The 72,089-nt window shown below is 38.3% G+C and overlaps 3 long non-coding RNA genes across 3 annotated transcripts; 2 read left to right on the top strand and 1 right to left on the bottom strand.

The window, feature by feature from the left end:
* The first annotated feature begins 1,676 nt into the window (after positions 1-1,676).
* On the top strand, positions 1,677-12,050 carry LOC134160950 (uncharacterized). The gene is made up of 3 exons (XR_009963752.1): positions 1,677-1,784; positions 5,483-5,565; positions 11,285-12,050. It is a non-coding gene; the product is annotated as an uncharacterized LOC134160950 (long non-coding RNA).
* A 7,042-nt stretch (positions 12,051-19,092) lies between these two features.
* LOC134160966 (uncharacterized) lies at positions 19,093-53,049 on the top strand. The gene is made up of 6 exons (XR_009963760.1): positions 19,093-19,572; positions 24,258-24,446; positions 26,037-26,282; positions 26,536-26,726; positions 29,707-29,873; positions 52,973-53,049. It is a non-coding gene; the product is annotated as an uncharacterized LOC134160966 (long non-coding RNA).
* On the bottom strand, positions 52,539-56,925 carry LOC134160967 (uncharacterized). The gene is made up of 3 exons (XR_009963761.1): positions 56,849-56,925; positions 55,606-55,739; positions 52,539-53,021 (listed from the first exon to the last, which is right to left on the bottom strand). It is a non-coding gene; the product is annotated as an uncharacterized LOC134160967 (long non-coding RNA).
* Between the last annotated feature and the right edge of the window lie 15,164 nt (positions 56,926-72,089).

Below are 72,089 nucleotides of genomic sequence, written 5' to 3' on the forward strand. Positions count from 1 at the left end.
TATTGCCATAGCTGTTCTCTTTTAACTTTAGCATCACCTTTGTGTCTGCATTACTAACTAAATTAAACAGAAAAGTGAGGAGTGTCTATAATATTTGAAAATGTGAATAATGGATTGTAAAGGTATGTTTTCTCCCATTTGTGGCTTTTATACATTTTTATTTTATTAATTTCTGCTTTTTGAGTACCTGAACTGCAGGCAATGTTCAGTGTTACAGATTCATAAGACAGCCAGATGATCATTGGTTAAAACATATACACAAAACTCCTCGTCATTCCCAATAACTTTGTCTCTCAAAAGATTTTCTTCTCCAAAGGTGTTTCGCTTTCATTTGAGATATTCTATCTTTTATTCTGCTGCTTTTGGTCACAGGTAGTGTAAGAAGAAAACAATAGAATTGCAAGTTACATTAGCTATGGAATTTCTTCCTTTTCTATATTTCATACCAACATAAACCTCTGACTGCCAATTTGGATTGTGAAGACAGTGGATGCTGGACTTACACTGGAAGACTGGAATGGCACACCCTAAAAGCCTACGAAAGTGTAAGCATGTGTGCCTGTCAGTTGACCATAGTCAGTTGACCGTGACCCATTCACTAACCTTGAATGAACTGGCAGTAGTACATTTCAAGAGCTATTTAGAGAAAGACAAAGCAAAGAAGGAAAAAATACAGTAGAAACACATGGGATGAGTTGGATCAAGTAAATGCTGATTTTTACATTTTCTGCTTCTCTGACTCTGCACCCAGCACTGCGCTACTTGGCAGGAAAATGTGATTGCTAGTGCTAATGAGTCAAATGTTTGTGAGGAATGCTGATTATTATATAACCACTCAAAGAGCCTGAAAGATCATGTTTCTTTCAACTGGGCAGCAGAGATGGGCTGCCTAAGTAATAATAGTAATTTGTATCATTTGCTTAAAAATAGTATATTTTATATTAGCAAAGGAAAGTTTGCAGTATCTTTCAACCACAGGATGCTAAATAAACAGTAACCAACAGTATTCCAGTTTTTACAAGTTGGAAGGCCAAAGCAGAAAAATGTTGAATTAGCCACACTTTGAAGGCAGTTCCAGGAGAGGGAAGGGAAGAAAACAAAATGAATATCAGTAAGTAATTATTTGTGTTGTGATAATGCTCTGAAGTTCTATTCCTGAGACAGTACCCCCATTAAGAATACATTAGAAATGTGCATCACTTCATGTAATGCACAGAATAAGTAAATAGTTCTGAGCACACTTAAATAAACATCTTGCAAATTTGAGTCTGGGAGGTCAGCTAACAGTAGGAAAGCTATTTTTCCTCTCAATTTTGCTTTATTCTATTCTCTACTAACAGGATACTATAGCTTATGACATATGGTCCACTTAAATTAGGCAGGCACTCGAAACCTTGTTCGTTCATCTCAGTGTGTGAAGCCAAGTTGTCTATTAATAGGAAAAGCTTTGCCCTGGAAGAATGTGTATGCAGCAGTCAGTCTCTGCATGGGGGAAATGAAGGATATGTTACAATGGGGAATAAAATGAATTTCTTATGTATTACAACCAAAACCACTACAATGTAATACTGTTCCAAACAAAGTAGAGAAGTGCTGTTAAATCTGTATGTCTAAGAGGTGGTATGTTTAGTGACTTCATGTCTGTTACCCTGTACTGACTTTCCAGAGCAGTCTCCAAGTTGGAATAACCTTTCTCTGCTACCCAAGTCCAGAAAGGAATAAACCAAGACCACCAGCTAAGATATTATGTAATTGCTATGGACAGAAGCATTGAATGCCTTCAGGTACTGTATTTAAATGAAAAGCTTTAGCCAAAAACAAACAACAAAAGGCATGTAAAAAGGATTTTTTGTTAAGTAATTTTTTATTAAACTAGAACTTTTACAAGAATGTTACAATAAAAACCCTGACAGGAAATAGCATTGTTAGAAAGACCCAACAAAATGCCCACTTTCCTATACAACATACTTCAGTGTAAGCTTAAAAAAAAAATGATTAAAATATTTGTCTTTTTGGAATGGAGTTATAGAACTTGCTCAGTGATGATTATTATGCAAGAATTGATATATATGTAAATTATCACTAAGCACTGTTGATTATCCATTCCTCTGCTTCTGAAAAAATTCAGTTTTGCTGTCATGATTCTATACAGCACTGCAAAAATCGTTTTCCTAGCCCATCACTTTGACTGCCAAATATAACACTCCTTTTCTATCAGATATAAGCAGCTTGTCTTCACTTTCAAAGCCATTCATAGCTTCACCTCATCCAACCTATCATCCTTCACTCGGGATCAAGAAATCACTTCTTTCACTCTTTAGCCTATGATACCAGCCTCCTCCATCTACTTTTCAGTTGCTCAGTTTCAAGCTTTATCCCATGCCATCCTTCACATTTGGAAAGAGCTTCTTTAGACATCTGCAAAACCACCTCATTATCTTCTTTCTAATCCTGTCTGTGAGGTTGCCTTGCCATTATGCCTTCAAAAGAAGTTTCAGAGTTTGGACTGAATATGTCTAGTTATAATGAGTTGCTCCCAAAAAAAGATTTCTGGATCAGATTCAAATAGAGCACTCCCTAAATATATGAAGGTTGGTATTTCCTACTCAGATGCAGTACTGTCAGTTCTGTTCCTCATTTTCAGAGGATGTTGCCTTGCCGTAGTTTGGAACCTATATATTTCTGCTTGAAAACAGAACAGAACAAACTCAAGGGTGATCTGTCTGGCTTGCAGGCGCAGCGGTAGTAGTCACTGACACGTCTGAAACAAAGGGATAGTCTAGAGGGTGTACTGGCTTTTTCCTTCATATGGCAAGGGATTGGTAAGGTATTAATTGTACTGGCTAAGTGAAATGGTCCTGCTGCTGGACACAGGTATTAGGATTTGTCCTATACTTGTGAGGAAAGACTGGCAGGACATTTTTAGTTTTAGTGACCAATTTTAGGGGTGTTGTCTCTGCTTTGTTCAAATTTCTGTTGTGGAACGAATGAGTAGTCATGGGAAACATTGTGTTCCACGGGGTTATCATCTTAGCTGAGTACATTTTTCTTTGAAGCAATTTCGTGTGTAGCTTGTAGCCTTGAACATGTTTGCCTGTTGTGTCATGTTTGTATTCCCACCTCCAGTGGCAATGATTCAGGACCAAGTCATCCCTTTACAGGAATTATTTACAAAGGACACTGGAAATTCCATGGCATCTCTCTGTCATCTTTCCTTCCAGACAGTGCTTCCAAACCTCTTCTGAAGGTGCTTGTGCAAAACAGAGCACATTAGTACTTCTGCTGGGTTTTGTCTCAAAAAAAATATTGCAAAGCATTTCTAATTTTGGTGAAGATCTTATTTTGGGATGCTGGAGAGAAAAGGTGCCTGCTGCCTCCTCTCCCTCATCTGTCCCTCCTGGCACCCAGCCCCAGCCACCAGGGAACTGTTGTGGGTGCTAAAGAGAGAAGAGGCCACAGTTTCTCCAAGTTCCTCACCTTAGGTTTTCTTGGGCCTCCTCTATAGTGGGGTTCCCATCCTCCAAATTCATTAGTATTTCCAGTGGCTGAAGAGCCAGCAGATTCATCGATTACTTTGCATAGAGATGTTAACATTCAGACCCCTCTGTAACTGCAGAGCACTGTGTTGGTCTCATGTTAGTCTGTCTGGCTAAAATCTTCTGAAAAATACTATAATTTTCAAATGATTAAAATGTCTTTCAGAGAAGCAGTGAGCAGATTCAATTTGAGAATCTTTAACATAGGGAGGAACGATTTTTAAAACACCTTTTTACATTGCCTTTCCTTAATTTATCAGAAGTGGATCTGTGCTCTTAGAAAGTCAAGCTGGGATTTCTCCAAAGCACCAATGGGATGTAGATAGCAAGTCAAGGTCTTGTTCAGAATTTTAGTCTAGAAACACCCACAGATTTCTCAAAATAAAGAGTAAAATGACTCCCAGACTGAGGTTTTTTTACTAAGTTTCAGCATAAAATTATATTTTTATAGCCAAGCTATAAATCTCTGAAAATAAATTTATGTGGAAATGTTGATACAGCCTTAGTTATAGCACTGGTAATGGCTATAGCACTCAAATGATTTTATGGTGAAGGCTATTAATCCCAAAGAAAACTTTCTTGGAAGAAGTTGAACTTTGAAGGTCAGTGAGATCTCAGAGGAAGTTGGGTTGAAAACTAAGAAAAGCTTTTGTCCATGTAAATCAATTGTTACTGTTTTCCTGTCTGAGAAATTTTTAATGCAAAGACTAATAATTTACAAACAGGAAAAGGGAGAACCTCTAAAGGTCTTATAAAAAGGGGCGATGCATAACATTATTTTTTAGATAGTGCTACTTTAGAATCTTGTTCTAAAGCCATGATGGTGGTTTAACTAAAGGAAAAACTATGCAGTTCACTTCCGTTCCCTGGTTTAAAGCTTATTGTCAATTTTAGGTCGTGGTACCGTAACTGCAGATACTGTTTTGTGAGAATTGACCCCCACATTTCAGCAGAACTTACTACAATTAACAGAGGATGTGCAAGAATTTTTAATAGCATGGCCTAGAAGATCTGAAGAAGATTTTCTTTTAACAGTATTTTGAGGCAAAAAGTTAAGTCAGGCGGGTCTGTTTTAAAGGGGAGAACTGAGAGTGTATGGCCTCACAGTGAAGTTGCGTTAGGCAGAAGTGCAAGTCTTCTAGTGTAGTGTGAGAAGCCCACTCTTAGCTCCTTCCAGGGATACCCAGGAACCTAATGCCATTAAGCCTCTGTGATTTAATTCCTTAGAAAGCCATCACACCGTCGTTTCACAAATGGTCAAGAATCTGCCATAGGGTTTGACTGGTTTCCTGTTGTTAGAACTGAAGAATGCTTGAAAACATAGCAATAAATCCTCTCCTTTGCTACAGCCAGGTAAATCAAGAACGACTCAGTTGAGAGCCTGAAAGCAAAATATAGGCAATGAAGACTGAATATTTTGTGTATTGGCTACAGGGTTTTGGTTAGGCTTCTGGTTCCTTACCTGTCTAAATAACAGGATCCTACTGTGTCCCTTCAGTTTTTACTGCTTTTGGTTTGGAAGCAATGACAACAGACAAGCTCATCTGTTGATTAAAATAATAGTGATTAAGGTATTTTGAAATTTGTCTGCTTTTATTGAATTTGTGCACTAGCAATTGAAGCTATGTGTGTGGGTGGGCTTATAATTACTAATTAATCACAGCTAGCAATTAGTGTGTCTTGTTTAGTGCTTTTTCTTCATTTTGTATTGGTTTTCTGCTTATTACAGAAAAGTTAAGAATTTAAAAGGAAAAAGAAAGCTGCTATGTGAAAAAAAAACATACTTAAATGGAAGCATGAGGAAACTAATATTTATACAAGACTGTACATGGGCACTATGCAGCTAGTCTAATAGGATGTTCTACACTGCCAGTGTCACAAGCTCAGAAGCTTCCACAGGGCAGGGGAAGCACAACCCCCGTTGATTTGTTCCTTCTCTCTTTCAGGAAATGTGGATATGACAACAGTTAAGGTGAACTGGGAATGTTGAGCATGAGGACAATGATGATATTAACCCTGAAATCGTTTGGTAAGTGCTTTGGAGATGAGTCGGTAACTCATGAAGAGAACATGGGTAATGATATGCCTGTGCTCTCCCTGAGCTGCTGAAGTGCCACTTGTATAAATTGGTCAGTAGCACCACTTGATCTAGGGCCAATAGTACAATGTCAAAGATTGACTTTCTGGTGTTATTGCTTTTTTAAGAAGTGCAGCATAATGTAAAGAAATGTATATGTGAATTCAAAGAGAAATTTAAGTTTTCAAGTCTGTTATAGGTACAATTAATGTCAGGGCACCACAAATGCAGGTCCACTGTTCACATAGAACATCATGAAGGTATGTTCAAATTGCATGTTTGTTGCTATACAGCTTTCCAAAGCTCTCTTTTCTATTGATAACTCTGTTTTACACCCAGAGCTAGTATGACTTTAGTGTTTTGATCCCATAGTGTATTCGGTGTCTGAGACTGGCTCCTGTTCTAATCCATGCCATGGAATCACTTCAAAGACTTCCCCCCTCAGCCCCAGTTTAAGCTGTTCCTATGAAACTGACTTGTACTATGTGATTTGTTATTGTTTTCTACAAAACATTCCTTTAAAATCATCTCAAAAAATCACTGATACTTAGTGAGATGGTTCACAACAGTTTTATGACTTGGATTGCATACAGAAGATGCAGGAAGCACTTAACCCTGTAAACGCTAATACAATTTAGTCATCCAAATTCAGATAGTTACATCATGAAGATTTCTGAGACTATGTTTAATCTTTTATTGTTAGTAAGGTTTGGGTCAGCTGATTTTGCTTTTATTTGAATAGAAGAGAATTTCTGGAAAGATTAAAAGGAATTCTATTAAAATTTAAATAATGAACTGTTGTTCATTATTTACAGCAGTAAAAGATTCTGTCAGAAGCCTTCTGTACAGAAAGGTGGACTTCAGTCTCATGGCTGTTTAATAAGAGAAAAAACTTTTTGTCATTCCTATCATACGTCTCAGTTTTCAACACTGACATAATTCCTAATACTGTTTTCCAGTGATCGTTTCTTAAATCAAAAGATTTAAAAATCAGTTTTGATTGCAGTTTTGACATTTTCTGTTTGCAATCAAATTCTGTGGCTAGCATTTATTGTGACCTCTGTGCTAAAGCAGAGATGCCAAAAATCACTGAAAGTGATATAGCAACATAAGAGAATACAACAGTTTAATATGAACCCATTTGAAAATCTTTATTGTGATTTTTTTTCTCCCTCTCAGTGTACGGCAATAGCATAATACCCAGCTGCATGATAATATTGGCAAGCAAGGCCATGAATTTCAACTGCAAACCCTAAACACTGAATGTGCTGTGCTTTTTAAAGAAATCCCCTTTTGTACAAGATATGTAATACCCTTTTGTGCTGGAGTGGTTTGCATAATAATAGTTTTCTTTAGTTATTCATTGTCATGTGATGGAGCTGCGAAGTGAGCTAGGCAGTAACAGCATAAAAGACAATTTTCCATTTTTCTCTATTTTTTCAGAGATTTTCTCATCTTTTAAATGTAAATACTTGTAACTATCTTCAGAAAACATATCCAGTTATTAACATTTCAGGCCTAATTGTTACTTTTCTTAATATCTACCTTCTTAGTTGAGCTTTCCTTTTTCAAAAGAAACAGCAATAGTATTTCCTTTGCACTCATAAAGAACCTCAAGCATCTTAAAATAATTGGGTATATGATCATCTGGTGTAAGTCACCATAATCTATTCAGAGACATTGATACTTTGCATTGATACTTGCAGAACTGCTTAATTGGAGAAGCCAAGCAAAATTTATGTTATTAAGTGTGTAATTTATATTAGAGCTGTGCATATGTTACACTACACCACTGAGATAAAAGGTACTACCTGACTGAAGAGCCGTCTTAAAAATTAGACTTCTAGGATACAGCTGAGACCAAGCATAAAATGCAATTTTAAGAACTTTCTGATGAGTTTTCCCATGTAAATTTTTTTTTAAGATTCCTCTTGGGCATTTTGATATGTTCTAGTCTGGGTAGTAAGTAAGGAATATTTCCCAAAGGAGATATAACTACATTGAAATGGAACTCAATCTTATTCACAGTGAAAGCTATAGACGAGGGCCAAAGCCATGGGAAGTACCTCAGCTAATGTACAATAAACTAGCTATTATTCCAACTGATACTATCAAAGGATTTTTCCTTTTAAATCAGTGGAGTTATGCCAAGTTACTCTAGTTGTGACTTTGGCCATGAAATTACACATAGTTTTCAACCTCTGGCCTGCAACCACTGCAAATGGACCATTTCCAAACAATCCCTGAAAAGTAACAAAGGAAAGCAAGGCTATAACCATTAGCTTAAATTCAGAGTGCAGAGAGGATTCATAATCTTCCTGGAAAACATTCAGAAGCTTGCAAAGTGAAAAAGGTCAAAACCACGTGGGTTAGATTATTTCAGAACAGCTCACGAGGTGGGTTAACAGGTAACAGTACGTTACCAGACGTTAGCACTGCAAATACCCAGGCAGAAAAGAAATGCTCCGGAGCCAAACAGTCACTCTTTTTACAACTTCATGTGTCAAAATAAGAGACCATTATACATAGCCATCCTTCAAAACTTATATGAATAAATCAAAGCATTACCTTACCAAGCAACAATACATTACTGTTTTCTAAAATATCTGAGATCAGTCTTTGCTAAATAGGGCAACAAGGATATTTCATAGCTCAAATCAGTGATCTGTTCATACCAGAGACAGAAATATGACCACTGAACCCATGGAGGAAACCCTGGAATCTAGGTGAGAAGGTATTACAATGATTGTATGCTCTATAAATCTGTTAATCTGAATCTCACAGTTGAGCCATGGGGTTCTATCCCCTGAGAAATATGATTTGCCTCATATCATTTGGATACCAGATACTATTAATGCACTGCAGGCTAAGCAACATGTTGCAGTCTCTGTTAGTGGTAGTGAGGTACATTAGCTTAGATCATTCTTTTTACCTGGAAAAAAAATTTAAGGAGGATAACATTGAGCAGACTTTTTGGAAGTTTTTTACTGGGAACGTATAGCCCAAGCTTTACTTATTATGTTGTTATAAGGCACCATGAGCAGTGTTGGAATAAGTGCTTGTGCCTCACAGCCGCATACTTATCCCTGGAATACAGCCCTTTCCTTCAGTTTTCCTATTCCCCTCCCCAGATTTCTAGGGTTCTGTGATAATTTTTTTCTCATTCCTATAACAGATGTAGCAAGAACCTTATGTGCTCAGCACTTTCTTTTATAATTTCGTAGAAGTGTTGAAGTTTTTGTGAACAGCAAACTGTGAATGAGAATTAAATGTTTCTGTCAAAAAAAAAGAAATATTCCAGAGTGATGCAGATGGTCAGAAATTGGAGGAATCAGCCATGGGGGTTGGTTTGGTTTTCTTGAAATAACTGTTGTTTAACTTGTAAGTTAATGAACTCTGTACCAAAGGCAATGAATACATCCACCTTTTCTTATTAATAATGATCCTTCAGAAGACTTGGCAAATCTACTGAGGTATTACCTGGTATACACACCTTTTCTGGTATTTTGGCCAATGCAAGTTATTTTGGGGAAGTAAAAGTCGGTTCCAGAATTAAATCTTGACACTGTACATTTAGACTTGGATTAACATGTACCTTGGAAGGAAGTACCATATAACAGAGTCTAACTGTAAGAGGGACAATTTAAACTTGCATGTTGTTCAGTTAAATTTAAGGTGCAGAAACACCTTCCTGTCTTGTATCCTCATTTGCAAGTGATGATGCTGGTCCCTCTCATCTCACACTTGCATTACCCCAGGCAGCTTTGCCAGTTTGAAAGTCTCCAGAAAAAGGGCAGAACTTCTTCTGTAAGATAGTCAGTTATCTCCTAGAATAAGCCCAGCTGTAAGTAGTATTGCAGGCTGAATCTTCCAGTGACTTGACACAACTAGGTTGTATCACATGCAAGTTCACTGATACCAAAAAGGAGAGATCCACAGGCCTTTAGTGAAGTTATAACCTTATGAAGGATGCTTACTGTAAAGTATAGAAAAGTTTTATGCATGAGCATGTAAGTGAGGAGGAAATGTCCTCAGTGCATGACTGGTCTGTTTATGGGGTTAGGGCGCAAAGAGGGTTGTACTGACAATCTGGACTCCAGTGTCCTCTGGGCAAGTTTTGTATATGGCTCTGAACATTTTTGCTAATTTCTATCCCATGTCCTGATTACTTTTTTGAAATGTTTGTGGCTGAGTGCATTGAGAGAGGGAATATCATTTTAGATGTGTTACTGAGATGTTCCTATATGTTAATTCCGGTGACATTTCCACTGTAACAGCTGTCATACGAATTTCGTATGACAGCTTTCTAGTGCAGTGAAATGCTTTAACACGTTTTAGGTGAAGGAGTACTCATTTCTTTGGCAGATAGGTGCACACACGTTAGCCGTTATATTCTCTAAGTCCATAAGAAGTCAGGGTGCAGTATTTCAAAATCCCCTATCCTCCTGGAGTGAGCCCACACAGCTAAAAGAAGCACAAGATGTAGGTGGAAAAACAAGTCTTCCCTTGTGCCTAGCTACAGTGGGTAGGGTTGCAGGGGAAGGACAGACCAGGACAAACTTATTTCTACTCTCTTTCTATGGCAACTTATTAAGAATAGGACCCAGTTTCAACTGAACTGAGCTGCTTCATCATTTTGTGCTCTCTATACATGAAAATGCAGAATTCACCCATCTTCTGGTGCTCCAGTCACTGAGAAAGACTCCCAGACAGCCAAGGACTGAGTCTTAATGAATTTTAAAAGCTTATAAAATGTTCTTTGGTTATATATGCTTTAAGCCAAAAGTTTTATTCTCCCATGTTGGCATGTCTTTATTAACACCATTTATTTACTTTTTATAAGAGTGAGAGCATGACTACTTTTATGCCAGTACATCTGATTGTGTAATGACTTACTTTGCATTTACAGGGATCTATTGTTTCTTATGAGGAAAACTAAAGTTTCTGTGGAGTGTTTAGCTAACTCCCTGTTGAAGTGAAGCAAGACATATCTTTGGAAATCTCTTAAAGCATTATTTCTAATCAGACCCTTGTTTTCACTATAAAAATACATGTGAATTTACAATGGACAAAGATAGAATTATCCCAGAATTGCTTCAGAAAAAAAAAGATTTCTCTCAGAAGAGGTGCGCAGATATGGATTGCTGTGCATGTTACTGTTCTATCAGCAGGCTGGCTTTGATTTTCAGTGCAAGACAATCTCCTGCTGCTTTTGATGGTCAGAAATAATTCCCTTTAAATTGAGCTATTGCATTTCCTAAGTGGAATCGGTCCTTATTTATATGAGTACAAGACAAAGAATAATCTTACCCAGGGATTTTAATATTGCCAGTGATGAAAAACTGAATGCTTGATGTCTCTCTCTGTATTCTCAGATCTTTGCAGTCCCTCAAAGTCTGTCCCAGTTTAATCCAAGAAATTGCAAACTCATTGTAATGAACTATATTCACAGGCCTTTTCTAGATTAGGAGACCGTTCCTCTCCATTCCCACTAAAGATTTTTTGCAAGGTCCTTATAGAGCTAAGCAGACCTTGTTAAAACTTAATTCCATGTTGTATTAGAAACATGTCTAGAAAGGGTTTTTCTCACAGGTTGATGTTTAATTATTAACAGTTATTACTGTTGACTCCCCAGCTAACTTATTCTCTCTCTCTTATTCTTTCTCATGAGATTGGAGGGACTCTGAGATGTATGAAACTTGCATGGAGCTGAAGTTTGCACTGAACAAGACTTGTAGAAGATCCTCAAGTTTTCCCAGCATCTGAGTGTATTTAGAGCTGAGGCCTGGCTGTCTTTTATAACACGTGGTATAGAGCATGAATTACTGTAACAACATTTCCACTGACAGTGAAGTGCTTCCTCAGTAGTTGTGAGCTTATTGTGTCGGTTCTGTTGCTAGGAAAGCCAACTGATTAGAAGGCTGCCGTAGCAGCCAGTTGATGTAATACATGCCTGAGAAAACCCTTATCAGAGCCCTGCACACTTTCAGGAATGCTCACAATTCATCTGTGTTTCTGAATGTGAAAAGAGACCCATTCTTTTTTCATTGCACTGACCTGCTGGAAGCAGCCTCTAAGGAGCTAAGTTTTAAAGCTTGAAATCAGGACTGCTGCCTCCTGCTCTTCATGCCCCTCCCACAGTGACAGTTTCAGCAAAGAAAATGCTGGGTCAGAGAGTGGGTTTTTTCCTCTGTATCTGTTCTGGCTGTGTGATGAAGTCAAAGTGCTCTGAGCTGTTTTGTTTTCCATGTGCAGATGTACTGCTTTGAATGTCTGTCAGGTGCTATCTGCAGTGAACCATGGCATTCAGATTGAGGGCAACAATAGAGGAAAACTGGCCATCAGAAGTGAAGCAGGGAAAAGTCTTGGCCATAATGTTCAACTGCAATTGTCCCTTCCCAAAGGGCGTGACCGATTAAAGACTTGAGTTAGGGGACCACACTGAAGGATGATTATTACTTTATTATTTAGCAGTGAGATACTTTTGATTAGTGCTATTTAAGGTTATGAAATCAAGCACAATCTTTCATTTTTTATTAAAAAACTCCTGTGTTACTTCTTAGTAAGCAAATCATGCAATTTTCTTCCATTCCTTATGCAGTAAAAAACTCCTAAGAAGGAGTATTGCTTTAACTCATGCAAAAATGACATTCTTTGCTCTATGCTGCCAAGAAATATGACCAAAAGAAAACCTTTAGTCTTAGAGGAAATATAAGAGAAGCATGTGTTAGATACACTAATGGTTTGCTGATCTGTGATTTAGCATCACTGGTCCTTTTTGCAGCTGCTTTGTAAAATGCAGGTTAGCTCTCAGATACCTTTCTGAAGGGATTTAATGGATGACCTTGTCTTGCCATAGGAACCTCCACACCCTTAAGCTGAGTGGTTACCAAAGGAAAGTGGTGGCATTCCCCTTAGACAAGAGCTGTATGCACTGCCAATTTTTGGCTTTTGAAATGATTCCACAAGATCTTGGCCATCTGAGTGCAATTCAAAATACCCTGTTATGTTCACCCATCTGAGGAGGAGGGATCACTGAGGGGACATGCTGTACTTAAGATCTGAGCAATCACATGCCTTTAAAATTTGATTAGGATGATACTGAGATAAGTCATTTTGTAAAGACATTAAAGATGTGAAAAGAAGGAGAAGATGGGCTGTTTACCCCTGAATGTGTGCAGCTTTGCTGCATCAAACAAGTTATATAAAGGCATTCTGGTCAATCTTCCAAAATAAAAAATGTTAAGCAGATTTTAGTAACTGCTAGTGCAAACTTTGCAAATTCAAAAGATTTGTGTATATTTGCCCATGCACATGTTTGTATCCTCAGATCTTTGGTTATTGACCAGCCAGTCTGCTGCTAATAGAACATGCAAAATAGGTAACACAAAAGCCCAGTACCATCTCAATGATTCTCCAGTTTTTCTGTGTCCCTTGAAGCAAAGGAAAGTGTGAAAAGATCTGATTTTCATTTTCATAGGAGTTTTTGTTTTATCAAATACATCCATCTCGGTTTTGAAAAGTTGGCTGAAGCAAGAAAGAACAGTTGAATATTTGTGCTTACAAATAGAATTTCATCAAAAAGTGTCACTACAACTCACTTGTACCAGGGACGATCCTCTGCAACCTTAGCAAGGTCCATAGAGTGCAGCAGGGAGCAATGCAGAGGAAATCAAACCAGTAGAAAGTGCAGGTACACAAAGTACAACTGGAGAGGCCAGCAGTGAGGAGTGGTATTGTATACTGGTGATCTACAAAGAAACCAGTTTAAATATAACTTGGATGTCTATCACAGGGCATAGGCTTCCTTCAAATTGACTCTGTCCATTCTTTTCACTTATACTCCATGACCATTGAACTGCTGTGTTTTAATTGTGTCCAATCCAAGATACTGCTTGGATTGTTCTGCAATAAATTCTTCAGATTCAGCAGGAGGGAGCCCGCAGATGTTAAAGTAACCCCATCTCTGCAGCCAGTGGTGCCACCACTTTAAAGAAAGGATTTTTTCTTCTGGATCACTCAGGGTTTTCCCAACAGCCAGCCCTGTTGTACAGGTGATGTTTTGGATGTGTGCCTGTTCTCTACACTTGCCTTTGATCGCTTTCCTCTTTATAGTTCTTTTCTTGCTAACTTCCTAATGTCTTGCAGAAGGCATTAGTTTTATATGTGTCTGCCCTTGCAGTCCTCCCTCACAAAAATGCTTCACCACAGTATGCCCTTTTAGACCTTAGTCATTCTTGCTTACTGCTGTACAGAGGGCATAGCCAACCCTGGGAAATCGCTTTCTGTGGCATGCTGATGTATTGTGCTTAATGTATTATCAGCAAGGACAAGTCTGCCTCAGGCAATTCCAGCAACCCAAAAAGCACAGGGACTTTTTATACAACAGCTCTTTTAAAAACAAGTGCATATCTGATGCAGAGAAACCTTTTTCCTTTGATTTCCTGCAGGTAGAAGCAGCAGTTGATGCTACACAGAAAGACAAGCCAACAAGACATTGCTCAGGTGAAACAAAGTGGAAAATAACTATGGTGAATTTCATTTGTACTGTCCGTTCGCATAACATTGCAGAGAACTTCATGCAGCACCTAGGAGAAAGCACGTTCTAGAAGGGTTTCTATTGTCATCCCAACACCAAAAGGGTAATCCTGACATCACTACGAGAGGGCTGTTCTGTGAGGTCCACTCCTACCACTGTGTTTGCATGAGAAAATAAGAAATCTTATGCCTTGTTGTAAGGCCCTGGAAGGCTGCCCTTGCTAGTCAGAAAAATAGAAGGAGGCATTCCAGAGTGCAGGTCGTTTTGCAGTTGCATTGGAGCTCACAGGATTGCAAAGCATCCCCAGTCTGGGAGACAGAGCTGCTGTCCCCAGCAGATTTTTAAATGAGTTTTCTTTCCTTTAAAATTAAGTCCAGAATGAGTGGTTTTGTTGACAAATGACTGGCAGTTCTGTAACTCCAGACATCAGGAATTCTAGCACAAATCCCATACATGTGTTTCTAAATTAGTACACAAAATGACCATATCATCTGATCATAATTTAAAGAATTATTCAGGATTCAGAAAGAAACTGATCTTTTAGGCAGTTTCACTTAATTTAGGAGCTTGTAATGAACAGGAATTTTTAACTTGTTTGAAATCTCATTTCAAACTGAGCTCTAGCTATAACCTAACCTTCTGACTGTGTACACTTATACTGCCAACGGCTAGAAATTCAAGTGCACACTGTTCTTCTGTCCTCACAATAAACTTGAAATCTCTCTGGTTTGGGCCTCAGCCTGAAATGTTCTGCATGCCTTCTCGTGTCCTGACCTTGGCTGTCACAGTGGCACCCTGCAACATACAGGAAAGCATCATTGTTTTCTATCAGCCTCCATTTTAGTGTATCAAGATGAAAAATAGAGTTTTTAAGCATATGCACTGCTGCATGCATTCTGTCTGTATGTCTGCTCTGCCATGTGTACATATCACCACCTAGGAAACAGGTACAGACATTGTCTGAAGCTAAGGGAAACAGGAGGTTGAGGAATTACATCTTTTTCAGAGAGAGACCATTAGGATGCTGCTCATAGGGCTGCCTGAGAAAGCCAAGGTATTTGGTATCCCAGTGTTACATGGCAGAAGCCTCCCTCCTGCATCCTGGACAAGGCTTATACTTAGAAAACTATACAATTAGAAAAAAAAAATCTGCAGCTGACAATCCATTTAGTAATTTTTACTATGTCTGCCCTTTTTGTACCTGCTCCCTTGATGAAGAGGGTGCACTCACGCACTGAAGCTGGGAGAGAACGCCCTGTTTAATAGGATAAAACAGAACTTCGACTGCCACCAGTCACATATTGTCTCTTTACTTTTGGGGGTCTTTTTTCCCCCCTTTATTTTTTTAGGTATATTCCCTGAGTTCATCAGTCAGGATGAGCAGCATCGTGCCTTCACAGATGTGCTCAGGAGGAACCTTCTGGGACAGCTTATCAAAGGGCTTTATCTTTTTGCTGACAAATGGGTGCCAGGCCAGAACTTAAGGAAGCCTTCAGAGAAAATTTGGAATGAATTAGGGAATCTCAAAGGTATGAACCTGCAGTAAAACCAGTGCAACAAGTGATTTATCTTCTTCTACTCGCTTTTTGACAGGCTGAACACTCAGCTTTGTGGCAAGCTGTAATATCACCTTACCTACACCCACATTTATTTTTCAGGTTTCCTGTCTGACATTCAAAAAAAACTGAGGGCAGGCAGGCAATGGCCTGCAGTAATTTACAGTTCGTGTCCCACTGATATCTTCAGACATGAAAGCTGCTTGAGCACCTCTGCTAATGCTCCTCAAGAAAATTACCCGGACAATTAAGCATGGAAGTCAAGACAGAATGCCAGTGATTGTTTCCCTCTGCACTGTGGAGCTGGATTCATGTCAGCAAGTAGGTGCTGCTCTTTTTCTAGGAGTACAGAACAAAGTTTGTTCCTCTGTCTCTCAGAAACTCAGGAGACACCCAGCTTCCCAAAGTACATCAGTTCCAGTGCTAAGCTGATGTTCTATCACTACAGAGGACTTCTGATGCTTAGGTAAGACCTTTTATGGCATAAGCTTATTTACCACAAACTGTTTTACTTCCCTTATTCAGATACAGGAAGGATAGACCAATGGGCAGAGTTTTATCATGCTATTCATGATCAGGACAATAGTGGTAGATATAGAGCAGCACTAACAATTTGAATGGAAAACATAAATGGTCTTGGTTCTGGAGAAATTAATGTAAGCTTACCAATTTTGCCAAATTTATTTTTTCCACTGAAAAAGATGTGGGCAGAAATGTTTTTATCAGTCTAGGAGCCAAGGTATTTTTCTCCATTTGCAAACATAGAGTTTGCAAGTGTGTTGGTAGCATTAAGCTCTTAGTAGAAAAACACCCATTTCTCAAAAACCATTCTTGGATTTCTGCTGACCATCTCAGCCCATAGACCAAGAACTGAATGTGCATGTAGAATCAGTTACTTTCTCCCTGATAGAGTAATATATACTAGGAAACAGAGACACTATTTGCTGTGCTGAGCTGGCGAGCACTGCCCTTGCAGCACCCCAGAGAGCAGGCTGGCTGCTCTGGGTCTCTCTGGGTCTGAAGCACAGACCTCAGCTGGCCAGAGTCAGTGGGATGCTGTCAAGGGACTTAGGTCATCCCCAAAGTGCAGATTCAGTTGTATAAATATAGGCAGTCATCTTCAGAAACTGTTGCTCTGAACTGCACCATTTTCACCAGCAATAAAACAAGGCAAGAGCTGGCTGGTGAGAAGCCCAGAGTCCTACATGTAAATGTAGCTTTGTTACTGAAAAAGGGAGGAGGGCTTAATTCCCTCTCATACTTCTTGTTTAAACTAACTTACATGGCTGCAGCACAGTGGGTGTTTGTAAATGACCTTTACTAGATGTGTTTTCTGGTTTAAATTTTCACGTTGAAATGAACAGTGAAGAAATCCAGATGTGTTGTTGTGTTATGATGAGAATATTTTGAATGGGCAGATGTTCTGGTATGCTCTCAGGTCAGGACATTTCTGTATATTTTGTATTGCTTCATTGTTTAATGTCAAGAAACTTGATTTTCTCAGCAACTTTCGTTAATTTTTATGAAATGTGTAATCAGATATGGATAGATACAAATACCCAGCATCGATTCCTTTCTTCTGATTCCTGTTCTGCTTTTATACATAGAACTCGTGCAATTAGATTTTTACATTAAACAGATTCCTTATTTGAAAGCTCACTTGGCTTTCAAATTTAGATTTGGAAAAACATTGAATGAATGAAATTAAATGTTTCATTTGGATAGCACACTGACGAAGAAAAGGAAATCCCTTGCTGCGAGATATTGCAGTCACGGGTCATGAATGTTTAAGCAGGAGTTACTGCCATCCAGAGGAGAAAAGCCATAAACTGTCATATTTCATTATTTTTTAAGCAAAGAAAGGCAAACCTAGATGGTTGATTCAGTTTATTTCTTATTAAGGAATCAAAGAACAGAGAAATAGTATAAATGTACCCAGAGGTTTCTGTGGGGTTTTATATGTCGGTATTTGTGAAACAAAGTTCAAAGCAGCACTGGAGAAGCACAGTAAGACACATCTATAGAGGAAGACACACCAGGTCATAAACCAGATTTATTTTCCTCTCTGGCATTTGAGGTATTTAAGGAAGAGGTTTTAGAAATCCCTTTGCTAGGTTCCAAGCTTTGGACATGACCCAGAATGTGGAAAGGGGATGTATGATCTGTATCTGTATCCCAGGCCTCTGGGGAGGTGCAGGCCCCTTGTCAGAGGCGTTCACTGGGGAAGCTGTTGGCTGTGGCAGAGAACACACAGGGCTGTTAAAGCAGGACACTGAATGAGGATGTGGGTGAAGGTAGTTTCCACGACTCCTGATAATCCAGATAACACAAAACCTCTGGGTGTTCAACCCCAAATAAGAAGTCCTTCTTTATAATCCCTCTTTCCCACCCCCAAATACCAAAACCCCAGCAGAAAACAAAGAAGCAGGTGATTCTGGGAAAAATAAAAGGAAAAAGGATGGGAAGTTGTTTATATCTTCTGCCCAGAGTGTCCCTAGAGTTTAGAAAGAATAAAAGTTCTCAGCAGAAGGAAAAACAAATGGGGGGGACGGGGACGACCCAGACACACGGATTAAACTATTGAAATATAACACCCTTTTTGGACAGCCACCTTCAGTCACCAGCATGGACAAAATCCAAGAGTGGTGATAAATTTTTCATAAAAGCCAGTAATGATAGTCCACCCAAGGAAGGTATTTCAAATGGCATCTTACCTGATCAGTATCTGAAGGCCCTTCTAAATGGTGATTTCAGTATTTTTTACCTCGTTAGGGACTAGGTTCTGGGTGCGCGCATTTCTCCTGATGTATATTCTGCGCATGAAAACATAACGTGCGCATTCCGACCTTTCTTGTGTTTGCACGGTGAAAACGGAGCCCCACGGCCACGGCACGGGGGGCGTTAGGACCCCGCGCGGGCGCACCCAAAGTGCCCGCCGGGGCCCGGCCCGCGGCGAAGCAGGGCTGGCAGCGCCCTCTGCTGGGCACAGGGCGCAGCGGCGGGCGGGAGGGCGGGCGGTAGGACCCGGGGTTTGCGGCGCCGCTGCCAGCCCCGCGAGCAGCCGCAGGAGCCGCCTGGGGACGCGGCAGCTCCGCAGCCGGCAGCGGGCGGGTTGCGACGCCTGCAGCTGGGTGCAGCCCAGGTCAGCTCCTGAGTTACTTCAGGGCAGGCGGTGGTGTAACAGATGTCGCTGGCATGCAAAAGGTGAGATGGTGCTGCGGGTGTCTTCGCTACAGATTCGCAGCTGAGCTTACAGTGGTTGGTTCCCAAACTGAAATGATACCGCCTGGTCGAGGCACATTACTACTGCGTCTGTACACAAGTGTTAGAAACGTAGGAACGGTGAAACCCCTGCAGTTACAGCCGAGGTGAGAGAGATTTGAAGCCTCACGCTATGGGTGAAGAGCCCTATAAGCTCTTTCCCTTTTTGCTACTGAGTAGCAGAGTCTCCTGGCCCTCAAAAAGGTCATTAAAAGGAAGGTGGGGCTTTCAGGAGGGGAAATTCTCCCATCAGAGGGTAATTCTCTTGAATTTTAGACCATACTAATGACACCTACTAAACCTTCCCTTCCAGATTTTACCCACAAGTGGACTGGACATGTAACCCAGGAAGCAGAGTGAAACCCAGATTCTCTGTGAATGCCGCCACGTATTAGCAGCTGTGAAAGCCGTGCTTCTGCTTCTTATGCACATGTAGGGCCAAGCCGTGTTAAATGGATTGATTCTTTCCTCAAGGGTCTTTACTTAATGGAGGAATTTCAAGAAGGATCCCAGCCTGAGACCAGCGACGTGGCTGCTCTACCCTCAGATTTATATGTCGAGGTAGAAGAGAGGTCAAACACACTGAGCCTTCCACTTCAGTAAGTTATGTGCCTGATGACCTGCTCTAGGAATAACTATTGATCTCTGCTTATAACTCCCGTTAAGAGTCCTGTACATATCGACAGGCCTGGAACCCCAGATTTAAATACCAGGAGTGACAAAGACAACCAAGCAAATATCTTAGCTTGTTGTCTGCAAACTTTCCCTCTGGTAAAATATTTCTGTTGTGATTTTTGCCATTGACACAAAGAATCTGAAATTGTACTAGTTCATAGGCATGCAAAATAACGTATTCATTCAGAATAATTTTAGGATTTTTAAATAGGTTATTTTTCCTTCTTCTCCTGTATATTGCTGAAACATAAAGGGAAATGGGAAATTATTAATCTTAGATGGGAAAAGGGAAATTATTGTCAATAACATATGTCATAGCCCATTAAAAAGTTCCATAGAATACCCTGTTGGTTCCACTCAGCTACCCAGCACATGGAAACTGAATGAAGTTGGTAGTAAGACAGGACAAGCCTTTGTCACTGTACCAGATACCTTCAGTAGAGCATTGTGTCATCTCTAGCTCCATCACAAGGTGATCTGCTTCAATGGCATGTGAGGGGCAATTGTTCCTGAAGGCAACAGATAACCCTAAACAAGCAGCATTCAACAAAAGCAGAGCAGAAATCACTAGCTACTATTTCCAATTAGGAAAAAGAAAAAGCATCATGAAGAGCTACATTTTCCAGAGCCAAAAATTATGTTCTATTCCATATGGTCTATATTTTTAATATTATAATCTAAACAAAAATGAACTTAATTTAGAAATCTGCATTAAAATCTGGAAGACGCACTGTTGAGATGTAAGGAGGTGCATGGGCCAGTACCCAAATCATTGGATATAATTTTCCACTACATTTGTCTGACTAAATCCATGTAGACTTTGAACAAGTTTGGCAAGAGCCTTAGTGGTTTTGTTTTTACAGCCATATGAAGGGAAAAAATCTCATGTGTATCGAGTGTCCCTGGAAATGGGTAAAATCATTGTGGTAAAATGTGTTTATCTATTTTAAGACAATCATGAATCAAGACAATTCTTTGAAGACAATTTATAGTAATAATTTCATGTCTGTTCCTTGAGTTGCCTAGTCTACATAGCTGCCTAAATGGGTGCCAATGCAAACAGTCCGTATTAGGTGCTGCCAGATGAAATCATCACCCATTTTAGTGCCCCTTACCAAAGCATGCTCCTCATTGGCAGCCTTCAGTGCGTAAACAAACTGCTGAATCATCTTGCTAGCTCAGAGAGTGACGGTGAAAATAAATTCCTTCTCAATGCAGCAGTTTAGTCATTTGAGACAGGAAATCACTTTGTGTTGGGAAGTAGTACTGGGTAAAACTCAACCAGTTTCCAGAACAGTGAAAGGCTCAGGTTGCAGCAGGAATGATGTGATTATGATGGGCAGGAAGCAGAACAGGACAAGTTCCAGCAAAAAACTCCATAGAACACAATAGTGAATATTGTTCTTGATGTAGATCTTTAGTAGGTGGTTCAAAAAAATTATACCAAGGTTAATTCTACAAATCCATTAAGCTCATAGAGCTGTTTTGATAGAATTCTATTCAATATGGTAGGATTTTTCTATAGAAACACTTGTCTGTGCCCTGCATCAACCACCCTGAGCCCAGTTCTACAGAAGTATCTTCACAAATAATGACATAAAGAAGGAGATACAGAGAACTAGATGGGGAACCATGAAAACATGTGTTCCTTTTCTCTCCCATTTTAATCAGCTGCAGTACCTCATTGTCCATGAAAGCTGGCAGAGGCATCAGTGACAAGTTGCCACAACATAAAGGGGCACAGACTGCTCAGCAGTACTTTGAGAGGTATTTCTTGTGCAGAATCTGCACCAAAGCTGATTTTGCTTCCTCTCTGTCACAGCAGAGGCTAAACTTTGGAGTGGTGTCAAGTCTGGTTTTATGATACTAAATTCTCCCTGGGAATTTATGAGGCACTCTCTTTGGATTTAATTTATCCCTTCAGGGAGTGTGGGTTATAGATGAGTCATTTTAAGCCTGCTGACCTCAGTCACCTTCTGTGACAGGTAAACTCAAGCTTAAAGTGAAAAGATCCCCAGAGTCACTGGTTTCTGCTAAAAGGATGCATGTGTGCTATCAGAATACTGAAATAATCAGAGAAATGTGATGCAAATTGGGGCAGCTTCCTTGGAGCAGTGCTGCAGACACAAAACACAAAAGTAATGTAAGAACCACTGAGGTTTAATTCCAGAATCGTTAATTCTTCCCAAATGGTCCAGATTTAAATAGAATAAAATTTGATAGTGAATCCCACTTTATATGATAATACAAGGGACTAATAGCAATTACCTGTTGAATGGCAATGGAGCTGAGCAGCGTTTGAGGCATCTGGGTTACTCAGTGAAGACTTGAAAGATTCCCCAAAGAGGTGCTGCCTTTTGTACAGCTCACTGTAATCTACCTGTAAATCTTCAAATCTTCATAATTTTCATGGCTGTTTTACATGTCAAAAGTTCAATTTCAAGCGGAAATACTTACCAATCTACCTGCAGCTTCTTTGCATGTCTGTTGGGCAAGGAAGTGTGCTGGTATTTTCAGCGTCTTTGTAAAGCTATGGAGTATATTTGGACATATTGTGGAAGGCAGTAAACAATGCAGGGCATTCCTGGGGTGAGTTTTGTCACTAGTTTATGGTTTTAAAACTCAAAGCTCCACGCTGCAATTTAAGGATTTGTAGTTATTTTGAACAAGGGAGAAATTAGAAGATGATGGATTGTATTATAGGAGACTTATTTAATGCCCTATTCAAACACTATCCAGATATTTCATCCGAAGTCTTCATCTAGAGTCAATATTACATGGGATCAGCTATCTGAAAGAAAATGATGGAACATTTTCTTGGCTGTTAGGCACCTGAGAAATATAGAATTTGATGATGCCAAACTATCTGCCATATGTGTACTTTCTCTAGTCTTATTTTCCTGAATGAAATGTGGTTACCACAAAGGATATTTCCAGTTGAAAAGGAGAGAGCAGCTAGATTCAGCTTTCCTAGACGTGGTCTATCTCTTAGCAAGTGTTTTACAGTTTCTATTGCAAATTTGAAGAGAAGTTTTTCTCATTAACAATCATTACTTTACATTTTCAGCACAGAAAAAAATTAGGATGTTGAGGTAAGTTTCAAGCCACCATTTTAGAGTTTAAAGAGTTAGTGCACTCGCTGGGATTAAACCACAGGCACCCGTATACTTACCAGACCATTTATGGGTTTTATTCCTATTTTATCCCTTAAACAAAAGTGAAGAAATAATAGAATTACATTTACATATTTACTTAAAAGAAGATAATTTATAAACTATTATAAATAGTAAATACCTAATTCCAACTTTCAAACAAATAAGACCCAAGGAAAAAAAAAAAAAGAAGGTATTTCTGTAAGATGTAATATAAGAACAGCTGTAAGGAAAAGATTTCTGATTTCTTTAGGTCAGTTTTAGAATCCTAGGTAGTTTAGGCTGGAAGAAACTTCTGGATGTCTTCTAGTCCAAGCCCTTTCTCCAAGCAGGTATCGTTACATCAGGTTCCTCATGGTTGCATCCAATCAAGTTGAAATATCCAGACAGAGATTCCGCAACCTCTATTAAATGCTGATTGCTGCAATGCACTGGTAAGAAAGCAATTCACATGAAAAATTATTCCCCATTTTTTTCTGGATACAATTTGGAATGTTCCACTTTTTATCAGAGGCCTTTCCCATTTTCTGGATTGCATATGTCCAGTTCAGGTATCATATGTCTGATATCTGGTAGCAGCTAATGGGTTCCAAGAGGTACCTGCTCCGTTTAGTCTTGTACAAGCTTACAGTGATAATAATGAGTTAAGTAGCTCAGAGTGCAAAAGTTAGCGCAGTAAGTAAAATGTTTGGTTGCTCTATGATTTACAGCTGGTTTGTTTCCTTGTTTACAAAACTGGCTGGAGTTATTTTTCCCCTCAAGCTATTTTAAAGCTGTACTTCATCGTCTCTGAAGCATTTTTTAGATATTTCACTTCATCTACAGCATTTTGTTTCTTTATCCAAAGTTTTAATGGTCTTTCATTTATGCTTCATATGAAACTACTGACAAAAGCCTTAGCCAGTGTCAGAACCTGTATGCTCAGCCCTGCACAAATGCATCAGGAGGATTTCCTTGTGGGTCAATTAGCTCTTTCTGCTTTACCATGTCCTCATCCTTGGATCTGCCTGGGGGCAGCTGTGGTGATTTCTGGGGGAGCAGGAATAAGGACTCGCTTCTCCTCACCTTGGAGCAAGATCCTTGTTTTACATCTAATGTCATTTTTCTGGACAACAGTCACTGCAATAATCAGCTTTGCAGATTTAATTCTCTCTTAGGCTTTTGGGGGAGGTGATAAAAATCTGTAAATTGTCATTGTCACCAGTATTTAAGAACAGTCCCTTAAAATGGTGCAGTGATTTTAACTCATATCTTTGGACAAACTCTGGAAAATCTAGCATCATTGCTAGAACCACTGGTAGCCCTTCTCAGTGTGTAAATCCCATGTGGGTTCACAGCCCCATGAAGACTTCACTGACCTCTGTAGAACTGGGGAGCAGAGGTTTTGCCTCATTCCCCCCTGATGTGTCCTGTCTCTCTTCATCTTCTGTCTCCTCTGCTGTGCAGATCTCGGAAGATCAGAAGGTCAGAAGAGCCAGGAAAGCTGTTGTGATTACTTCTATGGCAAAGCAGTGCTTCAAGAAACACATGCCAGAGACATAGTTGTCTGCTGCTACTTTGGTCTCAGCTAGTTGCAGAAGACAGGGTTTGGCCTGAACTCCTGGTGGGAGCCTCTTCTTCCACCTTCCTGGGAGACCAGTGCTGTGCCAGGTCAGTTCCCCTGCCAGAAATGAACATGGGGCATCTTGTTTAAACTGGGAAGCTGATAGTGTTGAACTCATCTATTTGTATAAGCTAGCTGGCTATCCTCTTGCCATTTCTAATGTAAATCTACTATGGTATTGTGAAACTTTATTTATTTTAAGCTTGCAATATTTACCAAAGCAAGATGTACAAAAAGGGTCCTTTCTAACTTCCATTTTTCTACTGAGTTATTTGTTGGAAAGATATGTTCATGTATAATTAAATGTGGCTTGCTTAAACCTTTGCAGTTGGTAGCTTAATATATATTTGGTTGTACTTTGAGTACAAAGGCTATATTATGCTTTTGTTGGCATCCTTGCTGGTTAGTATGCCAACTGCATAATTTTGTTCTCTGCTATATGTCAGGATTCGAGTGCCGAGGGCTCAACAGGTGGTGCTGGGATAAAGTTCTGGCAAATCAAATAGGTAATGCGGTTATTTCTTTTGTCAAATTATAATTGAAAACAGAGACAAGTAAAATGAAACTCACATTTTCCTGGTGCAAAACAGGGTTTAGAATTAAATTCAAATCAGTTTCCATGACAAATACACATTACTACCGGAGCTTGGTCTGTAAATAAACATGCAACACCTTAGTTTTGATGTAGAATGATTTGTTCCCTGTAAATTTAAACCTTAAACATCAGTGTTTAAGCAATAACAGACGGCTAGAGTCTTCCATGAATCTTCTTTCTTGTACAAATTTTGTAGAAAATGTGCCAAAAACTTCAGGAAAACTTTGAAGAGATTTAAATCTTAAAAAGTCAAAGAATTTGAGACAATCTGTGATACATAACTCAAATGTTTAACATCGGGAGTTTCCTGCCATATTGTTTTCTAATCATTGCTAAACCATGCTCCCAGCAGAAAAAGATAAATACAGTGGAAATTCCAATGAATGTGCTGAATGAGGTGCTGCTTATTTTATGTTTGACTTGGATAATGTTTATTAATCCTAAAATCATAAAAATGGGATAAAACCGTCTACAACAAAAATGCCACAAATTATACATGCATAGCTTGGTTTTCCAAAATTGCTTGTAAAAAGACCTATACACTTGCAAGCCTATCTGCTTTGCTATTGTAGCCAATTTTTTTATACCGAGATGTTTTTATTTTCCTCTGAGGACCTATCTAAAGCTCATATGTATAATCTTATCTTCTGCTCCTGCAATCATTGTGGTTTTATTTAGTTTTCCATTCCTCCTCATTCAAAGACATTTCTCCTAAACTGTAATTTTCTCGATTCCAAGTTCTGTTTTGTCAGACCTGAGCCCATCATCCACTAAAGCAGCTTCCCACAGTGGCTTCCAGTTCCTTGGGCTGGTCACAAATATCTTTGTCCCTGCCAAGCTCTTATTTACTGAAGGCTTTACATTTGTATGAGACAGGATGGTACATTCTCTTCTCTCACTTAATAACTCTTTTCATAAGTGATCAGGAACTAAGCAACATGAGAAAAAGGTATAATGTTTAATCCATAAACCTCATTATTTTTACTTTTTATATGCCATAGTTTCTATTGTTTAGTCCTAGCAGACTGTTTCTCTCCCACAGCAGCAGGCTGAGGTAGTGATGCTGACTACCAAGGCTGCTGCAGGCAGTGGGACCACTGCCTGTGCCCTGGCCTGGGGTGCACAGAGCAAGATGTGAGAAACTACTGGACATGGCACAAGAAACTGCTGGACCTGAAAGATCACAGAGTGAGAAGCTGGCAGCTTTACAGAGAGTACTGTGAGGAATTCACAGGTGGTTAAGGAGGAGTTATGTGAGAAACAACCAAAATTCACAAGAAAGGTGAAGGTGAGCCCTGGGGATGTTTTGGGGAGTTGGGATAGTGTGAGGCTAACAGTACCAGGTAACAGTATCAGCTTACCCACGTGAGGCTGAGATCACCCTGAAATGGTATCACAAATACCAAAAATCAGATTCAGCAGCTACACGTGTGGAAAATGGAGCAGAGATTGACTGGATTCATGGAGAGCTGCTAAATCCATGAGCCTTTAAGGTATTAGTATTTGGTTACTAATTTGTTTAATTTCTTCGCACTTTTCAGTATGAAGGTACTTAAGGACAGCAAGACATTGGCATAAGGATTCCAGTTCAACGTAACCCTCTTCACAACCCCATGCTTGGACTGACTGCATTCCTGGGAAGCAGGGCACAGCTTTGTTAACCCAGTAGAGTTGCACCCAGTTGCTTCAGGAGTTAATTTGGCAGCTTCACTGCAAGGAACCGATTCAGAAGGTATGAAGCATATTACAGCCAAAGTACTATTAAACTCTTTGCCTCTTTAGAATCCTTTCACTGCACTACTGCATTTCTGGACTGACCTGGGACGTGCCATGAGGACTGATCCCTGCTCTCTATGGTTCTTCATTAATGCTCAATGCATGAGAGAAAGTGTTCTGTTTTTTCTTTTTTTCTTTTAAAAAGCTATGTTGAATATTTATCTTAAACCTCAGGTAGCTGTTTAGAAAAGAAACAGCTGAGAATCAGATAATGTACCCCTTTCATTGACAAAAGATTTATGTCTTGCCTGGCAGGACTTCATACTTAGAGAGCTCACAGCTGACATAGTCAAACACAAGTAGCATGTAGTCCAGTGTTTATCCAGGGGACCCAAGACTGCTGCTCCCACACTTTATTGTGTGAAATTAAATCAGCCTTTGAAATTGGCAAAGATTTAAAAACATCATAAAAATCCTATTTGAAAGGGGGAAGAGAGGCTCAGAGGCAGTTTGAATCAATGAACACCGTGCAAAAATAAGTAGGGTATGCATGAACATTTCTGCTGACCTTCTACAGGAGCCATCTGTCTAGTTGCAAGGCACCCTCTCCGCCATGGGCACGGGTGAGGAGTTCAGCCACGACGCCTACCACCCTTCCCCCACAGCTGTCAAAACTATTGTTTGGTTCTAGCATATGTACAGTAAAATTCCATGCTGTGCCAAAAAGAGAAGGGAAATAGTATGAAATGTGTTCTTTGCGCCGGACTACATGTAACTCGGTGTCACTGACTGTTTAGACAGAGGGTTTATCTGCATTTTAGCACAACTTTTTAGTCAATGTGTAAAAAACAAGTAGAATAGTAAAGTTAAGTTCTGCATTTCCCAGGAGATCCTTTATTTTCTCCAAGGATAATAGGAGTTTCCACCAGCTTTGCCACAGCTCAAACAAAGAAATGAAGAAGGAATAAACGTCTTTTGCAAATAGTGCTGATACTCAGAAGAGCCCTCATGGGAAGCTGGAAATAGGAGAAAGGGATTTGGTACGCCTTCATTTCACCAAGTGAGCAGGTAAACCTGTATTTTTTTCTCTTTCAATGTCCTTCATCACTCTGCCAGTCCAGCCAGCCATACCCGGAGAACGGCTACTGATTGGCATACAGTTTAAATTGCGCACTGGAAAGCACAGGCAGAATTTACCCCAGAGGAAATAAATTAACCATACATATGTTTAAGGTGGGAAATTCATTTGCTGGTATGCATCCCACAGCTGGAAAGCCTAATGTTAACGCACGCAACTAAATGGCCACAGACCTGGATCCCATTTCTTCTTCAGACAATATTCTTTTTCATCAGGCAAGTCACAGTGTTTCTTCTTAAATAGTTTCATCCATAAAAATGAAAATGCACCTTCATGACTTTCACTCCAGTGAGGATGGTGGAGCTAATCTAATTTGGTTGTGAAATTAAAATGCTCACATAGAAACAGACTCTTGAAATCCAAAGTTTTATTTTTCCATGCTGTTCCATTGTAAAAATGTGGCAGCTTCTTCTACGGTACTTACATAGAGAGTAACAGTGGTTTGGGGTTTTTTTTCTGTTTTTTTTTTACATGGCTAAAAAATTGAATAAAATCTGTCCTTTGCCTTTCCATATGCAATATTTGACTAATTGAGAATTAGAAATGCAATATCTACTTTATATTTATCTGTTAGAAACAGCCTATAACTGGTTTGATTTGAAGGGGTGGGGAATATTTTTTCTATATGTAATTGTCATCATTTCCTGTGAGAATGCATAATGAAGCACATATATTTGGAGGCACAAATACGGGGGCAGGTGAAGTAAGTATACATATGCTTGTGTGAAAAGCTGTTCATACATGAATGTACATATATACTTCTCACAGCTGAACCCGGAACCAGATTTCTGATTGTTCTTGAGTTTACACACAAACAAAAAATGAATAATTTAAACTGAAAATATCATTTCTGTGTATTATTTAAAAATGGGGGGAAGAAGGGAAATCCTCCAAGATAGCTATAATTTCTCCTCTCTACCGGTCCTGTTACAGCCCAGAAATACATACTTAGAGTTATATTTTTTTTCTCAGTTCAATGTACCAGGTTTTAGCTATTCAAATCCCTTTTCCCATTAGTGTAAGTTAAGCTGTTCATCATTTGCGTGTGGATGTTGCCCTACTTCTGTGCTCTGCCTCTGTGCACTTTCAATTCATTTTACCTGCTCTGGTGTACCAGGTAAGTGAACCTGCTCTGGCCTGTGCCACGTGCCTGAACTTCATAACAGTGTAGGAGATGGGGTTGCTACCTTACTGAAATCTATTTAAGCCCTTTTTTTTTTTTATGATTTTGTTATGATTAGTGAGTGAGACTAAACCATTTGTAGTGCATTTATTAGCAGAAACAATATTGAAAGTAATTTGACCCCTACAGTACTTTCCTTTTTAATAATACTATACAGTGGCAAAAAGGCTATGAAATCATGTGTAGAGATCTTTATCTTAGTTGAACTGGTTGAAATACAGACAATGGAAATTCCCTGGGTTGACATTGGTATAATAGGAAGCAGCATATGGCCTGCTCCTCTGAGCAATGTGCTGTCACCACAAACTACCTCACCGTACATAGCTAACATAAAAAGTTTGTCAGGCAGCTCCTGTGAGCTCTTTATTTATGGCTACTCTATCATCTAAATAAAGCCATGTTTTTCATGATTAGAAACATAACAGTCTTGCAAAATCTGAAGTTGTATAAGTGAATGTGAATGCTTTTATTATGAAATCATTTTTTTCTGTAAGCACTGCAGAAATCAAATAATGCCATACTGTGTTACTCAACTGGCAGGTCAAGTGTGATATGAAGGCACTCGGCTCAGAAGACCTCTCCTAGCAGGTTGCGTCTCACCCAAGGACTATATTAACATTATTTTCTCTCACAGGACTCGAAAAGTTGGAAACTCAAGCTCATTTTTGTCATCAGCTTCTTCAGCTGGTAACTGTGCCTCCCCTAGCATATGTGCACAGCACCTCACCTGATGATGGTCTAACCCAAGGGGAGGAGGGTGTTGTGTGCCACAGCTGTGAGCAGCTGTACCATTTATCTCTGGAGTGATGGTCCAACAGCTTACCTGAGGAGTAAGAGCTGAGGTAAGACATAGACTAAGATACCTGGATACCAGTATTGTTTAGTGTTCAAATACATCCAGGAAAGCTAAGCTGCTAACTTTCTAGGTATAGGGAAAGAATTATGTACTAACAAACATCCCCATACTCACATTCAACTCCTCACAGAAAGACAAGTAAAAATTATCAAGCTTTGCAGCAATTTACCTTAAAATGGCAAGGTGAAGTAAACAAAGGAGAAGCTAGGACAGTCCTCAGGGATTCTGGTAAACCTGACTGTTGTATCAAACAAACTGGTAGAAGTTGTAAAAAGAATCACATTAGTTAACATGGGGAAAAATACATCCCTCAGAGAGGAGTCCTTTTGCAGCACACTGTCATACACCTCCCAGACCTACTAGAGCTCGGTGGAGGGACCCACGTGTTGTGCCTTATGAGGAAACCCCAACAGCCCAGTAAAATGTGCCCCCCCACCCCCCCGAGGCAGAACTGCATACTGTTGACCTTACTGAGTGAACTAGCTGTGTTAGAGTCATAAAAATCTGTTGCAGTTATAACTAATATTACAGGGCTTTGGTTTTCTTGTTGGATGGAGCAGAACTCTCTGTACTTCTTACTCTTTTTGAAAGCTGCAAGCCAAATGTCTCATGTATCAATTAGACTGAAAATGTGCTGCTGGAGCTGCCTATGGAATATAACTTAATGATGAATTGCATGCATGCTGTAGAGAGACATAGCAGGATGTTATTGCCATTGTTCATCCTTTGGTATTTGGTTTGCAGCGCCTAAGCCTGTTAATAAGCAGTTTGTCCTGCTTTTACTCTGGTGCATTTGACGCCAAGAGTGAATTTCCTCTATATGCTTTTCCACTGTAAGCTTTGCCAAAGCTCTTTTGTTCGGTATGTCAGTCAGCTGTGATCTTGCTTTAATTGTGCCAATAACTCATGTCTGGAGATTATTCATTCTGATCTGGTGTAACTACCATTGTGTCAGGCTGAAGCTGATGGAGACATTGCTCTTGTGCAGACCTAGGACAGGCCTGTGGACAGCAAGTGTGATTCTGAGCCTTTCTTCAGGTGCCCTGGAAGGCACGCTAAGACTGTAAAAATACTGATTTTCTGTATTATGTACAAAGAACAAGGAGTTCAACAGCTCATGCAGTCCGAGTGCTCCTTTTGGAAAAGATTTTACCTCAATGTTTGTCAGATTTGTTCCAGAGATTTTTATTTATTTTTGGATTGTTACCAAGAAAGTATGTAAAATTAATGTCAGGAAAATTACTTGAGTAGTATATATTACACAGCACTAACTACAGCAAAACCAATGTTAGTTCTAACACTATTATTCCCTTCTTTGTGGGTGGATGGGTTAGATTATGGTTGCTCGTAACTTTGCAATAACAGTTGTATATCACAGGCTGATTCTTTTAAAGAAAACTCAGCTGAAAGAGATGAGCCATTTCTGGCCAGGGAGAATATATCACTTACTTGATAAAAGATATAAAAGTGAGTCATACATTGTTCATGTGCATAAACTAAACCACAGAAAATTCCACCTGAACATGAGGAAGATAGATGACTTCATTTTCATTAGCTGTTGAAAGTTTGAACGGAACGTTTCCTTGCAATATATTCTTTTCTTCCAACCCCTTCCCTCCCACACCTTTTTGCTTCTTTTACAAAGTTACTTTTGAAACAAACTTCTATTGGCATATATGCTGTTCCAGCTTTCATCCTTGATAAAAACTACAATAACTAAGGGGCAAACTTTACATAGTAGTTCATGAGTAAATGGAATTTAATGGGGTCAGTTATCCCCACATGCTTATGTGCAGGTTTCATTAATATTAATAGGTTATAGACATGCATATTGAGCTGAAGAATAGGCTTTCACTGGCCTCTACACTATTTTGTGTGTGTGCTGATTTAGAATTATTCAAGAGAACATGTTAATTTTCAAATGTCTAACACGTTAGCTGCAGAGAAAAAAAACAACCAACACATCCATTACACCTGCAAGAAACAGAAAGGTTGAAAAAAAAAATAGATTAAGCATGACTAAAACAGTGCAGATGTTGTTTGTGCTTTTTCCATGATTTAGAATCACATTACATGCCTATGTCTCCATAAATATTTAATGAAATGGAAATGAATATGTAGCAGGCTGGGTTCTTCCCTCTAAGGGTTAAGTTCCATTTCTGCAAATTGGTTTGTGCCCTATTTCTGTTCCTGTGTCTCTGTGCATCCAGACATTTTCTTGGCATCTCTAACTCTTCTGAGGTTTCAGGAGATCTTTGGAGATTTGCTAGTAATTGACCTGCTTGGATTGCACATGACTGGCATTTTCTAAAAGATAATACAGTCTTGCATTTTGTTGTTAAGTGCTGGTTGTGTTATTAACTTGTGGCCAAACCAGAATAAAGGCTCAGGAGACATCATTTTCCCTTAGACAACTTCATTTGTTTCTTACCGTAATCTCCATTATAAATGAAGCACTTTGGTCTCAGCTGAAACCAGTCACATATTCTTTAACTTGTCAGACATGTTTGTCCAGTAATGAATACACCCCACTTTGCTCAAAGTTTCTTTTTAAGATGTTACTGTACACTAAGGGTAAACAGTCAATGTCTCAGCCAAGTCAGATGATTTAACCTTCTGCCACTTCTCTAACCACTAAAGAATTCCTGCCCCTGCTCACCGGCTATTTGAACACGTGTGTTTTCTGAGAAAACAGGGTTATCAAGAGAAGTAAAGCTGATGTTTTCTCCTTAGAAAACAGGAATAATTAATAAGCTTAGGTCCACTCTATCCCAAAGGAGACAAACTGAATGAGCACTGTTTGTTTTAGGTTTATCATGTAACAGAAACAGATATTGCCCCCAGCTACAATAGCATAATTCTGGAGGAGCCTTCAGGTTTAGTTCTGCTGTAATTTAAACAGGTACTATCATCTCAGTAGCACATCTGATTTCAGCAAAGTTCCTAATGTTTAGCACCATCTTTAACAGCTAAGAAAATTATAAATTAAATTAGAACCTAGAAACAATGAATTAACGCTAACCAGATAAACACATGTAATCACTTTCTGCAATACGAGAATTAATACCGCTGATCTTTGCAAGTAGCAGTGACAACTCAAACACAATGCCTTGGGGCCTTCAATAACCTGAAGGCCAATTAACTACAGCGAGGACTTTTTATATTAAGCTTTGTATTAAATAAATTCAACACAAATCTATTGAGGCCAATAAGGATTTTTAGGCAGTCTAGCTAAACTTTACCTCAAAAGTGATCAAGCTACATAGGATTCTGGCTTATGAGATATCTGATTTGTATATTACCTTCCACTAATGCAGGTGCTTAAGATGAAAATAAGAGCAAATAGGAGATGGAGATAGAAAAATTCTTCTGTCAGTACAATTTTGTATCTTTCATTGGGGATATATGTTAAAAAATACAAAATATATATTTATACAAAAATGTATAAATACATATATTAATTATTCTTTACTTATTTATCTTATATACCATTTATATCTACTATAATATATATTATAAACATACATATTCAATGGTATATTAATATCTATTCTATATTGTATTGCATTAGATCATATTATATCTTATGTTGTATTATACTATACTATAATATGATACTATGTATAGAATATAATAGAATTCTGTTAGAGTCCATTATATTCTAGTATATATTAGTAAATTCTATATTATATTTATATAGGATGTAACAGAATTCTAGTAGATTCTATCAGATGCTAGTATATTCTGTCGGATTCTAGTATATTCTAGTAGATTCTATATTATGTAGTGAATGTAATGGAACTGTATTAGATTCTACGATATTGTTAGATTCTATCAGGTTCTATTATATTCTATACTATTAGATCCTATTAGATTCTATCAGATTCTGGTAAATTCTGTCAGAGTATATAAATGTAATATATGTTTATCTAGAATATACTAGAAGTCTATTCGATTCCATCAGATGTATATTCTAGTATATCCTATAATATATTTAGATAGCAATATAATTCTATTCAATCCTATTAGATTCTAATAGATGCTATATTTATATATGATATAACAGAATTCTATTGGATTCTAGTATATCCTATTAGACTCTATCAGATTCTAGTAGATTCTATAGTATATAGCAAATGTAATTGAATTTTATTAGATTCTACTATATTATTAGATTCTATCAGGTTGTAGTATATTACATTATATTCTGTATTATGCTTATATAGAAAGTAATAGAGTTCTAGTATATTCTAGTATATTCTACTATTCTATACCTATATATAATAGATGTCTATTAGAGTACATTAGAATTTAGTGTATTCAAGTGTATTCTATTAGATTATTATACTTATATAGACTATAATAGAAGTCTATTAGATTCTGTTAGATTCTATTCTATTATATTCTGATATATTCTAGAATATACTATATTCCTGTAGTAGATTGTAATAAAATTCTATTAGATTTTAGTAAATTCAATTATATATAATACTTACATAAAATATGATAGATTTCTATTGGATTCTAATATATTTCCTTAGATGCTAATATATTCAGCTAGCATATACGATATAGTATATTTATATAATAGATTTCTGTTGGATTCTATTAGATTCTAGTATATTCTAGTTTGTTCTATCAGATTCTAATATATTTCCCTAGATTCTATTGGCTTCTAAAATATTCTAGTATATTTTCTTAAGTTCTAGTATATTCAATTAGATTATATTACACATTGTATTTGTATAAAATATTATAGATTTCTATTGGATTCTAGTATATTTCCTTACATTCTATTGGATCCTATTGGATTCCAGTAGATTCTAGTATATTTCCTTAGATTCTAGTATATTCAATTAGATTATAGTACATATTGTATTTGTATAAAATATCATAGATTTCTATTGGATTCTAGTATATTTCCTTAGATTCTATTGGTTTCTAGTATATTGTATCACATTCTAGTATAAAATAGGTGTCTATTGGATTTTATTGGATTTTAGTTTATTCTAGTACATTCTATCAGATTCTAGTGTATTTCCTTAGATTCTAGTATATTCACAATTAGATTATATTACCTATTGTACTTGTATAAAATATTATAGATTTCTATTGAATTCTAGTATATTCTATCATATTCTAGTATATTTCCTTAGATTCTATAGTATTCTATTACATTCAAGTATATTCTAGTATACTCTGTCAGATTCTAGTATATTTCCTAGGATTCTAGTATATTCAATTAGATTATACTATGTAGTATACTTATATAACATATAATAGATTTCTATTGGATTCTAGTATATTCTATTAGATTATATTATATATTATGTTTATATAAAATGTTAGAGATTTCTTTGGGTTCGATTTGATTCTATTGGATCCTAGTATGCTATAACATACTATAATTATAGACTAGACTTCTATTATACTATATTCTATTATATACTAACATATTAGAATCTCTTTTATTTCTATTAAATATAATATGTATTTACATATGTATTAATAGTTCCTAATAAAAATAGTTTATATTATATATAAAATAGACTGTTGATATATAGCATATGTATATATCACATATATGTGTACATATAACAAATACACTCTATAATATTATATAATATATAATACTATATATTATATATGACATTGTATATAGTTGTATATATAAAATATAATACATAATATATATTAATATATAATTATGTATTATTTATTACATATAACAAAGTAGCATAATATTTATGTGCAGAGGTTTGGCTTTAATATGCAGCTGCCCTTTTTAACCTTTTTTTTTTTTTAGAAGATAGAAGTTTTTCAGTCTCAGAGTTAAGATAAAGCCACTATTTCTTGAAATTCCTGCGTTGCACACCGCTGTGCTGTTTGTCTTCACAATGTAGTCATCAATGTAGGAAAGCCTCCCCACTGACTGCATCCTACTTGTCACCACTGGCAAGGATTCAGCGCAGGCCACTGGACAAAAAAAACAAATAAAACCATGACTCCAAAGTATTTTCTTAAGTACTTAAACTCATGGATGAATGAATGAATGGTTTTCCAAAAAGGAGAGTTTCTCCTGTAGTCAAGAACCTTTGTTAATGAGATCCAGACAGATTTACATTTTTTTAAAGCACAAGATTTTGGGGGTTTGCCATTTAAATCATCAACTACTGTATAAATTACATTTGTAAGACCCATTGGCTCCAACCAAAGGGTATATAAGAGTCTGTCTGACTGAGTTATGAAAGGACCAGGTAAGAGGAAGTGGAAAAAAGGACAAGCTATAGAATATCCATTAGAAAGATGACTAATATTACCACTAACCTGAGCTCCCATTCCTTTGGTTTCTTTCATAGAGATTTCAAGATAATTGTAGCAAAGAAAGATTCAGGAAGAAAAGTTAAGAGAGAGACAAACCCTGCAAAGGGAGGTCATATTTACAAATGCTCAATATTCCTGCAGATTTATTGTGAATGATTTATGAGGTGCCTTTCAGTATTAGAGTTTTTCATGAGTTCATTGGAAAGATGGTCAAGATTAGTAATGAACTAATTGTCATAGAAAAAAATTATTGCTAGCAGTCTCCAAAAATCTAGCAGTTTGGCTTCTGTTGGTAAAAGTGAGGTAATGTAGCAGTCCTGACTACGAGGAAATATATACAGAATTTAACTCACAGACGAATAAGATTAATGTTATATCCTATGCTGTGCTGAAAGGGATATTTTGCATGGTTGAAAAATATGTATTTAAAACCATCTCATTTCCTTGGGTTTTCCTATGTTTTGCATTTTTTTTTACATATATGTTTCCTGTTCTAATAATATAACTACTTCTTGTCACATAGCCTGCATTTTCCTCAGCTTCAGTAATGAAAATAAATTAGTTAAATTCACTTTTGTTTAAAGCAGATTTCTCATTCAGCTTTCCCTTCAGCAGCAGATTACATAAAACACTGAACTCCGAGCTGGAAGTGAGGACACTGAGGACAAAGTAGTTGGTTTTTTTTTTCTGATTGATGGAAATATTTCTTCTACTGTTTACTTTTTCAAAATCTTGCTAACTCTGTGCTTGAATTGATCTGACAAATTGGTTGTAAATAAACTTGTAATAAAAAAGAAGATCCTTCTGGATAATGTTTCATTTTGATACATTTTCTCACCTTGTGTGTCCACTTTGCTTTGGACAAGTACACATTGATCTTTTAATCATAGAATTATAGGCAGTTAATAACAAACTTATAAAGCTAGGCAGATGGATCTGCATAAAGCAAGAACCATCCCTCATTAATTGCTGTGCAACCTCAGCCTCTAAAGAACTTTTACAAGAAATTTCAGCACAAAATCTAATCCTAAAGCAAATATCAAATGATTTACTTAATCACTTGGGTTTGGTTTCTATGAGTTCCTTTTAAGCTAGTTTATTTCCATCTGGTCACAAATACCAGTGCCTTTTTCAGGTTTTGAACATCAAGAATTTAGCAAAAATTAAAACTTTTTATCCATTTTGAATTTTTCATATTTTTCATCTATTATTTCAGACTCTAAAGACTTAAATAGCCTCGTGAAAGCATAAGGACCCCAACTTTCTTGTGTAATTCACACAGTTTGGACATCAGAGAGCACCAAGTCAGGGTAATCTGCTACAAATAAGACTTCCCAGTATTGAAAGATGCCATACTGTAGACTGGGGCAAGAAGGGGGGGACTTGAACACAAGGCAAAAATTAATCACTAAAAATGCATTCTAGAAGGTGCATACTTCCATAAAAAGAATCTCCAGAACTTTCCACATTAGTTTGAAATTTTCAGTAAATGTCAAGAGACTCCAGGCAATCTGCAGTGACTAATTTTGACCCTATTTATTGCTGTTTAAAAAAAAAAAAGACTGGTGGCCTATAGCAGTGTAGGAAGTATTTTTATATAGATCTAAATACTTATTAATTAAAGACATCTTACATTTTAACAGAGCAAATACTTTCAAAAGAAAATATTATGATGGTAACTTCCTGCTAGTGCTTTAGTGTTTCATCTTTAATGTGAAACAGTCATGTTATGACACAACCCAAGCTGCACACAGGTTAAGACTTGCTCATAACTGCACTTCTCTTCTGCTTTTTTGATGCATGTTTTCAGAACAGTTCTGTTTAATGTCACCACTTTTTGTAATCAGGACTGCCTTTTTTTTGGTTACTTAGGAGAGAATTTTATCCCCAAAGCCCTACACTGATATTCTCTGAAATGCCACCGACTCCTGATGTGACAAGCAGGCAATTACTGTGCTGCTTTAGAATGACCAGGAGAATCAGAAAAGTCCATCTGAATATATTACTTTATGGCAAATTCAGATAATCTGAATCTCTCTCATTTTCATGAGACCTAAGTATTTCCACATAACTGTAGCAACCTCTTTAGCATTTGGAGAAAATTAAACTAAATACATCTTGCCAATGTCAAATACTCAAAGGACAACTTTTATTTTAATTATTGTAGACATAGAAAAAGGAGTTCTTTAAGGAAGTCTGTCAACTAAGAGCTATCTACAACTCTTGAGGAATTCCTTAGTGATAAAGAGATTTCCTTAAAAATGCATTTGTTTTCTGCAGAGGGTAGAATTATTGTAAAATCAAACACTTATTTTTCAAAAGTCTGATCTGACTTGTAATGCTAACACAGCAGATAGTAAATGCACATTTGCTGCACAATTTAGGTTTGCCTTATTGATCTTAATAAAATGACTAGGCATCACAGAGCCAATGTTTGTATCTATTGAGAAAAGGGCCAGAATGAAGTGTTAACTGTTGGAGTTAAAGCTCTTTCCCTCATTGATTTCAGTAAGCAGTTTTCCAGATCCAAAGCCTTTCTATTAAGTTCAGTGCTCTTTCAGTCAGGGCTGTGATATCCATTGAAGCTGAGGAACAGCAAAGCTTGTCTGATCTTTGAGACTCCGGTTTCAGTTAAATAACCCAGCGGACCATTCTCTCAATTAGCATTGCAGAACATGTACTAGCAGAGAGGGTACTACTAAGCTGTGAGCTATCTGAGAGGTACTCCAGAACAAAGAAGCAACAGACCATGCAAGAGACACGCAGTCCTAATTTTGTGCTATTATGAAGGAAAGCATCTTTTTAAGCTTTCATTTCTTTCCAGACTTGGATGAATTTATTTCTTAGATTTACATTCTCCTTATTTACTTCAGAATTTTTATATTAAAATGAAAAAGCTTTAGCTGTTTTAGTGCTTAATTTTGTAAGGAGCTGTCAACCAGTATATATTTATAGTACTTCTCTTTATTCAGCGAGACAATGCTAAACTGCACTGTTGTAAGGACTAGCAAAGGACCTGCAAATACACATTCATAGGGATGAATTCAGAGATGTAGGTAACACAAACTGAGGAAAAGGAGCCACAGAGTCTCTGTTAAGGTAAATCCTAAAAAGAAAACAGAAGAGTAAAAGCAGTTAAGTGATTGGTATGTAATACCTCATCTAAAGCACATTTATCTCTCCTTCAGCACACACAAAACTTTTAGCAGTTTCTTTTTATGGTTACTGAATACCCACATTATCTGAAGTTAGAATTTACTGTGCCAAGCATTAAACCCTAACTAAAACCTTAAAAATAGGTTTCATAATAAAAATACTTATTAATCTGTAATCTATCACCAACTCTTACACTTCTGCTAAATTCAGCCCACTGTCTCCCAAGAAGAATATCATGAATATATGGCAGCCCCAGAAATATATTTTATACACTTTTACTAGAAGAACAGTACCTAACTATCTTCTATTTTTTACTACTTTGGTTCTATTTTAAATACACGGGTGTGTTTGCTTGGCAGCTGAGCTTCTGAAACAAACACACACACACAAAAATTTACTGATTTCTACAGATGTTAGATTTCTGGAATATGGAAAATCTTGATATCCCCTTCATTCAATCACTTTCTTAATGAAAACAGCTCAGGATTAAAGAAACTCTAAGGAAAAGAAAAGATTAACCTAGAAAAGACAAACAGTTGAATAAATCTGAGCTTCATTATTGCTTCCCACCTCAACAGTGGGTCCTACAAGACCCAGGCCAGAGTGCCATAGCTCTCATACCCATGGCAGGGGTGGGCATAGTTCCCCTGCATGCACATCATCTCATGAGACATTAATCAGGGCCACAGTGCAAATGTTCAGAGGAGGAGAAATACACAGTCAGTCCCTGGCACAGAACTGCATTTTCTCTCTAGTTTCATGCAGTTAACACATGGAGCGCAGGAGTCAGAGAGATGCCACAGCACTGTAATAGAAATAAATGACTTTGCAGCCCCAATGGAAGGAGATGGGAGAGAAAAAGCATTCTCACCCCCAGCCCCAGCAGCTGCGTAAATCTGTCCCTGCCAGGCCAGCTTCGAGAGGTGCTCAGCACCCTCTGCCTCCCCAGGAGTCAGTGAGAGTTCAGGTGCTTACTATGTCATCAGGCTTGACCTTCAGATGCAACACTGCCAGGACGTTTGTTTTCCCACAGCAGTGATTGCTTCAGTCAATTATTATTGCCCATCCTAGAGTGCAAACACATAAGGACTTGATTTACAGTGCAAAATATACATCCTGAATTTACTTCCTCTTTTGTATTTGGACTGTCTCAGCATCTCCAGCTTAAAGAGATGACAGCAAATTACTTCATAGGTAAATATATCTATGTACAGGGGGAAGGATAAATATCAGTCATTCCGGTCATCCCGAGATGAACATTCAGTATAGCTTTGGACATGACAATATAAAAATTTTTGCTCTATGTTTTAAAAATGGTATTTTTTTAATGCTCCTCCTTGAAGGAAAAAAAATCATTAGCAAATGTGTTGGTCTGGCAATCTAACCATTAAATCCAGTTTAACACAGATTTAAGATTCAGTTCTTTAAGCAATGTTTAGGTATTACCAATATACAGAAAGATAGATGAGACAGCCTCATGGTAATACAGCTTTTAACCTTTCCTCTCCTCTACCATGACGGGGGAGAATTACAGTAAATGATGGTTACCTTCTCTGCAGTATGGACAATTGATTTGACCTCACTGCATCTGATGCTCTAATGGACTTCGTGGCTGAATCCCTGGAGATATAAAATATGTCCAAGTGAATTGGGGCAGGTTAAAGAACAGACCTGCTTTTCATGGCTGGCTCAAGCTATAATAGATCTCTTGGTTGTTCTGAGGAGAAGATTAAAAATGATCAATATCCAAATCATTAAAAAGAAAATAAAAAATGTGGTGCCTTCTGCAAGTCTACCTTAGCTATTTTTTGTTTCTGAACTCTGTGGGGGGAATTCTGTGTTGATGACATGAGTTCTTACAACATTTTGCTTCTGTTTGTTTACTCTCTTGTAACATGTTCCCTTTTATATTAAGAATCAGACACTTGGATAGCATGAATCAGCATTGCTTTCCTGAAGTCATGCTTGTTTACATCATAAGGAATCTGGCACTAGGTTTATTTAGTATAGATGAAATAACAATACTATAACATTTCCTGGAGCAGAAAATAAAGTCAAGGACAGATTTCAGAGAATGATGGCAACTATGATAACTGAATGTCCTTACAGCTCTGCTAGCCACAGTGCCTAAGACAAAAATAAAGGTCTAATTTGTGAGGAGAAAACAGAAATATTTTCCTTGGCTGCTCTGAGCCCTTCATTTGGCAAAGCGTAATTCAACATCTTATTTATCCTTGCCTACCCTCTCACAAACATGTCTGTTCTCTTTTCCCACCAGCCTAGTGCACATGAACTTGTAACATCCCATCACTCAGAGACCTTCCTCTGTATAGTAATGGGCCAGGCAACTTGAATGAGATTCTTTGCACACATTTACTTAACATCAGGTAAAATCCAAGCCTTAAAAAGAAAGCTATACAACTGTTCCATAGGTGGTACACCTGCATTAGATAACTCTTTAACTCCTTTGAAATCTAGGGAGCCCAAATCTTTAACCTGCAAAGTCTGACATTGCTTGGATCTGGCATTTACATGTTTAATAGCAGAAATCAAATACAGACTTTGGGATTAGCTTTTAAGATGTAGGAGGAATTGGACTGACCTAACTAAACTCTATTAAATTGAGTGACTGTGAAGAATCTTCTATTAAGAAGAAACAGGTTTTCAAGAGTCAGGATATTTCCAAATAAAATCACGGTTTGCATCTACATGAATAGCATGTAAAGAAATTAATGGAAATGTCCAACAACTTGAAAAAGTTTAAAACTTTTGTATTCAGTTGTTTGTTGAACAATATTAACCTTTTGTCTTTCACACATTGTTTGCTTAAAAGTATGGATGTGTAATAAGGGCCTCTGAAAAGAATGTTTATTAATCTTAATCTCCTCTTACCATATGCAGAAAAGTAAAGGCATTTTACAAACTCTTTGCTCAAGTCTCTAGGATTGTCTACACCCTGTGGCTAGGGCTGAGCTGAATGCTTAGCATCCATGGGTAGAAGAGGGAACAACTGCTGACCCTCCAATCCAGCTATTCTTATATCTGGAAACATTGTCAGGTGTTACAAGCATCAAGCCATCTGAAAGGCCAAAGTTGAGCAGTACATTACTGGAGTAGATGACACCTTATTCTTATTCTTCAACAACTCTAACAACTTCAAGTCCCTCGCTGTCCCTTCATGAACACAGATGTCATTTTGATGGGGGGATGCCAAAATGACAAGAAGGTGACCTATCAGTGAACTCAGGAGCAGGTGAGGCCTGTCAGCTTCTAATTTGAAACTGGTGTCAGTCCTGAGGAATGGCTGGTATAATCACATTTGTAACTGATATCTTATAAACTCTGCAAACATTCACAGTGCGCCTGTTATGAGTAATATGAAATTAACAATTCATGTTTATGACATGAGACACCAACTGAATCAAGTAGGTTTCAGTAACTGGATCAGCTTTGTCCATCTTCAGAGCAGAACATCAAAGCCGAGTGACTGTGTGCTAATGTTACAATAGGCATTGTATTTATTTTTGAAGAAAAACTTTTGTAACCAGGTGTAAAGCGACAACCTAAGAATTCACTTCTAGTTTAAATCATTCCTCTTAAAATTTTTCTCACTCGAGCTTAGCCCTTAAAACTGTGATTTTTAAGTCAGAATTTGGGACCTAACAGATCACATAAATACTGTATCTAAAATTTTCTGAATAACTGAAGGGAAGGCTCTGTGTAAATCTTCTCTCTCAGACACATAAATTACCAGCTGCATGAATACTGCCATTAAGACATGCAGACAAGTGCAAGGGGTGGGGACAGGGCAGGATGCCAGAAAGAGGTGGAGTCATAGAGAAAACAAGACATTTGCTTACAGTAATTTATCCTTAATCTGCCTTCACTGTATCTAAGCAAGAGTGAACACCATGAGCTAGCTTGCCACTAACTCTCACTTCTTTAGGATTAGAGCACTTTTTTGCTGCAAACTAGACTAGGCTTTTCGGTGTTGCTTTAACCTGTATCTTTTTTTAATTAAGAAAAGTCAAAAATGCAATATGTGAAGCTAAGATGCAAATTAAAATCAGGTTCAAGTACAAACTTAGGCTAAGCTGAATTTCTGAAGACAGAAAAACTCTCACCATCTCTTCCACATATATTTCAGCCCAAATTGGCAGGAATCCTGACTGTTCAGTTCCTTTCCTGGTGAAAGTACTGCCAAGCTTGCAACATATATTAGAAAAAAAGTTTCTTTTCACAGAGTTGAAAAGTTAAAGGACCACAGAATGGATTCACTGCAAGCATTACTGTGGAATTTAGTTAGTGGTGCTAGATAAACTCAGGTCCAAAAAACATTTAATTAGCTAATGGAGCTTGCTGAGCACGTTAATACATTTTAACATATACAATCCATTTATGCTACTAGCCCGTCGCTCTGTGGTAGGAAAAATACCACTTATTCCAATCTTCCACAAGAAAGCTATGTCCCAAAGAGTTTCAGTAATGTAACCAAGGCCAGGTATAGCATCGCAGATGCAAGCCAAGCAGACATCCTTTGCACTCCAGCCCAGCACTAACCCACCACATTTAACATTCTGCTTAGCTCAGGTTTCTAGCCATGAACCCCACCTAATTAACAGAAGACAGGTGCAGTTTCAAACAGTCAGTTTTGGAGAATGTCAGCCCTAACCCTAACAGCAAGACCAGCTTGCAAAACTCACATTACCTTTGGATGCATCAGAAGAACATAGGAGCACTTTGTGTTTCAACTACCCGAATATCAAGGGCTCATCCTGAGCAGCTTTAAAACACCCTAGGAAATAGCCCATCATACCTCTGAGAATCAAATGTCCAGCTCTAATCTTAGCAGTCCTTCTTCACCACCTAAAAACTCATCTGTAAGCATCAGCCTTGAATCCTGAGACAAGGGCTACAAACTGTGGACTGCTACTGATGCAGTCACCTCTAGGCATGTAATACAACAGCTCACCTTAAATTTCATTGTACAGCACAACGGTTTGGTGTTTGGATAGCGCACATAAAACCTTGATAAAAATGACACCCATTCTGTGCTTTTGTAGAACCCAGTGAAATATGCTTTAGTTTTCCTCCTACTTACAAGGTTATAATTCAACATATGGTTTAAATAGTGAGCCTACCTCTGTGGAACAAAGGCCAGCACAACAGCAGTAGGTCCTGTTGTTTCAAGTCAACACAGAAGCATGGCTGCTGGGCAATGTGCACTGTCTCACTAAGGTCGCAGTGAGTTAGGCAGGGCATAACTTCAGAATCAAAAGAGCGCCTGGAGCTGGGTTTCTGGAGGCAGGATCCTTATGAAGTTCTAGTCTTGTGTTGCGCTTTCCTGTCAACAGATAAATCAGTTGCATTTTTGATTATCAGCTACAAATGTGCATTACCTTTTCCTTTTGATTTCCTAGTAAATCAAGTTAAGGTGTGCATACACCCTTCTACAGTGTTCATTAGCATAGCGTTAAGCTCTGGCACAAGCCTACAACAGCGTAACTTAAATTTATTGCTAAAGGCTGGTCTTAGCTTCCCCTGTGATGCGCACTGAGCCACCCACAGAGTCCAGCAGATGGACTACTGCAAGTAGGAGCCCCGGAGACGTCCCTACCCCTGGTGCTCCTTTGTTTTGTTTGGTTTTTGTGTTTTGTTGTTTGGTCGGGTTTTTTTAACCAGAAAGAATTTCTGTAGATAAATTTCTGAAGGTTTTTCACAGTGACCAAAAAAACAAGGGGGGGGGGGGGGGGGCAGAGGGAGGGAGGAACCAGGGGGGAATGTGTGGAAAAAAGCTAGAATCCCTTCTCAAAAGCAGAAAGTAGAAGAATGGAATAAAAACTTTTCTTAAGCTATTCAGAGTAGACCGTGATTTTGAGACTATTTCCCATATGCAGAAAGGAGTAATAGCACATCTGTTTTCCTGACATAGCTGATGGTATTTTGAGCACTCTGGTCCTGCACTTCCCCTTGACCTCGCATCACCACTTTCTGTTAATACAATTACTTTTGGGGCGTCCTCAGTTCCCACCAGCCCTAGTTTTGAAGTTAAACAAAATTAGTGGAGGGCAATCGTGGAGCATTTACAAGCAGAAGAGATGTAGGAAAGAAAATGAGAGTATAAATAGATGGCCCAATTTTTTTATTCTATTCATCTCCATTACATTGGAGTCAGTACAAACAAGGAAATCTGCATCACACAAAAAAAGAGTTGGGGCATTTGAGTTTGCCTCCCGTGCACAAGTCTTTCCCTGATCACCCTGAATCAAGGGTCTAAGTGTGACAGGTCCCTGTCTCACCAGATGCTGTACCTGCTGGCTGATGGGCACTTTCTCCTTGACTTACTGAATTTTAAATTAACTCTATGATGCAAATTGGCACTAGTGGGATATACTGAGACCAGGGATACTAGTCCTTGCCCTGCTTGATTGCCTCTTAGGCTCACTGACTACTATGCCACAACTCACTGTGCTTTGCTGACTACAGGGCTCCCACATGCAATTGTCCTAATCACTGAAGAATTCCTTTTTTTTCCCTATATGTATTTTTCTCTATATATTTTCCTCAAAATCAATCCATTTACAAGGTAAGTTTTTGTGACTCAGGGTTTTCTTTATAACAAAAATAAATTTAAAAAAGCATGTTTCAGTCAAAAACCTGTAATCAAGTTGAGCTGAAATGGCACAGTTTCCCCTGCCCTCAGCTGTGTGGCAATGGGTGCGCAGCCCCAGAGAAAGCTTCAACACCGATGCAGTGACCCAGTGAAAATCCTGGAAGCAAGAAGACAGCATTAAAGGCATCCATTAAGTAGTGTTTACATATACTGCTGAGATGAATTACAAAACTCCCCAGAAGCATTTGCAATAAGATGCCTTAAGAAAGCCATCTGGGAATTGTACCTCAGACACAAGATATTATGCCAGTAACAAAATTAGTGGCTGTATCTTACCCCCTGGAGCCCATCTTCTCTTCTTAAATCCCCAGGAACCAGAGCTGCAGAGGTAGAGGAGGATGCCCGTGGTGCACAGCCTTTCCCATTTCCTTTCATTGGAAGTACAAGCCTGCAGAATGACGACATGGATTTATCCAAAGGAGACAGTGTGGAAGCAGACCTGGACGCCTGTGACAGGGCTGGAGGCATCTCACTGTAATTAATGAGTAGTGAAACAAGTAGTTATTTATATTGCACATGTCTAACGAATAGGAATCAGTAATATCTCTGATTCTTGGGCAGCTATTTATGCTGCTTATCTGATATTTTTAAGGAAACTTCTGTGACTATTTTCTAGTTCAAAGAGGGGTGCGTGGGTAACACAAGAACTGACTCCTGCTTTTGACTAAACAGTAGGAAACTGGTTTCCAAGTTTGGAAGTGTCTGGATGCATTTTTTCCATATTTTTTCTTTGAGTTTTCCTGACTTCAGTCAGGAGGTGAAATGCCAGAAATACCCAGAGACACCCCAGCTAACCAGACAGGTCCCCCACGGGCATTGCAGCCCGACGGGTGTTTTTACAAGCCACCCCTGAACTCTGAACCTTCAAATCATTTACAGATCTCTTCCACTTGGAAGCAAAACCACATCCCTGCATGACTTTTCAAAGCAGGAGCGTGGTGGAGAGCCGGGATCAGCAGACTCCTGTGCTTAGTCCAGCTGTTTTGCAAACACAGCTGGAGTGGCTGCAGAGGCTGCTGCAGTCTCAGCTGCATTCGGGAGCTGGGAACAGAGGAGTTGTCTTGTAATCACTGCATCAGATCCTGCTTGTGCTGGATGCTGTTAATGTTTGTGGGAGTAAGCGCAAGCTGGGCACTCTTTAGCTCTGTAATTACCCAAAGTAAGTCTCCACCTCTGCTCAGGCTGGAGCCTGACTGCAGCTCAAGTAGGCAAAGACAACTGGGAGACCCTAAATTTCCAATTACAAGCACTGCAGATCTGGTCTGACAGTATTTTTTTGTAAGAAACTGAAGCATCTGTCCCTGGCGATAAGATAGGGTTTATTATGAAATATAACAGATGTACTGTACATGACTGTTCTTTACAGTGCAATTTACAGGGTGGCTCTGGTAATGCTGTCATTGACAGGGTGCCCTTTACAACAGGACTTGTATCACAGCAAAATTTTCATGATACTAAGTGAGTGGAAAAAAAAGATGTTTTCATGGGTGAAAATCCCTGTTAGGTAACTATTATTGAAGTGTGCACAAGATTGCATGTCAAAACAATTTTATTGTTAGCTAGTGGGAATTACACTGACTGACAGCAGCACTTTAACTGAGACACAGTGTAGTTTACTTGTTATTTTACTTTTCTATAGATCAGCTCTATATATTTCAGGAAACTATAGTCTTGAAGTTATAGAGCTTGTCCTTAGAAATGCATACTCTCTCCCTCTGCCAGTATCTTTAGCAGGCTGATACAAGACAGGTGAGTGATAAGGTATTAAAAGATAATGCTTTTAATTTTGTCTTTCTGTGTGACAGAGTATCAAGGCCTTAATAACATAAACAATGTGACTGAGGAAATGCAGGTAAAATGAAAATGAGCAACAGTTGAGCAACAGTTTTGGATAGTTTTTGTTTACTTGTTTTTTACCTTGGGGCCCAATCCTGTTCCTCGAATTGTGCAGTTAATCAAGATATCCCAGACAGAGGACTTGATTGGGCATTCCGGATGGAAAAAAAAAAACAACAGAGTTTTACATCAAATACAGATATTAAAGGGAAAACCAGCTGATGGAAAAGAGGTGACAGAGAGCAGTGGGCTTTTCCAGTTAAAAAGTCACTCTTAAAAGCCACCTGGCCTCACCTGTACGCATCACAGATGCTGTATTCACAACTGTGCTCCCTCATCTGTGCAGGAGCAAACACACAGCCCAGGTACGGGTCCCAGCGCCCGGCAGGTCAGCCCGACTCGACCCGGCCCCGCTGCTCCTCGCAGGCGGCCGCTAGGTGGCGGCGCGGCGCTGTCATGGCAGCACCCCCCGGGCCCTCCCGCGCCAGCAGCGCCCGTGCCGGCGTCGAGACCGGAGCCAGGAGGAGTTGTAGTCCGCTTCCACCAAACCTCCCCCTTCTCCCCCCTGCTATGAAGTCCCATAGCCTCCGAAACTCGCGCAATGAACAGTAACAGACCTGCTCCTTGGTTCCCTTGGTCTACCAGCAAAGGGAAACCCTTCCCTCAGAACTTGCTATTTATTATCTTCAGTTGAAAACATTACCTGCTATCACACAATCACCCTGAAAAAAATCAGAAAATCTTTTGACTTGAGCCTTTGCCACCCATGTGTATGGCTACTTACCAAAAGGTCGTCTTCTTATCACCACATCCAGAAGCAGGAGCCTGCAAAATCCGCTGCGTCGGCCGTGCTGACATCTCCGTCCACATTTAGGAATTCCACATTCATTGTATCTCTGTGCTTTATTTTAATCCTGAGAAAGTACTTCAATAATTTTGCAGCCTGCTTCAGCATAAGGACCACAACTGTACAATAGCATATCTGACAGCTACAGAAACACGTAGGGCAGGATTGCCCTAATGAGATGGATGTGTTTGTCAGCTTGTCAGTGTACACAGTGTTTATCAAGGAAGTGATGTTAACTTCGCTGCCGACATTGCATTCAGGTTTCTGACTTCCTGTCCGTTCACACTACTAAACTAAGTAGCTGACTTCAGTGCCTGTCAGAGGCACTGAGGTGGCTAAGCTCAAGTCGTGTTTCTGCAGCAGTCTGCGCTGCCGGGATTCCCAGTTTCAGAACAAAAGCATGCTTTTTACTCTATCTCCCACATCCAGCACATTTTTCATGTTCTCAATTAGAGCTCAGTTGCCATAGAAAGAATAAACTATAACAACAACCTAATGTTGGACCTAAATGGGTCAGAATGACTTAAGAGTAACTTAACAGAGGTCACAGGCTTCTACCTTTGCCTCTGGCACCACAAAAACACCTCACCACTGCTCAGCATCAAGATGCACTGGAAATGATAACAGTTTAGGATCACAGTTAACCATGGATTCACAGTATCACAGCAATTAACAGCGTTACAAAATGCTAGCAGAGAACATATAAAGGAAAGGGAAAAGGAAAAGGAAGGAAGAAGAAACAAGAAATTATTTGAGAGGTTCTAGTCTTCATTTTTTGAGCCTTGACACACTTTAGTGTGCACAAGTGCACGCATGCACGTGTTACCCCACCACATGACTGTAGTACCTGCTACTGGATAACAAACAAGAAAAGGAAATGTGGAAGGAGATGGTGAAAAGGAAAGTGGGTAGAATAAGGAAGCCTGTTATTTTTTATTTGTCTTTTAAGACTGATGGTTTTACATAAACTCACACAGCTTCCACGTGGAAGACTGATTATTTTGAAAATGAATGCAAAGATTCACTCCTGGGCAGAGATATTTCAAAGCAGTAAAAGAGTGCCTCTTTAAAATGTCTTTGAACAGTAGAACTCTTAATGATAGCAGCATGAATAAGGCAGTGCTAATGAATTCAGTCCTTGCTAAAATACTGCTGGTAAAATACTGCGGTGTTTTTGAAGTAAAAATTTCAAACTGTTTTGGTTTGTTTGCTTAGAGTTCCATCTCTCTTTTTCACTTTCTTTTAATCCAATGGGATTTTGGTTCTGCCTGTCATTTTTGAAGTAGACTGGAAAAGAGGGGAAAGCCCCATGGGGAATAAATTTAACAACCAAATGCTGTCCCTGAGAAACCAGAGTGGATCCTCTGTGCTGGGGGGCACCAGCACAAAACAGGAGCTGTACACAACTCTCAGGCTGTGTTGCCCAGGTCCCATTTGGGTTTCAAAACCCATTGGCAACATTTTAGAGATTTCAAAGTGTGTCCATAAACATCATGAGGAGCTCTGGGTGGTAGAAGCCTTTAGCTGTCTCTTATTTCATTTGGGTGCCTAAGGAAGAGCTAACACCTAGTACAAATCTTGCACCAGTACCCAGCTGTCAAGTTCTGGTTTACCTCCTAAGCTCTGTTCAGGTTTTTCCCTTAGAAAAAAAAAAAAACAAAAGCCCATACTTTGAGTACTGTTAATACACATGAAGTTTTAGTTTGAACTGAATTCAGTTTATAAGGATCTGTTCAACATTTTTTTGGCTCTGCCTGATTTGCTGGGATACCTTATTTTATGTTGAGAGGAAGTTTGGGGTTCTTTTTTGGTTGATTGTGATTTCTTTGGTAAAAAAGGTTGTGGCTGGGACCCACTATCCAGGAGTGCAAAGGTCACCATGCTTACTCCCATGGGCAAACCCTAGAGAAGTAGGCCTCTCAGTCAGAAATCTGTTATCTCTGCATCCAGCATATTGTTTCCTTATCAGGAGATACCAGTTTTGGAAGAACTTGATTTCAGAGTATGACCACAGACCACTTGGGTTTGACCTTCAAATGCCTTAGATAGACACAAGCCTTGAAAATGACTCGTGCCCTGCAAACTTTTGTGGAGAAAAAACTAGAAGTGGCCATATGCTTGACACTGCTGCTGAGTCAATGAATTGCAGTGCTCTAAATCAGCTGAAGCTTTAGTTAACCATAAATAAGCTTTTTTTTTAATCTGGGAAAAGAGAATAGTAGTATCAAAGCTGACAGACTATGATTTTATATGTTAAATATATGCATGCCCTTATATGACATGAAAGGAAGGAGTCTAGAGAGGAAGAACAGTTTTGTATTCCAGTGTCTGCCAGCTGGCAAGAGCAAGGAGCCAAGTAAATATACCTAGAGACAAACCTATGGCTACTGCTGTTTTGCTCAGAATCTCAGCAGTACAGTGGGCCCAGTGCCATGCAGACATCCCAATGTACGCAAAGAGGTTGCCAGGAACCTGGCAGAGGAAACAGCTCTGAGAGGTTTCCTTAGAGCAGCTAGAAAGCTCATCCAGCTCTCAGCAGCAGCATTTTCAACATCAGCAACAATAAATGTCTAGGTATTTGAAGGCTGGATTCAGATTGGAAATTAATATTTACTTGTATCAATTAGGAATAGACAAATGCTCTATGATCATTACCCTAACAAAACCATAACTCTATCTGTGGATTTGAAAACCTGTGCTTGAATAGAGCTGTCACAACATCTGTAAGCATATTTAAGTTCCTCTAACTCCCACTGATTTCAGCACAAGCACCAAAATTGAAGTTAAATATATAAATACTTGTCTCTGTTGTATTAGGTTACAGACAATTTTGTCTCCTGTTAAGATTATTGCTACTGTGACATGAAACTGTATGTCATGAAGCTGTATGACAAAGTAAATGAACATAAGAAGAAAGTCAAAATGTCCATGAAAAGTATGGTCACATACCTGCTCTATCTGCCTGGCTTTTCTTTCTTTCCTTATTGTGCTTCTTCCAATTACCTGTTTCAGTCCCATCTTGATGAGGAAAACCTCATTTTCTTCAAATTGATGCCAGCTAATTTAATTTTCAGAAAGAAATTGAACATTGTAAGACCTAAATAATTCTTGTAGCTTTTCTGATTTGAGTTCCAGACAGTAGTAAAAGGGAAATGTTTAACAGTACTTAATAAACTGTCTTAGTAGTAGGAACATGAATTTGAGATGGTGAACTTATGTAAAGCCTACAACTTCATGATCATGAGTATTTACACAGCTAACTAATCTGTGCCTGACTGGCTAATTCAAGTACAGAAACAGGTTACCCAGCTGCTGCGGTCAGTTCACTTAGGGTTTAACTTGTGAACTTGGAATACTTGCCACAACACTTCTGTAATCACTTTAGCAGTAACTTATTGGACAAACTGTTCATGAGATAGCCTGAAGCCATAAAAGAATCTTCAATCCTTTAATGAAAAAGAACTTGCTTTCTTTTCTTTTTTGTAAGAGCTAAGTGCTTAATACAAGTTCTTGGCTATGACACCCTGCCTTCTAACCAACAGGCTGAGGCAGTGCCATGAGGCAGCCCCATATAACCCTATACACACAGGTCTGCCACTCACCCACTGACTCCATGCTCTTGCTGCTACTCCATCAATGTGGTAGTTATCCCAGCCTTACTCACATATTAGGCAAATTCATCTTGGGAATCGTTTCTACACTTGCATTCATATCAAAGCATGTCACACTACAGCACTTCTGCTCAAGTCTTGCATATTCCTATTTGCCCACAACAACTAAATACGATCTTACCGGTATTCAAAAAAGACACACACCCCAAGAAAAAAAAAAAAATTAAAAACAGAAAACCAAAAACTAGACTTCTGTTTCACCTTCATTGGAAAAACTGATCTTATGACCAGGCAAGTATTCCTGATCATATTGCAAAGTTTCAATATAGCATATATGGGTCTTAGAATTCTAGTCACAGGGTCTATCAGTGATTTAGCATTTAAGCAGAAAATGACATCTGTCAGTCATATCTATTATAAGTTTACACATCCATATTTCCCTCAGCTATCTATATGAAGTGGATCAATACTGTACTAACAGCTCCACATTGTCTCCAGGTATTTTTAGTCTCTTTCCTCTCACCCTGCTCCTCTATCAAGCAATAAGTTTAAGTCAGACTCATCACAGTGGCCCAGCAATCTTAATTTATAGGCAGAAAATCTGAATCTTTCCACTGTTGATCTTATTGTTTTTACAGACTATTGATTGCGAGCCATCAGGTTTCAGCAGTTCAAAGGGATCAACCTCTGGAAAAGAAAGGCAGAAGGAATAAACCCATACACATGTCCAGAGAAGGGCCACGAGGATGATCAGGGGACTGATCAGGACCTCCCGTATGAAGACAGGCTGAGAAAGTTGGGGCTGTTCAGCCTGGAGAAGAGAAGGCTGCGTGGAGACCTCATAGCAGCCTTCCAGTATCTGAAGGGGGCCTATAGGGATGCTGGGGAGGGACTCTTCATTAGGGACTGGAGTGACAGGGTTAAAACTTAAACAGGGGTAACGGGTTAAAACTTAAACAGGGGAAGTTTAGATTGGATATAAGGAGGAAGTTCTTTCCTGTTAGGCTGGTGAGGCACTGGAATGGGTTGCCCAAGGAGGCTGTGAATGCTCCATCCCTGGCAGTGTTCAAGACCAGGTTGGACGAGGCCTTGGGTGATATGGTTTAGTGTGAGGCATCCCTGCCCATGTCAAGGGGGTTGGAACTTGATGATCTTGAGGTCCTTTCCAACCCTAACTTTCTATGAGGGAGCAATTGCAACTGAACTGACAAATTATATTAAGCTGATTTTGCGTACTGTAGATAAATAGTAATAAAAAGAGGTCCTCGGACCTCTTCTATGCAGCATTGAAACGTAGCTAGCCAGAGGTCTGCAGCACACCAGTGGCCCACATGGCCTTGCAGAGAAGGGCACGCTGGTGAGGACCACAGCAAGGGCTGCATGAGACAGGCATTCCCCTAAAGGGGTTCCAAATGGAGCAGAAGTTCCATGGTCCTCCCCATGAGCCTATGCTCACCTTATGCTTCAGTCTAGACAGAGCAAGAGGCACCACCTAAACCAGAGCCAGAGTGGAATGCGTAAGGGAGTTAGTAACAAGCCCACCAGCCCTGTTGAGGCTTCGCCAGCAAGGGAGAATAGTGACAGCAGACAGAAGTGCCCAAGTGAGGTCTGGGGGTTCCTGAGCAGCTTGCCACTGCTATTTGACTGCTGAAGGGCAGTGGAGATAGGAAGGGTAATGGGAACAGCTAGAACAAAGAACCTGGTTTTCACTGGCTTGGCTTCCTTTTGGTGTTGGTATACTTACAGCATGAAATCAAACTCCAGATTCTTCTACCTTTCATTCAAATGGAGATGGTATTTCCCTAGAAAATGGTTTAATTTGCCCTAGAAATGTTTTCATTTTAACATACGAGTCAGACAGTTAAATTTTTTAAGTTACATATAAACATAATTTTTAAGTTACCTTATAACTTAGACTAGAGTTTGGAACTGTGGGAGGATTTAACAACTGTTTTTCTTCCACTATTCTTAATATTTGGTGATATTGCATGCACTAATAAGGTATCAGTACTTCAACATGGCACTAGAGTTCAGGGTGCCCATTTGATATTAGATTCATGAGGCCTTTAGGACAGAAATTCAGCTGCAACTTTCAAGTGCAATTTTTGATAAACTATTTGCAAATGAGATGTACTGCAAATGTTTGCTCATTTAATTAGAACATAAAAGATTTTTCTCTGACTGGAGCTTGCTTCTGACCCTTCTTGCCTGTGTGTGGTTTGTATTGTTCTTGGCTAATGAGATATAGGATACGTACTAAACATTTACACATTAAAGGCATCCTTCATTCAGCATGAAGGTGTTGATACATCAAGGATACCTCAAACATGCTGAGATTCCAACAACTTGTCAGACAAATTAGCACCTTGCCAATTGGGGTTAAAATTGAGTTTCACATTTCTCCCTGGTGGGAAGAAAAAAAAAAAATTAAAAATCACTGTAGTTTAATGCTTTCTCTGTAAGTATGAACACAAAAGGCTTTACCACATCTGTAGTGTAAATTATAGCCCTCACTGACTATCTGATTTTTAATTCATTGGTTTTAAATGATCCCAGGCAGTTCAGAGCAAATCCATCATGTCATTCCTCTCTTGGGGCAGACATCTCCCCTCTTTTGAGTTTAATTAAACAATTTCTTTCAGAATTATTTAGAATATACACCTGTATGTTAAAATGGATGAAAATAAAATCTCAAATCTGTATGTTCCACTCGCATTTAACTACCAGAGTTTTTTAACCCTAAGTCTAAGGACTACGTGGAATTAAGGGACTGTATGGCAATGAAATGATAAAGGTTAAATTTTAATTCTTTTTTTTTTTTCTTCAGCTGAGTAGGGCTGAAAATTTGTGCTCAGTGCTTCAGATTACTGGGGCTGTGCATGGGACATTCAGAGCACCAGAAAGTCTTACTGTAAAATAATCCAGCCTAATCAAGTATCCCAGTCAAGTAACTGGTCTGGGAGTAAGGTTAAAATAGCCACTACAGCAGGAACCAATGACTATCCTGTACCTCTAAATCGCAAATTACATATGTACTGGAGAGACCATGACACAAATTGCTGCCTACATAAAATTTGGGGACAAGGGGTTACTGTCAAAAAACTCAGAGGCAGGAATTGTTTGTGCATCAAAAGGGCTTTCTTGAACTTATATACCTTACCACGATCCCATCACAAGCACACCCTTTCAAGATTGTGAGACCAGCAAATCAAATCAAACTATAATCAAAATAAGAGAGGGCCTAAGGTTTCTATAGAGATCAGGTTTGTACCTGTAAGTCGTTCCTTAGTTTTCCCTTGCAACTTCATTCTCAGTAATCTCAAAATCAGCAGATCTTTTTCAAATACAGGACATTTGTGAGGGGTCTTCCTGGCTGAGGTTGGTTGAAGCTCCTTTCAGAACAAACTGTCACCATGCAAATTTTTTCATTAACCCTTCTTCATTTATCATTAGACTCTAATATTGAAATAAAATATACATCTCTCTCTGTTCTACACCTGGACATCTGCTCACTGTGACTGTTATGCTATGGCCGCAATTCCCCTTAATTAGGACAGGACACCTTAACCTGTGTCCTCTGTGCAATCATCTTTGTTCAAAGATTCAAAGATAATTACAAATAGCTGCCTGGGAAAAACAACCAGAACTAGGTATTTAATTCTGAGGATGCCAATTCCTTTTCTGCATATACGTTTTTCAGCTTTCTCAATAAAATACAATAAAGTGAGTAGGGCTGTTAGTGCCCAACATCCATAACTAGGCAGACAAGGGCTGCTGAAGCAGGTATATGCAATTTAATGCTGACTGTATGGGCATTGCAAAGGCATGTCAAACTGATAAACTAGATGCTTATACGACTTCATACAGAAACTGTGAGAAGAAGGAAGATTTCCGGTTTTCTTAGCACACGCTTTTATGGAACATCAGAGCAGCACTCCAGCTCGGTATTAAATATATTTAAATATTCACACAGGTTTTTGCCTTGAAGGGAAACAGATCCTAAAGAAAAAGACACAGAATGTTTAAATTCTTAAAAGAGAAATTTTGGTCCCCATATATGACATGATTTATAAATATGTAGTTAAAAGGAACTGATTCACTAACAGGATCATAAATTTGTAGGTAAGTGCTGGTATTTGACTAAAACAATAATGGCAAGCACTAATTGCATGTGGTCTGTTGCATGGCTACTGGAATCAAGTAGTGAAGAAGATCACAGTGCCTTATTAGTTAGGACCACCTAGAGTGATGGAAAGCTTGAATGATCAAAGAGAAAACAGTTTTATGCTGCAAATATTGATATACTCTTGAGCTTTTGAGCACCTTTTAAGATCCAGTATGAACACTTGACATACCAAATACTGAACAGGGAAATGAATGTAGTATCAGGCTACAGAAATTTTGCTTTCATCAAAGATAAGCGAATAATATTTCGTGTTATATTCCTATTCTTTATTGTATCACAAAATAATACTTTTCTTATCACCAGAGCTCAACAACTTACTTTTGCCTACCTTAATCAAGAATAAATTCACCTTTCTTCCCAATAGCAAAGCATGAAACATCCTATCCTATTTTCTCTGCATATCCATATTGAACACTGGGTAGATGGGGTGAAAAAAAAAATCAGGATATAATCTCTTCATAGAAATCCAAAGTAATATGGAGTTGATTATTTACTTTTCCTAACTTGGTTACCCAGTCCCATGGAACTGAGTCTGTGTCTGAATAGCTGAAAAGTTTAAAAGAGAAAGATATATGGTGTCTCTGCAGTATTGTTACTCATGCCTGTACTTATACAAGGCACAGTCTTAAAACACTTCTGCGAACAAAACCCTGTTCCTGAATGTCTGCAAATACAGACAAAAACTGACATGGTTGAAACTAGCTCTGCCTTGGAACTGAACCATAATTGAAGAGTGAGGATTGTCTTGCAGAATTCAAGTGTCCTTAAGTTCTATAATTTTCAATTTATTCACATATATTCAACATATATGAAGTTACTTTTTTGTTGCTGTTGAATCTCAAACTTGCAGACCATTCAGTAAGTCATGGATTTTAATTCTGTAATTCATCAAATCAAATATGATTTATAGATATAAAAAAGCCTTTTGATTCAAGTAAGAGGTGCTGGAAATAAATTTGTGTTAAGAAACCTGAACATTAATTTTAAATTCTACCTTTAAAGAAGTATCTTAAATTGTGGCTGAATAAGAGTAGTGATTTCCTCTGGGAGAGGTTTCATTTAACATAACTGAGGGACATAAGCAGGAGACAGATATAGTTAAATAATAAATAATACCCTGATTCTTCCAGCGTGGGAGTTTTACCCTCCACACACACTGATTTAACATTTGTCTTTGAAAGATCTTTACAACTCTTGGCTTGACAGCCTCTAAATTCTCCAAAATCACTAGAATTTTAAGGAGTCAATTACCTTGTTATAACAGGTCTAATATTTATATTTAATATATTTATGTTTATATTTACACTACACATTTAATATATATTAATATATGTAAATAAATGTAAATTATATAAATGTGTAAATATACATTATATAAAAATACATATAGAAATTATATAAACATGCAATATAGCGTTTCCTCATTAAATAAGCAACACACACTAGCAAAAATAATACTTTGCAGCCTGAAATGGATCAAATAGATCTCAAAATAAAATGGACAACTGCCTAATGAGAAAAGTTGCCACTGCCTCCCTGCCAGTATCTGAAATCCACTTTCGCACTCCTAAAACATCAAGATGTCTTTGTTGCAACAGCTTGACAGAAGCCTTAGAGAAGAATAAACCAGTATATATGATCATATGCTCCACTGCAAAGTCAGCATAGCTTCACAGAGAGCTCAAGCTTGGTATTCAGAAGCTCCAATATCATTTGAGTTTGCTTTTTTAGACCATTTAATCTCTAATGCTGTGTAAAAATACTACCAAATCACAAATGAGCCTAACACTTAAATTCTGCCTTTCTGAAGGCACAATGACAACTCTGGTTTAGAGTTCAGCAAGATATTTGTGTCCAGATTTGGGGAATTACTTTAACATTTTTGGAAGAAATTAGAGGCTGGGGCTGTTGACTTTGAAACATCCCCGTGTTTAAGGTTCAGATCTCATTAGTTTTGGCTAGGAATACTCTTTAATTACTAAAAGAGTTTCCTCAAGTTGCACTTTAGAAATTCATCTTTTTTGCAAGCTGTAAAGTATTCATAAAAAGCTAAAAACTGTGGGAAAATTAGCATTGATGGATGTTTTCTTACCCTCCATCAGGAAATTATGTACTTGAAACTCATTACAGATCTTCATAGAAACTCTGCTGAATGTGCCTTGGGCTTTGTGCTGATCAGCACACAGAGTTTACTGCATAATTCATCTCTCTTGTGTCACATTTAATGTATAACATATATTTCCTGTTAATTATGAAAACAAAAATGCATCCTTTCTTTTAGAAACATAATCATGAAATTACTACAGAAATTAAGAAACATGCAGTTGTATTTTATCCATTTTACACAAAACTTTCCTTTTAAGTCAGTATTAGCTTCTGCACAGAAATAAGAGGAAGGCATTGCATTGAGAAGTCACCAAACACGCTTTGATTCTCCTTCATAAGCTAGACACAGCCTCTTCCCTAGGGTCACACAAGGAGAGGTGCACGGGATCCCTGTTATTCCACTGGTTGTCAAGGCCATTCTTCTCACAGAACCCATGGGTTAGCATGTGGTCCCCGTAATTTTCTTCCCAAGAGAGGCTTAGATATTTTCATGTCTATTTTCATGGATATCAATGAAACATTAGGCACCCCGTATCTCATTTTCCTTATTCAAGGTTGAAGATTATTCAGTAATATTCTACTTCACTTCACTCATCTATCTACATGAGTCCGTTCAGCTTCCCTTACCAAAAGAATGAAAAAACAAAAATCCCATCTCAGCATCATACCCACAGCAATACATCTTATGAAATTATATTGTCTGCCACCCTGAAAGGGTAGGAGAGGGTAAGAGTAAAGTGATGGATCATGAGAAGAAAACTAGCAACACCATAAATCAGAAAATATACTGTTCTTATTTGGAATAAGAAAGGGGAGGGGGGATTGGAACACAATAGTACATTTGGCCCACGTATTTTCATTGATACACTGATTATTTCCTTTCAGAGGAACGATCCTGTGCTGGGATTATTTGCACTGTGGCTCATGAGGCAACTGGGTTAATATAGTTGATATAGCTTTCATAGCTCCCACTAGCATCACATCATTATAGTTTTTTTACAGGGCTTTACTAACTATCAAATCAAAGTTGATAATCCAACAGATGTCATAGACCTATTCTAACCATAAATTTGTATTGCCAGATTAGAATACACTCAAATATTACAGTGTGCAGTTCCCTGAAGAAATACTCTATATTTTGTGATCATAGGCATGTACATCACTTTCAGATATGCAACCACATGTAGCTTGAAGCCTACCTCAGATGCTATGACTCTACTGGCTGCAAGACACGGGAGCCACAGGGTAATCTGAATGAGAGGAAGCAAGACAGCTGCCCTTGAATCCAGACCAATCCTGTTCATCGTGAAGGTTTGATGAGGCCCTTGGAGACTGTAATCTCTCAATAGAGCCAATTTTATCTAGAGAAACAAGCGAGTCTTGATAAAAAGACAGTATCAGCAGTGGTGTCCAGGAACCAGGATCAATTTCCATTTCCCCAGCTGTGGAAGGACCAGCAGCAGAACCCCACCAGAATGACTCTGCAAGCTGACAGCACAGCTTTGGTAGGTTCTCCAGGAGGTTTCAGCTTCACTGCTCCTCGTACAGATGTGAAAAAGAAATTTAACTGCCAGAGCTGATGGTTACAGGGATCTGGCTGTGAAAAACAAGAGAAAAAGGGCCTGGGGGAAGATTTCATTCTGATACAGCTGATCTCTGTAAGAAACAAAAGAAGCCTTGGCAGAAAGACTTTGGGTCTTTTTAACCTTCTCTCAGGGAGGCATTTAAAATCTGCATTAGCAAACAATACACTGGCCACTAGTTATTGTAGCATCTGAATTCCTTCTGTCATACTTAAGCATCAGCTTCTAGAGTCACATGGCTGTGTAAAATCATCCAGTGCTCATTTAAAAAAAAAAATATTAAAAAACCTCTATTCATGATTATGGGGAAAAATTAGGAATTGACTTCTAAAACCACAAGACCTGGAAGGCCAGACATGCCAAATGTACTCACTTCAAACTCATGGCTTTGAAGCCAATCTCAGGACTTCTAGATGCTTAAATCATATTTTATTCATGTGTGGGATGGCAACATCGCAATTGTTGGGACATAACTTTTATAACTCCAAAACCAAAAACACCTCTTAAAAATCACTGGTATAATCAGTCACTCCTTTCTTTTATGGCTAGCTGAACAATGCTGCTTCAGCCTATTTAGAAGGTGAAGATGTAAAATGTTTCTGAATAATAACATAAGCAAGCATGAAACAACCTATAAAGAAAAAAGATCACGAAACATTCTTTTATGATATGCAAGGATTTTACAGACTCATAATAAAAGCTTTTCATATCACCATAGCATTTCACCTCAGGGCAAATTCATAGATTTTGTTTTTTCAAGGTATTGATTCTTTTGTATATCTTAAATGAGATTTAAGTAATAAATCTTTTTATTTTTTTCATCCCTAGCTCTTGGGTTTGGAGTGCATTCCTTTGGAACAGCCCATTTCATCATTACACGCTGCACTTATTTTACAGTTCTTACAAACTTTAAAGTATTTTGGCATTAAGATTCTTTTGGCACTTTTTATCTGTTGAAAGTTGGTTTAATACATTAGAAAAAAGCATTAAAATTATTAAGATGTATGCCATGCTAAAAGTCCAACTGTTCCAAGTGTTCATGAGTTTTCATTCTAAGCCCATGTATTTCACAAAACTTTGTACTGTTTTATTTTTCACCCTCGGGTTTCTTTCACTCTTTACTGGTGTAAACAGTGAGATTGCTATTCTTTGAAAATATAATTGTGAAAATATAACTGTGTGGCTCATCTGTCCATGAAGTACAGTATTTTATTTACAAGAATATTTTATATAAGAGCTGAATTAATGATAGACAGCCTTGACATAACATTTAGGACAAAATATTGGAGCTATATTAGACTACTGTATTACTTTCAGGTTAGCTGATGGATAGTTTACTTTTTGCAGTTTTGAGAGCAGAGATTCAGAATTTTGACAAATCAAATTGAATCCAACAGATCAGAATGTACTCCTCCTAAGCTTTGCTGAACAAAAACTCCATTGATGTCTAAATTGGGGCAGCCTCCTAAAGCTAAGAATCACTGGCCAACAGAATTATGTTGCTCTAGAAGCAATATATATATTGTGAAGTTTCTACATACTGACTGCTCAAGGGAATTTTAAATACAGTTTTGTGTGAATGCTCCTCAAAATAACAATTCTTCAACATTCTCCAAAATTTCTGTCAGTACACTTAGCAGTGTGATTGAAGACAGACACACTCAGAAAACATCCAAACCTCAAACAATACCATATTAACAACACTTTGTAAATGTGCCGTCTCAGGTCTCCTAAGCCCCCATGCTCTCTTCTAGCTCTAATTTAAATTTACCATTGATAATCATTGAGAAAAACAAAAGCCATGGTCTGATTCTGAACCTATGCAAGGTTTAACTCCTGCCTTTTCACTGGAACAAAAGTCCATAGGCATAATGGTGATGGGCAAGACCACAGAGGTAGCTAGCTCAATGTCCATGTCTATTCAAAAGTGATAGACAGTTGACCACCATGGTAATACTTACGAAAACACCTTTAAAATTTGGGCAGTTGAAAATCAGAGTCCAAACCACCCCTAGCACCAAAGACAGTATTTTGCCTTACCCCACCCATACAACATTGCTAAGATTATTCACACATCTTTTTTCTTCTCCAATTATTTTACAGATAATTAAAAGCACTATTTCCCCTGCACTATCATGAACAATATTTGGCAATATTTTCCTGACTCACCAATGGGTATCCTCCTGAATACGCATCTGGGTTTTTATAAGTTTGATGATACTACGGAGGTTTTTGTGTGACTGCTTTATAGAATGAATGGTAAAGCAAATCTTCTCCTAGATCTTTACTGCCTCATCTTGAATCTAGAGACACCTCAAACCAAAGCCACTCCCAAGTCAATTTCAATTTCACCTCCATGTCACAATTGCATTTTCTATATGCTTCTCTTTCAGGAATGACAAAATGATATGAAGGAAGCTGATTGTTGATACCTGAAACGCTGCCTCTCTAGTGGTGGGAGTTATTTGCTCAGCAAACAGTCTGACAGTCAGAGGACCATTAAGCAACAATTTTGGTATCCTTTATTCAATGGAGAAGTACCACCAGAGGCTGATTAAGAGAAATTAGAGTAGAGGAATCCCAACTTCAGTATCATACTATATAACCAGAAGCTAATGTCTCCTGTGCCAGACTTGTTCTTCCTCTTAGAATAGCACGTCACTGTGCATCATGGAAATAAAACAGCAGATGTTTCCAAATATAGACTGATTCACTGTGCTTGTCAGCTGTCTTCCTGGACTGCTGACATACATTATAACTATAGGCAGAAAGCCATTTCTATAATACATTACAAAGTTGGAAAAGAGATCTTAAATTTTAAATAATGAGCATATTCAAAATATTTATAGGTGATATTTCAAAGTTACAGAGTGGGAGAGGTGGAACTGTTAGTAATATCATTCCTCCAGCAAATCCTTCCAGCTAAATCCCTGTAGAGAGTCCAGCTGGATATCTGCAGAAGAATTTGACACTGACATCTACAGTAGTCATTCAGTGGGTGCTACCTGATGAAAGATATGGAGGTCGTAGAGTAAGAATCCTGTTGAAAACTTGTGGCAGCTTTAAAAACAAAATCAGGTAGTGGTTTCCAAAAGGGAACAAAGTATACTGTGAACTTGATACTCCTCTCAATTTATAGTTGATCTTTAATCCGTGAAGCGACCCACAAAACAATTGCTTGTTGTTACTCAATTTATATCTTGCTGAAACAGAGAAGGCTATTGGTGATGCAATGTACTTTCACTATGTTAGAAATAGCTGTGCAATTTGGAAGTGGTGGAGGGAAGGCATGAGCTGGTTCTTTAGGACCATCTGTCTTCAACATACACCATATAAGACTGGTTTTTATGTGGTTAGGAGGACGTCTTTTATAAAAGGTGGGTATATGACACGTATATCCATATCACTTAGGACATGCATGGACAGACAACTTCTTCAAGATTCATGGTGACAGTAACTACAATAAGAAAAAGTACTTGAATTACAAATGGACCTAACTTCAGAATTTGCATGGATACAAAATTTGGTATTTTGGATTTCCAAAACATATATGTCTGTCTCCCTGAGCTGCTATTTTCACCAGCTTTGAAATCAGATGAAAATTTCATTATTCCAGTCCAATAAGTGTAATCTCATTTTTCAGTAGACAAGAGCAACTAGGGGATACCTATTACTCAATGACATAGCATACTGAGAAACAGTCAATATAGGGAAAAAGCTTCAGGGTGGTCTTGCATAGGGAGTGAAAAGACAAGGTAAGTCCAGATTAATTGTAACTGAAAAATTTGAATGTCTTATTGGTCATCAATCGTTTTATCAGACATGGTGTGCTGGGGGTAGGGGAGGGTGGCAATCTCTGGAATGCTCAGGATTACAAAGTTTCACTTAAACGAGCAGACAAAACCCACGGTAAAGGACTACAATCTCTCACCATTTATGTATACACCTGCTCAAGTAACCCCCTTTTTCCAAAATTAGAGCTATTTCCTCTCTTTTGTTAATGTATTTATTGATTTTTAATTGAAATTTCAGAAACGGAAAAGCCTTTTGCTGTTCTTGTTTTAGTAGTGGTCGTTCCACAATGAAGATTTATCTTTTATTTAAACTGGATGGCCCAACATATTCAGTTCAGCTGCTAGATTGACTGTCAGTGAGTTGTCAAATGCCTGTTATGAGTAACATACAGGAGAACAAGTTGACCTTGAACTCACTAAATGTTTTATGAATACTACCCATTTCCAGAAAAATAGGAATATGTTTTCCAGATTTGCTCTTTTTGCTTTCCTTAAGGCTGTTCTCCATAACAAATGCCTTTCATCTTAGTGAGATGCTTGTTACATGGAAGGTTTGGGAAAGGGAGAATAACATTTTAATGATGAATTTAATGCTTGTGGATTGTAGAGGATTGATTATATAGTAGGCTGAATTCCTGGACTTTGTAGCCAAAGGCTAAGAAGAATACTGTTGTTATAATGCTAGCATTGCTTCCTAAGACCTGTCGAATTCTGTTTTATAGTTTTCCATCACTGGAGTGATCAGTCTTAGTGGCTATTCTTTCTAATTGGCATTTTCATTATTTAGTAAAATCTGAGTAGATGACACTATTTAAACAGAACAAATAAAAATAATCTTAGTTTTGATCTGTCCAGCTCACACAAGCTCATGCATTGTTTCCAAACATAAGAATGTGGCCTCAGTGCCTCCAGCTGGTGTTGGAGACACGCAATTCTCAGGCATACGCCAAAGAACACAACAGGAAAGGGGGGCAGTTACTACTATAGGATCCAGGTTGTAACCAACAGAAAAGCACTCTAAATAGAATTAATTTAAGACACTTGTGCTCAGCACTGGATTTTGATCAAACACTTCAAAAGTAAAAAATAGCAGCTAATTTACTCTGCTATGAAATGTATTGGTTCCTTTTCAAAAGCTACTTTCAGCTCTTTCAGAATTTGTTGAGAAAGTGGTTTCTAACTAATATATACTTTTAAATGCTTTTTTGAAAGCTTCTTGCATGATAGAGCTCATAGCAACAGCTTCTGCTACTGCTTTAAGAGCACAATAAGGTTTAATAAGAAGGATGCACTTCAGTTCACAAATGGCTTGTTTCTTGCTTTACTTTAGTCACCATAATCCTTACCTCTGTTTAGTTAAAAAAATAAAATTAAAAAAAAATCAGAAATAAAAAAAGCCAGTGACCTGTATTGATCCTCTCTATCCTAAAGCAGGTTCCCCTGATCTGAATCAAACCTGTCTCTGTCAGTAACAGCTTTTCCAGGAGACAGTTCTATTTAAAATGTTTCACAGGGCATCTAGTTATTTGTTCATTTGTTAGGAATGGTGGAAGAGACTATAATAGACAAGCAGCCTCAGCTGGCTGCTGGATGTAAGACTAGATCCAGTCATATCTCAAAGGCAGAACAAGAATATATTTTCTTTGCACTGTGCAAAACAGTTTTACGATACATCTTGACCCACAACTTATTAAAAAAACCATTATTGATACTAATTGAAATTTAAAATATCCTTTGGAATTTCATTGCAAGCATTTTTACTCCAATATTCGTTTTGATCTTATGAATGAGAGGTGAGTGGCCTGGGCTGCAGTATGGTACACATGGCAGCTATCAATTCCACATTGCAAGATCCCAGTTGAATGTAAAAAGAAATACACTTTCCTGCAGAGCCCTACCCCCATCATCTGTACCATATATTCGTCTAAATCTGGGAAGAAGGCAGAGACTCTCATTGTAATCTTGTTTTCCTAAGGAAAACTATCTTAATCTTTGTGGATTTTAAAGAGCTTCATCTTAAGAATAGCTTCAAATGAGCACTGATGTACACAAATAGCAGAAAAGAATGTGAGGTGCAAGTGTAGTCCAGACCATCCTATGTAATTTGTAATATCAAAGACCACTAATGTCACTTAGAGAGGCAGTTGGAGTGCCCATCCTACATTAGACATGGTGAGAAGAAACCCGAGACCTGTTCCTTTTCTTCTGACACACTTACAAGACAAACACATGCTCCATTAAAAATAACACAGCTCGGCTCTGATATGTTTCCCTCCCATGTGTCTGACTTAAAAATATGCTTCGGTTCACAGTGTTATGCTTATTAAGATATAATATTACTGCTCTGCAATGAGCCACTTCAGAGAACACAGCAGGGAAGCTGGCTCCCCTTGTGCTAAAGAGAACAGCCCTTCAAACTTAATGCTGGAGCAGAATATTCTCTTCTCGCAACCCTCATACTTCTTGCATCCAGAGGTGGTTTTTGAGGTGGGTTTGTTTTGGGTGGGTTTTTTTTCCCCTTCTCTTTTTCTTGTTTTGCTATTTTCTTTAGTTATGCTGGTTCCACCTCTGAAAAGCTGCAGTGACATAATTGACACCATAGCAGCTGGGGCTGGGAGCACTACAAAGCAGTGCATTACATTTTCTTTTCTTTGCACAGGTCACTGACCACCCACTATGATTTTAGAACATCTTGTTTTGCAGAGATTTTAATGCTAATTTGTTACTATTATTTAATAATAATCTGCTGATGGGGAGACTATTAGCATCCTGTCTAAACATAAATATTGCTTTGACCTTGCCTTATTCCTGCAGTAAAACCTGATTGCAGGTTGCAAATGCATGCTGTTATTCATACATTAAGCAACAACAGTGACAACCTAGATCATAACTGTACATGTAGGATAAATGTATGGAAATGATGTAGGGTTGTTTTCTTTTTTTTTTTCTTTGTTTCAGCTATATAAAGGAGCCCACATGTGACACTGATTCTTTTCATTTAAAATGATACCTCAAAATGCTAGGTATAAATAATGCAGAATGCCACTGCACACGTGGGGCCATACATGAAGCTTGCAGTTGAAACACTAGAAAGATTGCTTGAAGTGATTAGAAGTATGATTCCAAAAGAAGCAGATCAAAAATATATTCTGCTCTGTTTCTTAATACTAAAGACATTCATGTGCCAAGTTTGTTGCACATAATTTTGACTGAACACATATAGAAGCACAGTATATCCTGGAATGAAGGGAAACCAGCTTTTCCCCAGCAGGTTCACTAGCCTGGAGATTCCTCACATTGAAATGAACAGTGAACAGCCTGACCTGAGGGACAGGATCAGTGTCATATGGCGATGGTTGAGAATGTTTCAAATACTTAGCATGTATGCATACACTGTCTGCTCTTAATTGTTTTTCCTTCAAAATATCTGCAGAAAAGTGATTCAGTGAGTCTGGTTTAAGTGTATAGGGTTTTGCAACTTATTTTTTAAGGACATTATGCTCCTGCAAATATAAGTATCAGTATGTTTTGGTTTTCAGAGTAAAAATTTTGTCACAAATTGAGAACATTTATAAACTTTCTCCTTTTTAGCATAGTTTGATCAACATCACTCTTCTCACTCCCAACCTGAATTACTATTGCCACTGAGATCCACTGTTTAGAAATGATCACTTATGAAGGACTTTACATTATGAATTAGAGCAGCTGAGGATTTGGCATGAGTGAGTATTTATTCACTCCTTTCCCAATATAACTTCCCATCTCAGCTGAGCAAAGGCCTTGGTTTCAGCCTCCAAGACACATTTTTGCAATTAAGCTTTTTCAGAAAACATTACCCACCCAGTTCTCCATAACCACTGGTAATGTGTGCAGATTTCACACATCCCTTTCAAAAATGCAGCGCCTAGCCTAGCAACATCAACACACTGATGCTTCATACCATATATTTCAAACCTTTACTACAAATTTTAATGTCTCTATCAAGTCTTTTAGTCTTGGATATGCACATAAAGGGGTTTTGGAGCTGCCACAGTAAGAATTCACACAAGGGAATCCATACAAATTCATGTGCTAAGGCTGGTAAGTAGGTTTACAGGGTAGGGTTGGACACACCAAGGAACTTCATACCTGGTCTGGTTCACCTCATGTGCATCAAATGACTTGATTCTCAACACAAAAATATACATTAGCTGAGGAGAAATTAGGAATGATTTCACTCTGCCAAAACAGCATGCATTCTGGGGACTAGACCATAACAAGCAGGCAAAAATTTACATCTCTCCCCAGGATAACAGGGAAGTAACTTGAGAGTCCCTCCACCTACACAGAGCTGGGACTACAGCAGTACCTAATAGCGCTACTCCATGGCCTGCCAGCATGTCACTGTATCTACGGAATAAAATTCTCATGTTCGCTAGTGCATCTGACTATTGACCATGTAAGCCAAGACAAAAAGGAAAGGACAGAAATTAAAAAGAGCCCGTGCCTTCATGGAGTAAAAAAAAAGAGAAGATGCTGCAACTTGGACAGCACAGACTGCAGGCAGACAAGAGAGCTGGAAAACCATGATAAACATGAAAAAATGTTTTAGTGCATTTAAAAAAGAAAATCTGAAAGCTTTATTAAAAATACAGCAGAGGGGATGCACAATAATAACCTCTGGCTCTGAGAAAATAGCCAGAGCTCTGTAGGCTGACATATAGAAAAAAGACATTTAGAAAGTCCAAAGGAGTGTAATTATGTCTGCCATGAAAGGAAACATAAGGATATGACTGAAAATTTGAAGAAAGGCAAGGGCTAAACGTAAGCAACAACCATCAGCAATACCTGGGAGATACTACTGTGCAGGTGTCTGACAAGGCAGTTTGATTATCTTTATGAAGATCATAATGGCTAAGTGAGACTCAACGACAAGGAATACTAAAGTATTTTCTTATTTATCACAAGGACCACACTGCTGTACAGTAAGTTTAAAATTCAGTATTTCAAACTGATTAAGGGAAAGGTAAAGTAATTTTTAGTGGGTATTTGTACACCCAGGCAAGTCCCACAAAATACCCTACACATTTTGTCATGAGTCATATCAAGTATTTAGTCAAGAGGTTTGACCAGTAAGTAACTTTTCCAACACTCTCTAAATACTGGCAGAGTCTTTGCCTTAAACTCTATTTTCTTTTTGCCTAGAAACATACATAGATGATTAGCCAAAATTAAATTTAAGATTTATCTATTATCTAAAACAGGCAACATAATATTTGTTTTATGAAAATCTGGGTTTATAAATGATTAAAATGTCCCCAATATGTATGTAGACACATTAGCATATACACATTCCTTAATTATATTTCAGAGTGGAAAAATGTACCAGGTACCCGTCATGTGGACATATACAGACCTGAATGCACAGAACCACTCTTCCTGCTTAGGTGAATCATTCCCACAGCCCTCAGTTGTTCTTCATTTATCTGGGCCTAGAAAAAGCTGGAAATTGGAAAACGCATAAAGATTGAGCAAAATGTAGAGAACTGGAGGAATAATGAAGAGAAGAGAGTAGGGAAAAGTGTTCTTTTCTATTTCTCAGTGGTAAAAGTCCTGATAAGGTGGATGTTCGTTCACATTCCTCAGACATGCCCTCTGCCTAACACTGTGAGTCTTCAGCAAACAAGCACTGATATGACAGGCATCTATGCAGCTTTCTGATTACGTAAGTGCAAATACCCACAATTTGGATTTTAGCAATTTCAAACAGTACAAATGGATCTGATAGGAAAAGGTGAATTTTTATATTGTAATTGTCTCAGAAGACAGGGAATGAGAATTACCCAGAAATGTTTGTGATCTTCAAGGTGAATTGAATAACATTTGGAAAGATATCTATAAAAGCAAGGTAGCGATTAATAGAGATGGCAGTGAACTTTCCCTCAGAATTATTAACAGTTCAGTTTGATTTTGTTTGCTCATCAAAAATAATTTACAGACAGTAAGAAAAATTTCATATTAAAGATTCTGCATTCATATCATTGAAATGATACAACTGAGATGCTTCTAGGTCATATCCAGGCGCACATGAAGAGCATTTTGCAGTCAGAAATAAGGCAAAATGAAACAAGGATCTTGTCCTCCTCCCGCTCCTCTCATACTGATGGTAACTTGGCACACTGATATACGTGCATCCACAGCTGCCTACCCTAGTTCGCCCACAATGGCTGCCTTGACACAAAGATTCACTTGGCAGATGTTTACTTGCATCACCTTCAGGACCCCAGTGAGTTACCTTGACTGAAAGTCAAGCCAAAAAGATTCAGTGTTTGCCCCCTTCAGGTCCTGTTCTGTCTCCTCAGCAGCAAACTACTCCACTCAGATCAAAAATCAATTTAGTTGCAAGGTCATATGGAAATACCTCACAGCATGAAAATCTTGACTCTGTCTTAACGGAGGCCTTTGGATTAAGCAGGCAATTGACCACCTAAAATCTTTGACCATACTTCACACACAAAAAACTTTGTGTCCATCCCCTGTACAGTCAGAGCATAAAACTTCAAAAACTATGTAGTAATCAATCAAACTCAGCAGGACACACATCCACACTCCAGCTGGTTTCGCTCTCATTGCTTTTGCTGCAGCTAACTAGTGAAGTATGATGACTTATATGGGAAAACTGCTGAATGAAAAACTGTCTTTGCATGTACACAAAACAGTTCAGATGATGCTATGAGTAAGGGAATAAAAGAGCTTTTATTTTTTGTGGGTTTTATCGTCTGAATTACTTTCAGTGCTTGAATGGTTGGTTTGGCAGTTTGTTCTCTTCCCCCACCATTGGTCAGTGGTTCTATTTCTTGTTTATTACTTGTATTTTCCAAACAATTTATGAATAATTGTGAGGCCTTGTGAGGCTGATCTATTGTGATGATTTGTCAAAACATAATCACATAACACAACACAGGCTAAGTTTTAATTGTGCTCTAATTGGAGCCCTTGCAGCCTTAAAAAAAAATAAGGCAGAGGGGATTGTTTCACTCGCAACTGTGGGCTACAGACATAATAAGTGGCCATGCGATGAGCTATCACTGGGGAAAGCCCACCAGATGGGAGACATGAAATAGAATTTTTGTTTACATCTGCAATCAAGCCAAAGTGAGCTGAAAATCCTGAAGGGAAAACTTTCTACAGAACTTTTACACAAAGATCAGAGACTTTTTCTTGGGATGTACCACTTGGGAATTTGTGATCCCCGTTCCTACCACAGTTGTATAATTTTAACATCCCACATAGCTGACAGACTTTGACACTAACAGCTGTGCAGGGAGTAAAACAGATTTACAAGTGGCAGTGACCTTTTCATCAAGGGAAGTAAAGTAGACTCAAATCCACCGTACCCCCGACTCACAGTCCTGACAACATCATTCAACATACAGTAGGAAAAGCACTTCAGCAAAAGTTTATGAAAGTGACATTGACACAGCACAGTACATTAAATTGATCCCACCAAGATGTCATGAGCTTTAAGTAGCATCTTTTTTTTTCTTTTTTTCAGAGATTTTTGAAGTGTTTGCTGCTTAAGTAGTGTCATCTGTTACTGAGAGAAAACAACTAAAATTCTGTGGTATCAGCACCTTTTTATAGTTATTAACGTATACATATTTTGACCATCCTTCTTGCAGTAAAAATGTAAACAACCTAGAATTTAATGTTCCTGACAGCATTTCTTTCTTATCTTAGACCCCCATAACACTGTGCTGCCTAGACAGGACTTATTCACTATCTTGGCTCTTGTTACCCTAGCAACTAATTGCCAAGCTGGCTTCAAAAAAAGTAATAGAGGTGGCTTCTCTGATTTTTTAAAGGAAATTGCTACTCTAAGCCCAGTGAATGCCTGTTTTAATTGCACTGTTCATGGTCAAGGATCTCTCCCTCAGCATTTTTTCACAGCTAATAACGTTTTTATTCATCTATGTGGTTTGCTTTGTAGATACAGTAAAGCAAAACTTCTTCTGTCAGAATCTTCAAGCATAGTTGATTCATTTTTAGGCACCTGAAAGCAAAAAAATTAGGTCTGTATCTGCTTACATAGAATCTTTGTAATTTC

This window comes from Pezoporus occidentalis, unplaced genomic scaffold (genome assembly GCF_034315485.1).
Source record: "Pezoporus occidentalis ecotype Australia unplaced genomic scaffold, CSIRO_AGI_Poc_V1 ctg167, whole genome shotgun sequence".
NCBI lineage: Eukaryota > Metazoa > Chordata > Aves > Psittaciformes > Psittacidae > Pezoporus > Pezoporus occidentalis.